General features: G+C 43.9%; 3 protein-coding genes and 1 pseudogene across 5 annotated transcripts in view; 2 read left to right on the top strand and 2 right to left on the bottom strand.

The window, feature by feature from the left end:
* Positions 1–9,697, bottom strand: part of LOC118399598 (oxidoreductase NAD-binding domain-containing protein 1-like) — a 15,001-nt gene extending 5,304 nt beyond the window's left edge. Inside the window, exons 1-5 of one of the 2 annotated variants that reach the window (XM_035795801.2) lie at positions 9,527–9,697; positions 9,002–9,152; positions 8,541–8,625; positions 8,182–8,285; positions 302–443 (exon numbers count right to left, since the gene is read on the bottom strand). In XM_035795801.2, coding sequence (XP_035651694.1) covers positions 302–443; positions 8,182–8,285; positions 8,541–8,625; positions 9,002–9,111 — 441 coding nt within the window. In that variant the 5' untranslated portion in view covers positions 9,112–9,152; positions 9,527–9,697. The remainder of the gene's footprint in view (positions 1–301; positions 444–8,181; positions 8,286–8,540; positions 8,626–9,001; positions 9,153–9,526) is intronic. The other variant, XM_035795802.2, reaches the window with a different exon arrangement.
* Positions 9,540–11,504, top strand: LOC118398992 (uncharacterized; annotated as a pseudogene).
* A 119-nt stretch (positions 11,505–11,623) lies between these two features.
* On the bottom strand, positions 11,624–27,507 carry LOC118399597 (polypeptide N-acetylgalactosaminyltransferase 15-like). The gene is made up of 10 exons (XM_035795800.2): positions 26,616–27,507; positions 26,217–26,383; positions 24,263–24,467; positions 23,672–23,833; positions 23,419–23,536; positions 13,719–13,913; positions 12,952–13,083; positions 12,707–12,808; positions 12,443–12,586; positions 11,624–12,268 (listed from the first exon to the last, which is right to left on the bottom strand). Exons 1-10 carry the CDS (start codon positions 27,143–27,145, stop codon positions 12,071–12,073), a joined length of 1,953 nt encoding a protein of 650 aa, XP_035651693.1. The 5' UTR covers positions 27,146–27,507; the 3' UTR covers positions 11,624–12,070.
* Positions 27,508–41,190: 13,683 nt separating this feature from the next.
* gpnmb (glycoprotein (transmembrane) nmb) lies at positions 41,191–69,517 on the top strand. 2 transcript variants are annotated; one of them, XM_035795798.2, is made up of 12 exons: positions 41,191–41,385; positions 42,132–42,269; positions 42,370–42,534; positions 42,642–42,815; positions 43,636–43,797; positions 48,539–48,850; positions 49,087–49,152; positions 50,052–50,294; positions 50,483–50,582; positions 50,740–50,957; positions 67,210–67,300; positions 67,424–69,513. In XM_035795798.2, exons 1-12 carry the CDS (start codon positions 41,316–41,318, stop codon positions 67,575–67,577), a joined length of 1,893 nt encoding a protein of 630 aa, XP_035651691.1. In that variant the 5' UTR covers positions 41,191–41,315; the 3' UTR covers positions 67,578–69,513. The 2 variants fall into 2 exon arrangements, with proteins under 2 accessions (XP_035651691.1, XP_035651692.1); XM_035795799.2 differs by having other exon boundaries at positions 41,240–41,385; positions 42,158–42,269; positions 67,424–69,517.
* The last annotated feature ends 2,403 nt before the right edge of the window (positions 69,518–71,920 follow it).

Genomic DNA, 71,920 nt, shown 5'->3' with positions numbered 1-71,920 from the left:
CAGAGGGAGGAGAGTGATTATTTTGTACTGATAAATAGCTCAGGTATGAGATGTGTCCACATTCTAGAATGATCTGCTTTCTGCTCCCTATTGTGGAGAAAATGTCTCTTTCAGAGATAAAAAATAAAAAATACTTCCAGTGCAGCGTCGGTTTAGCTACGTCTGAACAGACGCTATTACACACAATGGGAGAGAGAGAGCAATTAACAGATATAGTGACCAGCAGAAATACTGACAAAGCTATTGATTGATTTTGTGGCACTACCAACAAGTGAACATTTTAATTTCAATGCACACACACCTTGGTGTGTATCCAGTGTGCAGGGGGATGTTGTGTGTATTTGACAGCCAGCTCGATGACACCCTCTTTCTGCAGCAGACCTGGACTGGAACACACAGAGAATCCTCCTACCTTCTCCATACCAGGGATGAAGAAGTCCACCCTACACAGACACACGCAGCAAGGAAAAAATTAAATCTTAAAATGTACAGGACGTGTCGATGACATCTCTGTTTGTTTGTGTGTGTGTGTGCGCACACACACACACACACACACACATATTTACAGTGGGGCAAGAAAGTATTTAGTCAGCCACCAATTGTGCAAGTTCTCCCACTTAAGAAGATGAGAGGCCTGTAATTTTCATCACAGTTACACTTCAACTATGACAGATAAAATTAGAGAAGAAAAATCCAGAAAATCACATTGTAGGATTTTTTATGAATTTTTTGCAAATTATGGTGGAAAATAAGTATTTGGTCAATAACAAAAAAGTTTCTCAATACTTTGTTATATACCCTTTGTTGGCAATGACAGAGGTCAAATGTTTTCTGTAAGTCTTCACAAGGTTTTCACACACTGTTGCTGGTATTTTGGCCCATTCCTCCATGCAGATCTTCTCTAGAGCAGTGATGTTTTGGGGCTGTTGCTGGGCAACACAGACTTTCAACTCCCTCCAAAGATTTTCTATGGGGTTGAGATCTGGAGACTGGCTAGGCCACTCCAGGACCTTGAAATGCTTCTTGCGAAGCCACTTCTTCGTTGCCCGGGCGGTGTGTTTGGGATCATTGTCATGCTGAAAGACCCAGCCACGTTTCATCTTCAATGCCCTTGCTGATGGTAGGCTTTGTTACTTTGGTCCCAGCTCTCTGCAGGTCATTCACTAGGTCCCCCCGTGTGGTTCTGGGATTTTTGCTCACCGTTCTTGTGATCATTTTGACCCCACGGGGTGAGATCTTGCGTGGAGCCCCAGATCAAGGGAGATTATCAGTGGTCTTGTATGTCTTCCATTTCCTAATAATTGCTCCCACAGTTGATTTCTTCAAACCAAGCTGCTTACCTATTGCAGATTCAGTCTTCCCAGCCTGGTGCAGGTCTACAATTTTGTTTCTGGTGTCCTTTGACAGCTCTTTGGTTTTGGCCATAGTGGATTTTGGAGTGTGACTGAGGTTGTGGACAGGTGTCTTTTATACTGATAACAAGTTCAAACAGGTGCCATTAATACAGGTAACGAGTGGAGGACAGATGAGCCACAGAGGAGCCTCTTAAAGAAAAAGTTACAGGTCTGTGAGAGCCAGTAATCTTGCTTGTTTGTAGGTGACCAAATACTTATTTTCCACCATAATATGCAAATAACATCATTAAAAATCCTACAATGTGATTTTCTGGATTTTTTTTCTCATTTTGTCTGTCATAGTTGAAGTGTACCTATGATGAACATTACAGGCCTCATCTTTTTAAGTGGGAGAACTTGCACAATTGGTGGCTGACAATACTTTTTTGCCCCACTGCACACACACACACACACACCACAGAAAAGGAAATGGCTGGGGGGGAAAAAAATCCCACAAGTTAAAAAAAATAAGAAAGTCAAGAAGCAGGAAATACTAACTAGTAACCATCCACTGCTGCTCTCTCGCCATCCACCCCCCCCCCCTCTTACACCTGAACTGACACACACACACACACGTTTCTCCCACTCATCCTACCCATCTGTCAGAATAGGAACATCATCCATATGGACTGGAGGTGGTGTAACAAATGCATTTACATCTTTTTACATTCATTACAGAACGCCGACGTCCAACTCACGGACCCCTACTGTTTATACACAACACAAACGCCCACCTGCAGTATGGACCTCAGAGTTGAAGGAGATGTTTGGGGGTTTAGGCTGGGTTCTGTATAAGAACTGACATCTGCTGATGTAAAGACAGCTTTAAAAATAAACATGATTAATTGATATTTACAGTTAGAGAACTGAATGTACTTTTCCATAACATAAATTAAACATGTTTATGTATGTGTGCTTTGCTTTTAGCAATACTAATGCTTGATAGTGGGTCTAAAATAACCCCGCAATTTTTAAATACTTCCGGCTGTCGCCATCTCTATTCGTCTTTTAAAATGATCAACTTCTGAATGGGGGGTGATTGAGAAATAGTTGTATTTACCACAATGACCTGGGAAAGAGTGGCAGGGGAGAGTAAATGTACACACTACATGTATCTGTACAGCATAAACATAACCACAGAGCTTCAGTGCAACACTTTCCTCTTGTGCCTGGTAAAGGTATTACAGTCCTTATAAAATAATTGTTCAAGAGTTGGACAGAAGAGCTCACCGTGCGTGATGACTGACAGCAGCCTATGTCAAATAATACACTTCATAAGCTCTATGCCCGTGGTCCTTTTATGCAAAAAAAAAAAAAATGTACATCTGTTTGTGGTTTATTGGTGAAATGTGACAATCCCCTCCCCCAATACTATTTCTACCAATGATGTATATAAACCCTAGATTGCAGATGCTATGTATGGGCGATTGAGAGGCTTTGAAGCCACCGTTCAACCATATTGCCACTCCCCAGTAGAAGCAGTCCTCCATAGGAATGAATGGAATTCTACAGTATTTCAATTAAATGTTTCAAGGACAAAATTACATGCATTTAAGTATTTTTGGTTGTTGTAGTGGGGACAGTAACATTAGTAATCTCTACAAATTATACTGTACGGAAAATGTTTTTACACCGAACAAAAATATAAAACGCAACATGTAAAGTGTTAGTCCCATATTTCATGAGCTGAAATAAAAGATCCCGGAAATGTTCCACATGCACAAAAAGCTTCTCTCAAATGTTGTTTACATCCCTGTTAGTGAGCATTCCTCCTCTGCCAAAATAACTCAGCCACCTGACAGGTGTGGCATATCAAGAAGCTGATGAAACAGCATGGTCATTACACAGGTGCACTTTGTGCTGGGGACAATAAAAGGCAGCTCTAAAATGTGCAGTTGACTGCAAGAATGTCCACCAGATCTGTTGACAGAGAATTGAATGTTCATTTCTCTACCATGAGCCGCCTCCAACGTAATTTTAGATTATTTGGCAGTACGTCCAACCGGCCAAACAACCGCAGCCCACATGTACCCACACCAGCCCAGGACCTCCACATTCAGCTTCTTCACCTGTAAGATCATCTGAGACCAGCCACCTGGACAGCTGATGAACCTGTTTGCACAACTGAAGAAATTCTGCAAAACTGTCAGAAAGTGTCTAAGGGAAGCTCATCTGTTTGCTTATCGTCCTCACCAGGGTCTTGAGCTGACTGCAGTTTCAACTGCTGTGTGGGTGAGCGGTTTGCTGATGTCATTATTGTGGGACAGAGGGATCCATGGTGGCGGTGGGGATATGGTATGTGCTGGTATAAGCTACGGACAACGAACACAATTGCATTTCATCAACGGCAATTTGAATGCACAGAGATACCGTGACGAGATCCTGAGGCCCATTGTCACGCAATTCACCGCCGCCATCACCTCACGTTTCAGCATTATAATGCACGGCCCCATGTCTCAAGGATCTGTACACAATTCCTGGAAGCTAAAAATGTTGCAGTTCTTCCACTGTCTACATACCAGACATGTCACCCATTGAGCATGTTTGGAATACTCTGGATCGATGTGTACAACAGTGTGTTCCAGTTCCTGCCAATATCCAGCAACTTTGCACAGTCATTGAAGAGGCCAAAATCAACAGCCTGATCAACTCCATGTGAAGGTGATGTGTCACACTGCATGAGGACAATGTTGGTCACACCAGATACTGACTGGTTTTCTGATCCACGCTCCTACCTTTTTTGGTTTCTGTAACCAACAGATGCATATCTGGATTACCAGTCATGTGAAATCCATAGATTAGAGCCTAATGAATTCATTTCAATTGACGGATTTCCTTTTAGTGTTCTGTTGGCATGCGTCTTCACTGACATTTTCAACATGTCCCTGATTGAGTCTGTAATACCAACATGTTTCAAGCAGACCACCATAGTCCCTGTGCCCAAGAACACAACGGCAACCTGCCTAAATGATTACAGACCCGTGGCACTCACGTCCGCAGCCATGAAGTGCTTTGAAAGGCTGGTAATGGCTCACAACACCATTATCCCAGAAACCCCACTCCAAATTGCATACCGCCCCAACAGATCCACAGATGATGCAATCTCTATTGCACTCTACACTGCCCTTTCCCACCTGGACAAAAGGAACACCTATGTGAGAATGCTATTCATTGACTACAGCTCAGCATTCAACACCATAGTGCCCTCAAAACTCATCATTAAGCTAATGACACTGGGACTAAACACCTCCCTCTGCAACTGAATCCTGGACTTCGACAAGCCGCCCCCAGTTGGTGAGGGTAGGTAGCAACACATCTGCCACACTGATCCTCAACACTGGAGCTCCCCATGGGTTTGTGCCCAGTCCCCGCTCTGGATAAGAGAGTCTGCTAAATTACTTAAATGTAATGTAATGTAAAAGGAGGACCGAGCATGCCACCATTCTCATCGACGGGGCTGTAGTGGAACAGGTTGAGAGCTTCAAGTTCCTTTGTGTCCACATCACCAACAAACTAGAATGGTCCAAACACACCAAGACAGTCATGAAGAGGGCACGACAAAGCCTATTCCCCCTCAAGGAACTAAAATGATTTGGCAAGGTGTCCTGAGATTCTCAAAAGGTTCAACAGCTGCAACATCGAGAGCATCCTGACTGGTTGCATCACTGCCTGGAATGGCAATTGCTCGGCCTCCGACCGCAATGCAATACAGAGGGTAGTGGGTACGGCCCAGTACATCACTGGGGCTAAGCTGCCGGCCATACAGGATCTCTACACCAGGCGGTGTCAGAGGAAGGGCCTAAAAATTGTCAAAGACCCCAGCCACCCCAGTCATAGACTGTTCTCTCTACTACCGCATGGCAAGCGTTACCGGAGTGCCAAGTCTAGGACAAAAAGGCTTCAACAGTTTTTACCACCAAGCCATAAGACTCCTGAACAGGTAATCAAATGGCTACCCGGACAATCTGCATTGTGCCCCGCCCACCAGCCCCTCTTTTACGCTACTGCTCCTCTCTGTTCATCATATATGCATAGTCACTTGAACCATATCTACCTCAATCAGCCTGACTAACCGGTGTGTGTATGTAGCCTCGCTACTGCTATTTTATTTTTTTACTGTTATTTTATTTCTTTACTTACCTATTGTTCACCTAATACCTTCTGTTGCACTATTGGTTAGAGCCTGTAAGTAAGCATTTCACTGTTGTATTCGGCACACGTGACAAATACACTGATTTGATTTACTGTTCCTTTTACTGATTATACAGTAACTCAGTAAAATCTTTGAAATTGTTGCATATTGCATTTATATTTTTATTCAGTGTATATCTTTTTTCATTTTTATGTTCAGGTAACATAATATAAAAGTATGCATTAAAGGTCTCTGTAATACACGGGGCAAAAAACTAATGTAGACATTAAGAAATGTATTTCTGTAGTTTCCAAAACATTTGTTTACAATGATGGGGGAGTACCAAGATGGAGGCAAGGTGGCTTCAACAAAGCGCCCCCCCCATCAGTCCCCTAGTGTGTGTATAATACATACATATCAATTTGATGCTATTTTAAAATGGACAAAAAATGAAATTCTCTTTGGCCTTCTACGCAGTTGCAAAGAAAAAGCCATATCTCAGACTGGCCAAGAAAAATAAAAGATTAAGATGGGCAAAAGAACACAGACACTGGACAGAGGAAGATTGGAAAAAAAGTGTTATGGACAGACGAATCTAAGATTGAGGTGTTCGGATCACAAAGAACATTTGTGAGATGCAGAAAAAAGTAAAAGATGCTGGAGGAGTGCTTTACACCATCGGTCAAGTATGGTGGAGGCAATGTGATGGTCTGATGGTGCTTTGGTGGTGGTAAAGTGGTAGATTTGTACAGGGTAAAAGGGATCTCGAAGAAGGAAGGCTATCATTCCATTTTGCAGCTCCATGCCATACCCTGTGGACGGTACATAATCGGAGCCAATTTCCTCCTACAACAGGACAATGAACCAAAGCACAGCTCCAAACTATGCAACAACTATTTAGGGAAAAAGAAGTCAGCTGGTATTCTGTCTATAATGGAGTGGCCAGTACAGTCACCGGATCTCAACCCTATTGAGATGCTGTGGGAGCAGCTTGATGGTATGGTACGTAAGAAGTGCCCATCAAGCCAATCCAACTTGTGGGAGGTGCTTCAGGAAGCATGGGGTGAAATCTCTTCAGATTACCTCAACAAATTGACAACTAGAATGCCAAAGGTCTGCAAGGCTGTAATTGCTGCAAATGGAGGATTCATTGACGAAAGCCCAGTTATTATTATTTTAATTAAAATTCATTATTTATAACCTTGTCAACATCTTGACTATATTTCCTATTCATTTTGCAACTCATTTCATGCATGTTTTGGGGTCACGGTTCAGTTACAGTACAGTGGAAAAATGAACTTCTAACTGTTAATGTAGTTAATGTTTGTTTATTTGGCAAAATACACTAAATTAAAAACCACCCTATTTGTGGCCAAGTCCAGTTTCTGTGACATTCATAATGTTCTTGGAATTGTGTTGTGACAGGGACTGTTCTGTTGGTCCAAAAGTAGAGGTCTAAAAAGTTGGCAGCGTTTTGAAATGGACCTGGGGCTTTCCCACCAAGACAAATACGCAGAAATAAATGTTTTAATGTAGAGACCTGTTCCATACGGACCCGAAGACAACCACTTCCATATAGACGTGGTCAATTTTGAGTGAAGAAGCAGCAGACAAGTCCACAGCTATTTTATGAACCAGAGCTGATACAGAGCCATGGAGAGCAGGCGCAGGAGGGGCCTTGTGTACTGGAAGCCAGGCAGTAACCAAACAAGACCATTTGCGCTAGTAGACTAACTTCTAGCTTGTCATAGCTAGGTTATTTACAGTTGATGTCAGAAGTTTACATACACTTAGGTTGGAGTCATTAAAACTAGTTTTTCAACCAATAAATCCACAAATTTCTTGTTAACAAACTATAGTTTTGGCAAGTCAGTTAGGACATCTACTTTTGCATGACACAAGTAATTTTTTCCAACAATTGTTTACAGACAGATTATTTCACTGTATCACAATTCCAGTGGATCAGAACAGCTTGGAAAATTACAGAAAATTATGTCATGGCTTTAGACACTTCTGATAGGCTAATTGACATCATTAGAGGTGTACCTGTGGATGTATTACAAAGCCTACCTTCAGTGCCTCTTTGCTTGACATCATGGGAAAATCAAAAGAAATCAACAAAGTCCTCAGAATTTCTTTTTATAGATCTCCACAAGTCTGGTGCATCCTTGAGAACAATTTCCAAACGCCTGAAGGTACCACGTTCATCTGTACAAACAATAGTACGCAAGTATAAACACCATGGGACCACGCAGCCATAATACCGCTCAGGAAAGAGATGCGTTCTGTCTCCTAGAGATGAATGTACTTAGGTGTGAAAAGTGTGAATCAATCCCAGAACAACAGCAAAGGACCGTGTGAAGATGCTGGAGGAATCAGGTACAAAAGTATCTATATCCACAGTAAAACGAGTCTAATATCGATATTTATTCATTCGGGTTCACAGTGCGGTCGAACCGAGGTCTCCATGACCGAACGGTTCAGTACTAATACCTTTACAACCCTAGTATCTACAACTTAGCACTTGTGCAGATCAGAAAGGATTGGATAGGTGAAGCAGCCTCTCCCCAAAGCCATTGGTGTTATGCTATATTCAGAATCCTTACAATGAGCTATGAATGTAGCCAAACAAAACGACAGTACTGTACTACTCACCACTGGCCAGCTCTGAAAGTGAAGTCTGGATGGACAGCTAGCCGGAGGCGTTTCACTGTCTCAGACTCGTCCATGATGCCACATACCTGCGCCGGATATACACCCTTGGCACAGACAGACACAAACTTTACAAATGTAATAAATAACCTGTCGATCATGAATATGAACAATTGTAAACTGTGGCAATAGTTAAGACTCTGTACACTACTAACCTATAGCATAAAGACAAGGAAAACTGTCTCAGCAATTGACAGTCTCGTAATAAAACACAGAATGTAGCCCAAAACCGTTTTCAGCTTTGAATTACATAAGCCACAGTTTTGCTGCTATAGTACGAACACAGCTGGGCGGTCACTCACATCTTGTCTGTAGTTGCTGGCTGTCCTCTCTAGATGGTCCATTTGTCTTCTGGACGACATTTTCCTGAAAAGGCAACAAAAATGCCTACTTTATTTTAAACATGTCCATCTAGTAGAAAATAATGTAGCCAAGCTGATCACCTCAAAGGTTACATAAGGCTATAACATCAATGGACCCTATAAAGACACTGCAGTGTTACCTGTGTGCAGATGTCAAAACACAAACGGCAAATTGACTTTTACCTAATGTCAGCTGGGTCCAACAAACTTTAGTAAATCATAATCTAAAAACAGGTAAGTAGTTCTGGGTGTATGGAGGCTCTGGTGTTGGAAAATAAGTGGCAAAAGTGTAGTAGCTGCACAATCAGTCTCTGCTCTCTCCTAACCCACAACAATGACAGTGGTGAACGGCCACCTGACCGCAACAATACTCGACATATTCGAGATGGAACTCAACTCACCTTGTGATCGAACAAGGGCACAATACACGGAACCGGTGTAGCAGCACACCGGACGCCCCCAGCAATGTGAAGCTTCGAGCAGCCCTGGACAGTAGACATGGGACGCTCATTGCGATAGGATGTCACTTCACCTTAACTTTATAGAGGAAACCTATTGCAAGAGAGGAAGAGAGGAATGTAGTGTTGGTTGGTGCTGTTGTGATGGCCAGTTGTAGGTGGTCTAAACCAGATTGACAGTCACGTAATCTAGTTCATTGATACAAAAATCGATTACAACACCCTTGGTCTCTTTCTTGTCACCCGGCATCTCAACATGTATGTCTGATGTAACTAGCATGATAACCAACTGTTGCAACCACAGCGTTCTTAATACATAGAAAACCATAGCATGGCAGCTCAGTCAGTCCAGTTACACAACCCTATGCCCTTTCACATGACAGCAAGCAGCTATCGTAACATTGCTTAGTCCTGGCTGCATTCTCTACGGAATATAGCTAGCTAGTCTCTCTGAAAACAAAGTCTTACCAATGTGATGAGAATGTTTCATGTGATCTTCTTCATTGTACAAGTTAGTTAGATAACCTTTCTGGTGAAAGCTTTGTTGACCCCGGAAGTGATTGACGGACGGCTCTTTCGCGGGTTCATATTTGCGCAGAAACTGCGCAGGCCACGTTCAACTTTGTTCTCAGCGAGAATAGATTCCGACCATACGATCCCTTACAGCTGCACTGTGGTCGGACAGGCTTCCTGTTTAGATTAATATATTAACGAGTCAGCGCAAAATATGGTTTGGAAATTGTACCTTAATCCAGGGATGAGAAATTGTTGTCTCCTTATCCCAACTGGTCTTTCCACACAATTCAAAGGAAAAGGAAGGTGTGGACTCAAGTCTACAAGATTAATAACACATCTGGGAAAAAGCAATGTAACAGAACCAAGAGGACTAAACAGTCCTACATTAATTGGGTTACTTTCAACTCCACCCAAATAAATAAAGAACCAACATACCTTGAAAGGAAGGAAATGGGTGACCGACCATTCCAAACGTTCCTGGCTGGAGAAGCAAAAGCACATCAAATAACATCAAACATATTCCACCCAATTGACCAGGTGTAGCAAGATATGGAGGAGTCCTGTGGTGATACTAATAAGATTATCTAATGTAAGAAGAGTTAGTAATCGTTCCCAACATGTGACAGTTCGTAACTAGACAAGGGCAATTCGATGGTTGGTTTATGCTGACTGTGGTTTCTTCATCTTTCTAATCTATAAAGTGGTGGTTAAGATTCTTCTCAGACTGAGAGAAAAGTATGTTTGGTGAAGGATGAGACGGTTGCCAGAAGGGATGAATACAACAATCTAGGTAGGACATACTGTTCATACATAGTCTAGTCGCAACATTGCAGTTTAAATGGTTGATGAATTACTGAAGATTTTAATTTGATATCAACAGGGATTATTTATTTATTATGTTCTCTTTCTCTGTCCCTCCTTCCACCTCTATCCCTCTACCTCAGTCTCTTCTCTGAAGTTCTTACCTTGTCCACACTGCACCATCTCCTTCACTGACTGTTACTTCTTGGACAACCACATCAAGACCAAACACCAGAAGCAGTACCTGGCCATGTTGAAAAGCCATGTCTCAAAGAGTAAAACAGTACACGCCCTCACAAACAGATGTTCCCACTGTAGCTGTATATTCCACACCCCATGACAGCTAGACATCCACACATGCCAGGCCCACCCCTCATTCCTTCCTCAGAAACCTGCCCGTCCCCCCAGCGTTCCGGGGGAAGTCCACCTATGCCTGCAGATTTTTGTACCTGGGCACCCTGCTGAAGCGCTGCAAGAATTTGCACAAAATGGCAGTTTTTGCACCAATGGACACATCGGTTTCTCCGACTGTGGGAAAAGCTTTGCTGGGGACTGGGGGCTTACCGGTGTCATGAACCAGAGGGCTCTAAACCTAAGGACACTAAGCCTGTGGTCTGTCTGGGAGTCTGGGGAAATCATCAGTCCTCCTATGAGCCTGAACATTCACATATTCATCCACACTGGAGAGAAGCCTTATAAATGCAAGGAGTGTGGCAAGTGCTTCTCAGAGAACAGCAGTTACCGTTGTCACTTGTTAATACAGTCAGGACTCAAGCCGTTGAAATACCGGTACTACGGGAAGGCTTTCAAACAGAAGTCGCTACACTGGACTCACCTGTCTGTACACACCGGTGAGAGGAAGTTCTCCTGCTCCCAATGAGACAAGCAGTAGGCAAGAAGGGCACATCTGACACTTCACCTGTTTTTTAGGCTTCACTCAGTGTGGGGATCTGTCTCAACACAAGCTCCTCTGCACTGGGGAAAAGCCATTTGAATTCCTTGAAATCTCCAACCGGTTTAACCACTATGTTTCTCTGACCAGTCACATGAGGAGCCAAACTCATCTTTATATGTACAGAAGATGATTGTATGCTGACTCTTCTGGTAATAAAGGTGGCAATGCCTGTTCTATCAGTCAGCAAATTGATCAGTCTGCCATCTGAAATGTCAGAATTGTGTATGCCGAGGTTACTTCTGAGCTTGGAGACATTTATACATTGAAACATCCACACACCATACTATTGATACTTTTGTTAGATATTTTATTCAGGATGAAAAATCTTGATTGTTTGCACTTCTAAATTATTCTAAAGGATTCTGTCACCATTAAGCCTACATTATAGGCTATTCGCTAACTAAATCTGGCAATTTCATAATATAGAATATTCCTTTATGTGCAGCATTGTACAAAATCATACAGCTTATTTCCTCTGTGATTTATGGTTTGTTCACACCATAGAACTTGCATTATATGTCCTTAAAACAGAAACCAAATCTAAATGCAGGCAAGATGCTGATTCCACAAGCCATTGCAAAGAATATACAGACATACAGTATAGCCACATCAGCATTGCTATTGAATTTAGCCTTAGACCTCTTGCCCATAGAGACCCAATTATGATACTGGCTCCTTACAACATGTGCTTTTATTATGTGCCTTTAGGCAATGTACTGTAACTATACTTCAAGTCAGTCTCAGGCCCCTTTAGGGACAACTAGCTGTTCGAAGTGCCACTGTTGCCGGGGGTGATGGGCACAGGGGCGCAGGAACAGACCCTTCTGGGTAGCGTTGCCCCCTCTCTGGTGGCCTCCTGTGTCCCTCTGCTGCTTATCCTCCTCCTTCACAGCTTCCAGACATCTCTGGGTCTGCAAGTGAACCACCTGGCCACTCAGCTGAAGAAAAATATATATAAATTATTAATTGTCTGTATTATTATTATATCTGTGTCAAATTACAAACACCTAAATAAGTAACACTTCATACAGCTCTATTATTATTTTTTGCTTATTTATTTTGTACAAGTTTGCAGTTGTCATGTCATGCATGACCTTTGCCGCTTCACTGACCTTGATGACCCTCCACTGTGGTTTGTTGCGAGGTGGCTGATGGGCGGGGCACGGTGTTAGTACCACCCTCTCGCCTTGGGCGTGGAAACACAGCCGTCCCGCTGGCCCCCAGCGCACCTCTCCCATGGAGTTCAGCTCACAGTGCTGAAGTGAGAACAGACAGAGGAGTAAAACTTTAGTCTTCATCACCACATCAGCATCATCATGATCTTCTGATTTAGGATCTGCTCTCACTGTCTCCAATATCATCATTGTCATGGTTACCTGGTAGCCATTGCCACTGCAGGGTGCAACATCCATAGTGGCGCCCTGTGCACCCCGTCCTCCAGGGTAATCCGCACAATAGCCAGTGCCAACATTGTACAGCTTCAAACATACAGGCACAATATGTTATATGATACATTCATGTTCAACATACAGCACAAGAATAACACAATATATTAGTCAAAGTATAAGGATAATGATATAATAGCTATACAAGTGTGTGTGGGGGGGGGGGTGAGTTCTACCTCCCCTGAGAGTGAAGGTCTGTCCTGGGGTATATAGAGGTCTGGGTAGACATTAGTCAGGAACCAGTGGAAGTTACGACAGCCCAGTCTCTTCTTCAGTCTGACTAGCTCTGTAATGTTAGGACTCTCAGACTGCACAGGGAACAGGACACACACATTAATTTGAGATCAACGCCAGAAGCAGACATGCGCAAACACACACACACACACACGCACTGATTGTACAAAACATTAGGAACTCCTGCTCTTTCCATGACAGACTGACCAGGTAAATCCAGGTGAAAGCTATAATCCCTTATTGATGTCATCTGTTAAATCCACTTCAATCAGTGTAGATAAAGGGGAGGAGACAGGTTAAAGAAGGATTTTTAAGCCTTGAGACTTGGATGTGTGTGTGCCATTCAGAGGGTGAATAGGCAAGACAACATTTAAGTGCCTTTGAACAGGGTATGGTAGTAGGTTCCAGGTGACCTGATCAGGTCAAGAACTGCAACGCTGATGGTTTTTTCACGCCCAACAGTTTCCCGTGTGTGTCAAGAATGGTCCACCACCCAAAGCACATCCAGACAGCTTGACACAACTATGGGAAGTATTGAAGTCAATATGAGCCAACATCCCTGTAGTCCATGTCCTGAGAGCAAAAGGGGGTGCAACTCAATATTAAGAAGATGATCCTAATGATTTGCACACTCAGGACACATACACGCCTATAGATATAAATGCACGCACACACACACACGTGCACACACCGCATACACACACCCTACCTGCCTGATGAAGTGAGCTAGTGTATCTCTCTTATAGTAGATCTTCCTGAAGGCATCCAGCCAGGTATCAGCGATGCGTATCTTGTTCCTCTGGAGGATGTCCTGGTCAGGGAGGGTATAGGGCTGGTGATGGCGCCCCAGGTGAGCCACTCTGGAGCAGGGGACCACCTCCATGGAGCCCCCACACAACCACACCTGGACAAACAGACAGACAGACACAGGGAGATGCCATCACCTTTTTTTGTTGGAATATGACTTCACCAAGATGAGCAGCCCAATCTACAGAAGCCTTGTAGAATCATCTGCACATCTAAGCTCCACAGACAGTTGTGTCTCCACTCAGACTCCATTACTTTCGCTACATTGTCAAAATGTCTTTCAACTGAAGATGTATGTTTGAATCTTTAATTGCTAGGATCACAAAAGCTTCACATTCACTGACACCTGTCTGCAAATACACTATCAACCACTGCGATCCTATTCCTCTTTATTTCCCAAGGTCTACGTTTGCTCATCATTTCAAACCAAACCAATTAAACATTCCATGATGGATATAAAAATTCCATAACGGCACCCTATTCACTAGTGCACTACTTTCGAACCAGGGCCCATATGTAACATGCAACATAATCCTGCTAGTGAGACATTCCATCATCAATCAGCCCTTTGCATTCCATATATAACATTTACATTTACATTTAAGTCATTTAGCAGACGCTCTTATCCAGAGCGACTTACAAATTGGATAACCTCCCCCCCTTTACCCTGATGGACAGCTCCTTACACCCCCCACATAGAGAAGTCACATTTTAAAATTCCTAATTAGACACTTTAGGGCTCTATTGTTATTGTTTTTATTTAACCTTTTTTTTAACAAGTCAGTTAAGTACAAATTCTTATTTACAATGACGGCCAACCCCGGACGACGCTGGGTCAATTGTGCGCCACCCTATTCAATCCCCATTGCGGAAGTTCAGCTGTTGTCACGTTCTGACCTTTATTTTCTGTGTTTTGTGTTTAGTTAGTATGGTCAGGGCGTGAGTTGGGTGGGCAGTCTATGTTTGTTTGTCTAGGTTTTGGGAATTTCTATGTTTCGGCCTAGTATGGTTCTCAATCAGAGGCAGGTGTCAGTAGTTGTCTCTGATTGAGAATCATACTTAGGTAGCCTGGGTTTCACTGTGTGTTTGTGGGTGATTGTTTCCTGTCTCTGTGTATGCACCAGATAGGACTGTAATTTGAGTTTTCACGTTTTCTTGTTTTGTTAGTTTGTTCATGTGTACCTTATATCATTAAAAAGTACCATGGAAAATTACCACGCCGCGTATTGGTCCTCTGATCCGTTTCGCCTCTCTTCTTCGGAAGAAGAGGAGGCAACTCGTTACAGAATCACCCACCACAATCGGACCAAGCGGCGTGGTAAAGGACAGCGACGACAGCAGCAGCAGCATCAACAACAGAGGCCACCATCACAGGACTCCTGGACATGGGAGCAGATATGGAACGAAGAGGGACCCTGGGCACGGGCTGGGGAAAATCGCAGCCCCAAAGCAGAGCTGGAGGCAGCGAAAGCTGATCGGCGGCAATATGAGGAGCCAGCACGGCAGTGCGACAGGTACGAGAGGCAGCCCCAAATTTTTTTTTTTTTTTTTTGGGGCACACGAGGGGTGGTACTAAGCCAGGTAGCAGACCTGAGCTCACTCCTCGTGCTTATTATGAGCAGCGCATTACTGGTCAGGCACCGTGTTATGCGGTTGAGCGCACGGTGTCGCCAGTGCGTGTCCATAGCCCGGTGCGCTATAGGGCAGCCCCCGAGAGTGCCATGCGAGTGTGGGCATTGAGCCAGGGCGTATGGTGCCTGCTCAGCGGGTCTGGTCGCCGGTACGCAGTCTGGGTCCAGGTTATCCTGCGCCGGCTCTGCGTGCTGTGTCTCCGGGGCGCTGGGAGGGTGCAGTGCGTCCTCTGCCTGCGCTCCGCTCGTACCGGGCAACTGTGGGAGTGGAGCCTAGGGGAGAGGTGCGTGTAGTAAGCACTAGATCTCCCGTGCTTACCCACAGCCCGGTTCAACCTGTGCCTGCACTTTTGAGGGTCCGGGCTCGAGTAGTTGTCCAGCCTGGGGAAGTGGTGCCAAGGTTGCGCACCAGAGCTCCAGTGCTCCCCACAGCCCGGTCTTTCAGGCTCCTCCTAACACCAAGCCTCCTGAAAGTCTCCCCAGCCTGGTAGTTCCTGTGGCAGCCCCACGCACCAGGCTGTCTCTCAGTCTCCTCCCTGCAGGTGCTCCCGCCTGTCCGGCGCCGCTGCCGGAGCCTCTCGCCTGTCCGGCGCCGCTGCCGGAGCCTCCCGCCTGTCCGGCGCTGCTGCCGGAGCCTCCCGCCTGTCCGGCGCCGCTGCCGGAGCCTCCCGCCTGTCCGGAGCCTCCCGCCTGTCCGGCGCCGCTGCCGGAGCCTCCCGCCTGTCCGGCGCCACTGCCGGAGCCTTCCGCCTGTCCGGCGCCGCTGCCGGAGCCTCCCGCCTGTCCGGCGCCGCTGCTGGAGCGTCCCGCCTGTCCGGCGCCGCTGCCTCCTGTAGCAGCTCCACGCACCAGGCTGTCTCTCTGTCTCCTCTCTGCAGGTGCTCCCGCCTGTCCGGCGCCGCTGCCGGAGCCTCCCGCCTGTCCGGCGCTGCTGCCGGAGCCTCCCGCCTGTCCGGCGCCGCTGCCGGAGCATCCCGCCTGTCCGGCGCCGCTGCCGGAGCATCCCGCCTGTCCGGCGCCGCTGCCGGAGCCTCCCGCCTGTCCGGCGCCGCTGCCGGAGCCTCCCGCCTGTCCGGCGCCGCTGCCGGAGCCTCCCGCCCGGAGCCTCCCGCCCGGGCGCCGCTGCCGGAGCCTCCCGCTTGTCCGGAGCCTCCCGCCTGTCCGGCGCCGCTGCCGGAGCCTCCCGCCTGTCCGGCGCCGCTGCCGGAGCCTCCCGCCTGTCCGGCGCTGCTGCCGGAGCGTCCCGCCTGTCCGGCGCCGCTGCCGGAGCGTCCCGCCTGTCCGGCGCCGCTGCCGGAGCCCCTCAGCCCAGAGGCGCCAGAGCCCCTCAGCCCAGAGGCGCCAGAGCCCCTCAGCCCAGAGGCGCCAGAGCCCCTCAGCCCAGAGGCGCCAGAGCCCCTCAGCCCAGAGGCGCCAGAGCCCCTGTCCCTCTGTCCAGAGCCCCTGTCCCTCTGTCCAGAGCCCCTGTCCCTCTGTCCAGAGCCCCTGCCCCTCTGTCCCGAGCTGCCCCTCTGTCCAGTGGGGTCATTGAGAGGGGTTGCCATGGTGAGAAAGCCACGGAGGCGGAAAATGAGGCGGACAAAGACAAGGGTGAAGTGGGGTCCGCGTCCCGCGCCAGAACCGCCACCGCGGACAGACGCCCACCCAGACCCTCCCCTATAGGTCAAGGTTTTGCGGCCGGGAGTCCGCACCTTTGGGGGGGGGTACTGTCACGTTCTGACCTTTATTTTCTGTGTTTTGTGTTTAGTTAGTATGGTCAGGGCGTGAGTTGGGTGGGCAGTCTATGTTTGTTTGTCTAGGTTTTGGGAATTTCTATGTTTCGGCCTAGTATGGTTCTCAATCAGAGGCAGGTGTCAGTAGTTGTCTCTGATTGAGAATCATACTTAGGTAGCCTGGGTTTCACTGTGTGTTTGTGGGTGATTGTTTCCTGTCTCTGTGTGTGCACCAGATAGGACTGTAATTTGAGTTTTCACATTTTCTTGTTTTGTTAGTTTGTTCATGTGTACCTTATATCATTAAAAAGTACCATGGAAAATTACCACGCCGCGTATTGGTCCTCTGATCCGTTTCGCCTCTCTTCTTCGGAAGAAGAGGAGGCAACTCGTTACAGCTGTACAGCGTGATTGAAATGTAAAGGCAATGTTTCCCACAATAGTGGAGACTGTATTCCCGGTAAATGTTGCATATGTCGGCTCAATCGAAAATGACCTTATATTTCTATCGGGGGACCTGTACTGCTTCACTAAACAGCCATTGAATTATTATACTTAGAATTGTAATTCAAATTTTCGCTGAGCACTATTTTTTTTCTCCATCACTCACAGCCAAAGATACTAGATATCCGACCGTTGTTGTCAACGTAATCCACTAACGAATTGCAAAAATGGCTGAAGTTGGAGACTTTTATCTCCCTCACCAACTTCAAACATCTGCTATCTGAGCAGCTAACCGATCGCTGCAGCTGTACATAATCTATCGATAAATAGCCCACCCATTTTTACCTACCTCATCCCCATACTGTTTTTATTTATTTACTTTTCTGCTCTTTTGCACACCAATATCTCTACCTGTACATGACCATCTAATCATTGTAATCATTTATCACTCCAGTGTTAATCTGTAAAATTGTAATTATTCACCTACCTCCTCATGCCTTTTGCACACAATGTATATAGACTCTCTTTTTTTTCTACTGTGTTATTGACTTGTTAATTGTTTACTCCATGTGTAACTCTGTGTTGTCTGTTCACACTGCTATGCTTTATCTTGGCCAGGTCGCAGTTGCAAATGAGAACTTGTTTTCAACTAGCCTACCTGGTTAAATAAAGGTGAAAAAAAAACACAAAAAAACGAACATTTTATATTCATCCAATGTCTGGCATGTTTTTGGATGGCGTGATGATGTCTTCACTGCATAGAGCTGTTCTCCATGGGCACTGAGTGCTCGTGCGAATATGAAGTTGGTCCGTATGCAACCCGGATATAGACGGTCCGTGAATCGGCAAATGTTAGTGGATTACGTTGACAACAACGGTCGGATATCTTGGACAAAGTCTCTCGTTCTTATTATAGCTCTATGGTCATAAAAATCCACCTTTCCAGAAACATGTCTCTCACCGTTGCTGCTTGCTATAGACCACCTTCTGTGCCCAGCTGTGCCCTCGATACCATATGTGAATTGATTGCCCCCCATCTATCTTCAGATCTCGTGCTATTAGGTGACCTAAACTGGGACATGCTTAACACCCCGGCCATCCTACAATCTAAACTCAATACCTCCAATCTCACATAAATTATCAATGAACCTACCAGGTACAACCACAAATCCGTAAACACGGGCACCCTCATAGATATCATCCTGACCAACCTGCCCTCCAAATACACCTCTGCTGTCTTTAACCAGGATCTCAGCGATCACTGCCTCATTGCCTGCACCCGTAATGGGTCTGCGGTCAAATGACCTCCACTCATCACTGTCATCATTGACCTCATTCCGTCAGTAGAGGATGCCTGGTTATTCATTAAAAGTGCTTTCCTCACCATCATAAGTAAGCATGCCTGGTTATTCATTAAAAGTGCTTTCCTCACCATCATAAGTAAGCATGCCAAATTCCAAAAAATGTACAACCAGGATCAGATATAGCCCTTGGTTCACTCCAGACCTGACTGCCCTTGACCAGCACAAAAACATCCTGTGCCGTACTGCATTAGCATCGAATAGCCCCCGCGATATGCAAGTTTTCAGGGAAGTTAGGAACCAATATACACAGGCAGTTAGGAAAGCAAAGGCTAGCTTTTTCAAACAGAAATGTGCATCCTGTATCACAAACTCCAAAAAGTTCTGTGACACTGTAAAGTCCATGCAGAATAAGAGCACCTCCTCCCAGCTGCCCACTGCACTGAGGCTGGGAAACACTGTCACCACCAATAAATCCACCATAATTGAGAATTTCAATAAGCATTTTTCTACAGCTGGCCATGCTTTCCACCTGGCCACCCCTACCCTGGTCAACAGCCCTGCACCCCCCCCACAGCAACTTGCCCAAGCCTCCCCATTTCTCCTTCACCAAAATCCAGATAGCTGATGTTCTGAAAGAGCTGCAAAATCTAGACCCGTACAAATCAGCGGGGCTAGACAATCTGGACCCTCTCTTTCTAAAATTAGCAGCCGAAATTGTTGCAACCCCTATTACTGGCCTGTTCAACCTCTCTTTCCTATTGTCTGAGATCCCCAAAGATTGGAAAGCTGCCGCGGTCAACCCCTTCTTCAAAAGGGGAGACACTCTAGAGCCAAACTGCTACAGACCTATATCTGTCCTACCCTTCCTCTCTAAGGTCTTCAAAAGCCAAGTTAACAAACAGATCACCGACCATTTCGAATCCCACCATACCTTCTCCGCTATGCAATCTGGTTTCCGAGCTGGTCATGGGTGCATCTCAGCCACACTCAAGGTCCTAAACGATATCATAACCGCCATCGATAAGAGACAATAGTGTGCAGATGTATTCATTGACCTAGCCAAGGCTTTCGACTCTGTCAATCACCACATTCTTATCGGCAGACTCAACAGCCTTGGTTTCTCAAATGACTGCCTACCCTGGTTCACCAACTACTTCTCTGACAGAGTTCAGTGTGTCAAATCTGAGGGCCTATTGTCCTGACCTCTGGCAGTCTCTGTATACATCAATGATGTCGCTCTTACTGCTGGTGATTCTCTGATCCACCTCTACGCAGACAACACCATTCTGTATACTTCTGGACCTTCTTTGTACACTGTGTTAACTAACCTCCAGACGAGCTTCAATGCCATACAACTCTCCTTCCGTGGCCTCCAACTGCTCTTAAACGCAAGTAAAACTAAATGCATGCTATTCAACCGATCGCTGCCCGCACCTGCCCGCACGTCCAGCATCACTACTCTGGACGCTTCTGACTTAGAATATGTGGACAACTACAAATACCTAGGTGTCTGGTTAGACTGTAAACTCTCCTTCCATACTCACATTAAGCATCTCCAATCCAAAATTAAATCTAGAATCAGCTTCCAATTTCGCAACAAAGCCTCCTTCACTCATGCTGCCAAACATTCCCTCGTTAAACTGACTATCCTGCTGATCCTAGACTTCGGCGATGTCATTTACAAAATAGCATCCAACACTCTACTCAGCAAATTGGATGCAGTCTATCACAGTGCCGTCCGTTCTGTCACCAAAGCCCCATATACTACCCACCACTGCAACCTGTATGCTCTCGTTGGCTGGCGCTCACTTCATATTCTTCCCCAAACCCACTGGCTCCAGGTCATCTACAAGTCTCTGCTAGGTAAAGCCCCGCCTTATCTCAGCTCACTGGTCACCATAGCAGCACCAAACTGTAGCACACGCTCCAGCAGGTATATTTCACTGGTCACCCCCAAAACCTTTCTTTCCAGTTCTCTGCTGCCAATGACTGGAATGAATTGCACAAATCACTGAAGCTGGAGACTTATATCTCCCTCACTAACTTTAAGCACCAGCTGTCAGAGCAGCTCATAGATCACTCCACCTGTACATAGCCCATCTGTAAATAGCCCATCCAACTACCTCATCCCCATACTGTTATTTATTTATTCATTTTTGCTCCTTTGCACCCCAGTATCTCTACTTGCACATTCATCTTCTGCACATCTATCACTCCAGTGTTTAATTGCTAAATTGTATTTATTTCGCCACTATGGCCTATTTATTGGCTTACTTCCCTTATCATGCCTCATTTACACACACTGTATATAGACTTTTTCAAATCAAATCAAAGTTTATTTATCACGTGCGCCGAATACAACAGGTGTAAACCTTACAGTGAAATGCTTACTTACAGGCTCTAACCAATAGTGCACAAAATGTATTAGGTGAACAATAAGTAAGTAAAGAAATAAAACAGCAGTAAAAAGACAGCCTCCATACAGTAGCGAGGCTATAAAATTAGCGAGGCTACATACAGACACCGGTTAGTCAGGCTGATTGAGGTAGTATGTACATGTAGATATGGTTAAAGTGACTATGCATATATGATGAACAGAGAGTAGCAGTAGTGTAAAAGAGGGGTTGGCGGGTTGTGGGTGGCGGGACACAATGCAAATAGCCCGGTTAGCCAATGTGCGGGAGCACTGGTTGGTCGGCCCAATTGAGGTAGTACAGTGGGGCAAAAAAGTATTTAGTCAGCCACCAATTGTGCAAGTTCTCCCACTTAAAAAGATGAGAGAGGCCTGTAATTTTCATCATAGGTACACTTCAACTATGACAGACAAAATGAGAAAATAAATCCAGAAAATCACATTGTAGGATTTTTTTTATGAATTTATTTGCAAATTATGGTGGAAAATAAGTATTTGGTCAATAACAAAAGTTTATCTCAATACTTTGTTATATACCCTTTGTTGGCAATGACAGAGGTCAAACGTTTTCTGTAAGTCTTCACAAGGTTTTCACACACGGTTGCTGGTATTTTGGCCCATTCCTCCATGCAGATCTCCTCTAGTGCAGTGATGTTTTGGGGCTGTTGCTGGGCAACATGGACTTTCAACTCCCTCCAAAGATTTTCTATGGGGTTGAGATCTGGAGACTGGCTTGGCCACTCCAGGACCTTGAAATGCTACTTACGAAGCCACTCCTTCGTTGCCCTGGCGGTGTGTTTGGGATCATTGTCATGCTGAAAGACCCAGCCACGTTTCATCTTCAATGCCCTGGCCTGGACATGTACTGGCTTAAGCAGGGGGACACGTCTGGCACTGCAGGATTCGAGTCCCTGGCGGCGTAGAGTGTTACTGATGGTAGGCTTTGTTACTTTGGTCCCAGCTCTCTGCAGGTCATTCACTAGGTCCCCCCGTGTGGTTCTGGGATTTTTGCTCACCGTTCTTGTGATCATTTTGACCCCACGGGGTGAGATCTTGCGTGGAACCCCAGATTGAGGGAGATTATCAGTGGTCTTGTATGTCTTCCACTTCCTAATAATTGCTCCCACAGTTGATTTCTTCAAACCAAGCTGTTTACCTATTGCAGATTCAGTCTTCCCAGCCTGGTGCAGGTCTACAATTTTGTTTCTGGTGTTCTTTGACAGCTCTTTGGTCTTGGCCATAGTGGATTTTGGAGTGTGACTGTTTGAGGTTGTGGACTGGTGTCTTTTATAGTGATAACAAGTTCAAACAGGTGCCATTAATACAGGTAACGAGTGGAGGACAGATGAGCCACAGAGGAGCCTCTTAAAGAAAAAGTTACAGGTCTGTGAGAGCCAGAAATCTTGCTTTTTTTTTAGGTGACCAAATACTTATTTTCCACCATAATTTGCAAATAAATTCATTAAAAATCCTACAATGTGATTTTCTGGATTTTCTTCTTCTCATTTTGTCTGTCATCGTTGAAGTGTACCTATGATGAAAATTACAGGCCTCTTTCATCTTTTTAAGTGGGAGAAGTTGCACAATTGGTGGCTGACTAAATACTTTTTTTGCCCCACAGTATGTACATGAATGTATAGTTAAATTGACTATGCATATATGATAAACAGAGAGTAGCAGCAGCGCAAAAAGAGTGGTTGGGGGGGCACACAATGCAAATAGTCCAGGTAGCCATTTGATTACCTGTTCAGGAGTCTTATGGATTGGGGGTAAAAACTGTTGAAGCCTTTTTGTCCTAGACTTGGCACTCCGGTAACGCTTGCCATGCAGTAGTAGAGAGAACAGTCTATGACTGGAGTGGCTGGGGTCTTTGACAATTTTTAGGGCCTTCCTCTGACACCACCTGGTGTAGAGGTCCTTTTTCTATTGTGTTATTGACTGTATGTTTGTTTATTTCATGTGTAACTCTGTGTTGTTGTTTGTGACGCACTGCTTTGCTTTATCTTGGCCAGGTCGCAGTTGTAAATGAGAACTTGTTCTCAACTAGCCTACCTGGTTAAATAAAGGTGAAATTAAATAAATAACCTCCCTTCTTTACCCTGATGGACAACTCCATCTGCTCCGCCCCCCAGAACAGCATGCCTGGATCATAACCTCCCACGCTCTGGAAGAAGTGTCTGTCAATTGCTAAGACCACGCCCACCAACGCCGGACTCCTACAGGACAATGAAAGGAGAGGAAATATCAAAAGATTAGACAGGGATAGGTACTACTAGGGGTCGATTTTGAGCTGGACATGTCTGTAATCTCGGTATTTGACTGTAGTATTCCAGAGGTCAGACTATATTTACTGGACAGGCTCCACTGGTGAATCCTGGTTTTCCTGTTGGGACAGGGATTCCCAGTTGAAGTCCAGTCTCCAGTCAAACACTCCCCTGTGTGGCCACTGGGTGGCGTTGTACTGGAACGTCTGCCAGTCTATCACGTCTATGATGGGGGACACCACTCTGGTCCTGGAGATGGGAGGAGATAGGCACAGAGGAAACTCATATAACTTCTAGAACTAGATCAGAAACATTTTCTCGCAATGAAGATTAAAAACCTAAGATTTTATTACATGGATGTAAATCTGCAGACAGATTATTGGTCGATGATAACCTATAATTTCATAAAACATCACAGAAGAAGAGCAGGGATTCAGGAAGGGAATTAAAGAGGTTTGAGGGAGAGAGAGAGAGAGATGGAGTAGTGCCAGGCAGCAATATAAGGACCCTGTTTAATCCTAGTCTAAATGGCTGCTACCCTGCTGGATAGAGCTCAGCAAGTAAACTACCATAGTCCGGAGGCAATTAAGGATTAGATATAATACACAGAGACAGATTCACACAAACACAGACATAAATTATGCCATTTTGTGTGTGTGTGTGTGTTTATGTGTGTACCTGTCCTGTGCCACTCGCTCCAATAGTGGTTCCAACCAGCCCCTGTGGCACTCGCAGTGTGAGTCCATGAAGACCAGTACCTCCCCCACAGCTCTGGCTGCACCCAGAGAGCGACACCCTGCCACGCCCAGACGCCACGTGCTGCGGACTAGACGCACCCCTTCCAGCAGCAACACATACTCACTCAGCACACTCTTCAGGTGACCTACAGATAGGGGAGGCAGGGTCAGGTGACCTACAGATAGGGGAGGCAGGGTCAGGTGACCTACAGATAGGGGAGGCAGGGTCAGGTGACCTACAGATAGGTGCGACAGGGTCAGGGTCAGACACACACAGTACCAGTCAATAGTTTGGACACACCTACTCATTCCAGGGTTTTTCTTTATTCTTACTATTATTTACATTGTAGAATAATAGCGAAGACATCAAAACTATGAAATAACACATATGGAGTCATGTAGTAACCAAAAAGTTGTTAAACAAATCCAAACAATATTTCTGTAACCTTCTTTATACTTCAAAGTAGCCATTTTCCTGTTGAAAAACAAATGATAGTCCCACTAACGCAAACCAGATGGGATGGTGTATTGCTGCAGAATGCTGTTGTAGCCATGCTGGTTAATTAAGTGTGCCTTGAATTCTAAATAAATCACTGACAGTGTCACCGGCAAAGCACCCCCACACCATCACACCTCCTCCTCCATGCTTCATGGTGGGAACCACACATGCAGAAATCATCCGCTCACCTACTCTGCGTCTCACAAAGACACGGCAGTTAGAACCAAAAATCTCAAATTTGGACTCATCAAACCAAAAGGACATATTTCCACCGGTCTAATGTCTATTGCTCGTGTTTCTTGGCCCAAGCAAGTCTCTTCTTCTTATTGGTGTCCTTTAGTAGTGGTTTCTTTGCAACAATTTGACCATGAAGGCCTGATTCACACAGTCTCCTCTGAACAGTTGATGTTGAGATGTGTCTGTTGAACGCTGTGAAGCATTTAATTGGGCTGCAATCGGAGGCTGGTAACTCTAATGAACTTATCCTCTGTAGCAGAGGTAACTCTGAGTCTTCCTTTCCTGTGGCGGTCCTCATGAGAACCAGTTTCATCATAGCGCTTCATGTTTTTTGTGACTGCACTTCTTGACATTTTTTGTCTTGACATTTTCCAGATTGAATGACCTTCATGTCTTAAAGTAATGATATACTGTTGTTTCTCTTTGCTTATTTGAGCTGTTCTTGCAATAATATGGACTTGGTATTTTACCAAATAGGGCTATCTTCTGTATACTACCCCTAACTTGTCACAACACAACTGATTGGCTCAAATACATTAAGGAAAGAAATTCCACAAATTAACATTTAACAAGGCACGTGTTAATTGAAATGCATTCCAGGTGACTACCTCATGAAGGTGGTTGAGAGAATGCCAAGTGTGCAAAGCTGTCATCAAGGAAAATGGTGGTGACTTTGAAGAATCTCAAATATAAAATAGATTTGGATTTGTTTAACACTTTTTTTGGTTACTACATGATTCCATATGTGTTGTTTCATAGTTTTGATGTCTTCACTATTATTCTATAATGTAGAAAACAGTAAAAATAAAGAAAAACCCTTGAATGAGTAGTGGTGTCCAAACTTTTGACTGGTACTGTATGTCCAATTCCAAATGAACCCCAGGGATGGATGTGTACAGTAATAACATGGGCATAGCACAACTCGGATTACAGGTGGAAGTTTGGTCATTTCCTAAGACCTATCCTTTCAGACAAGTGCAAACGGGTTTGGGACACTTGGGGGCTAGGGGTCTATTCAGAATCTGCACTATAAAATAGTTGAATATGGTGGGAATAGAGTGAACAAGTTTCGTCAGATATGCAGTGATGTTGTAGTGGTACTTTAGACTAATTAGATACAACTCGTGCCAATTGTTTGAGTACTGTCTTCTACACGCACCATGCTGACTGAGGTCGTCCACGAGCAGGACCTCGCGCAGGTACTCCTTGGGCGCTGTGTCGAGCACGCTGTGCACGGTGCGGAGGAGCGTGGACCAAGCCTCGTCATGGAAACATATCACCACGCTCGCGGACGGCAGCGACTCACTGTAACGCTCAACGAGGCACCTGTCAAAGCATTCCCATTGATTGACAGGGGTATAGACGCACGAGTAATTACGCACGAACCCATTAGCTTTACTAAACAATATACCATATTTCGTAGTTAGTGAGATCTTGAAATTAGACTACATATTTGTCATTGATAGCTCTTGTCGAGTCTATCTAGTTATTTTAGATACGTTGTTGAAGAGCCCTTTTTTGGCGTGGTGCGCTCCTTGGGAACATGCAGGACACTTACGAAGGATGGCGAGCCTCGGGCAATCTGCGATGCAGTGAGATCCGTTCGCTCACCAGCTCATTGAAGCCGTATTTCTGCAGAGCAGACTTCTCCATGTCCCTTTCTAGCCCCTCCAGCTTCAGCCGCACCGGTCTCCCCATATTCCCGTGCGTCGGTAGCACCGGGACCGCTGATTCCTTCTTGGCGCTTGATATAACCATCCGGTAATTCCCCTTCCTCGGCGGTGCAGCTGGGTTCCTCACCTGGGTTGAGGGCACGAAGAGAAGCTGGTCCTCCTGCAGGGAGTTCAGCGGCGCGAGACCGAGATTATGCTCCTGTTTGAGACGGTCCCAGGAATCCACGATCACCTCCAGGTCCGGTGGACCAGAGAGCCGCTGGAAGGGACGGCGGGGCGAGTTGGGCGGTGTTTGGGTCTGATCCCGAAAGACCAGGTCCATGAGGGCCAGCGTGGCCACGGATAGAGCGAGGATAAGTAACCAGAGACAGAGCATCACCCGGCGGCATGGTCTGGGTCTGCTCCAAAGCCGCATAGTGAGCGGGAGAGAGAGAGGAGAGCGACGGGTTCACATAGAGAAGTCAGGGCTGAATCTTATTTCCCTCATCAAATTTGACCGGGGACAACATGGTCAGATACTGCACCTTTTGGCTACAACTTTTTAACCATAACGTTTTAGGCTTGCAATGGATAGTCCGTAATCATGACCAAATGAAATTACGCATAGATGTTGTTCTTTAGTTTTTGTCCATAATTCTTCCACGGTGTCCTTCCAAAAACTGCAGCTCTGAACACGTTAGCGCTTCGTTTCACCTCCGACAAATGTGGTTTCCAGTTATGTCCCTTGTTCCATGATACTCATTGCTGTTGGAGTGAAGTGCGTAAAATATGTCCTTCCACCGCGCCCCTGTGGTCCTAACGCGAGATTTAACCCCTGCAAGACTAGCGGATTTGAAGGCCACACGTGTTCAAACACCTTGCTTGCTCTATCACCGTAATGACTAACTGACAATAACAGTTTAGGAAATCAATATCCAGGCCTATAGCCCTAACACGTTGGCCTATAGCCCTAACACGTTGGCCTATAGCCCTAACACGTTGGCCTATAGCACTATAAGTGAATAGAAAATATAGGCAAAGAACAAAAACACACTCAATCATTCAAATATGGCTAAAATTATATATATCTGTCATAAGAAAATATTTTGCCATCATTATATCTGATGTCAACTTCTAAAAGAAGGGGCAACATAAACGGAGAACAGACTGTCATCAATATAGGCCTCGATTCAATCCGTAGTTCTGATGACCTGGGCTACAGTGTGATAGAAATGTCACGTATTCCCGCATTCGGAGACGACATTCATAGTATAACACTATATGTCTGCTATATCGCGCTACGGAGCTGATTTCCAGCGCTACGGAGCTGATTTCCAGCGCTACGGATTGAATCGAGCCCATAGTTTATTTGTGTATGCGAGTACTGCGCCCCTCCTCGCTGTGAGCTCGAGGCAGCATCACTCCCCGGTCAGACATCAGAGTTATTCCCCGGGCCAGCTGGCCAACAGCCTCGCGGTCCCATGACTGGCTGTTTGACTGTGATGCCAGCGGCTGCAGACTCGATCTCTCCAGTTTTCACATTGATTCTTGGCAGCCACTGTGGCTGTTTTCTTCACCGCTGTTGGAAACAGGGTGCCTGGCTCCACACCGCCCAAAGTCTCCTCTTCCCCCCCTTTGTAGACTTTTAGTTTCATCATATTTTATATAAGAACCATGCAGCCTACTGTAATGCTACAGTGTGAGGGTGCATTTGGAGAAGTGTTGAAATGGGCCACAGTGTGCTTATAACAGGACAACAATAGAAAAGGGTCTACATAGTCATGTCTGTCTCTATCTTGACTCTCTGTATGTGTCTCTACTTATGTCATATCTCTTTCTTGGAATGCCTGTCTGTTAGTGTTGGGTAGTATTGACAGAGTTAGTTCTGTCTTGGCATGCCTATCTGTTACTGTTGGGCAGTGTTGACAGAATTAGTTCGGTCTTTGCATGTGTCTGTAGGTGTTGGGTACTGTTGCCAGTTAGTTCAGTCTTTGCATGTGTCTGTAGGTGTTGGGTACTGTTGCCAGTTAGTTCAGTCTTTGCATGTGTCTGTAGGTGTTGGGTACTGTTGACAGTTAGTTCAGTCTTTGCATGTGTCTGTAGGTGTTGGGTACTGTTGCCAGTTAGTTCAGTCTTTGCATGTGTCTGTAGGTGTTGGGTACTGTTGACAGTTAGTTCAGTCTTTGCATGTGTCTGTAGGTGTTGGGTACTGTTGCCAGTTAGTTCAGTCTTTGCATGTGTCTGTAGGTGTTGGGTACTGTTGACAGTTAGTTCAGTCTTTAGCATTAGTTTTCTCTGTAATTACATTGGGTGGTAGGATCTGTGTCCCCCCTCAGGATGAAAGCACTGTGTCCACCTCTAAAGGCTCCCCCTGGTCAGGATGACAGGGCAGAGACATCAGTCTCCCTGAGGCCCCTGGGTAATGATGGAGTCCACAGGGCTCTGGTGGCTCAAGGGTGAAATCTTCCCTAGGATCAGCTTTCCCTCGCCAAATCCTAACATGAACCATTCGTGGGAATAATGAAAAACCCGCCCAAGATCAGCGTCTAAGAGAAATGTCACCCTACACCTGATTACACAGGAGGACATACCTGGAGAGAGAGAAGCAGGGAAAGAGATAGAGTGAAGGAGAGGATGAAAAGGAAAGAGAGGGAAGGGAGAGAAGGGGAGAGAGGTGAAGAGAGCGTAGAGTAAATGAGAGAGAAAGACAGACTAAGTGACAAAGAGGGGGCGAGAGGTAAGAGGATCTACCAGGAAAATGAAAGAGGAGAATGAGAGAAAGAGGACAGAGAGACCTTTCAGTCTAACTGTTAAAAATCAGCACAGAAGTTGTACAGAATGTATTTAGTCCCTCCCCCTACTGCCAATTGACATGGCACAGAACAGGTTGTTGACCCCTTGACCTTTAGTTGATCTAATAGGATCTAAATGGAACTCACAAGTCATTCACCCAATTAAAGAACCATACATTTCCATCTGCACACAGAATAACATTTCCGTATGATCCACCCTCCTGCCAAAAGAGAAACATCTAAATTCCCAGACCACCACACAAACAGACATACAAGGATGTAGACTCTGCACACTCAAACGCGCGCTGGCGCACACACACAGAGAGCTCGACCCACGCATCCTCCTCAGGAATGTTCCTGCATTCCTTCCCCCTCTAGAAGCCATGCAGTGCTGTAAGTAGGAAGAGGGCAAGTGCTTGTAACCAACAGCCCCTAACACACATACGTGAACTCATGCACAAATAAAAATCTAATAAAAATCTAACTTATTTGTCACATGCGCCAGAATACAGCAAGTGTAGACCTAACCGTGAAATGCTTACTTACAAAGCCCTTAACCAACAGTGCAGTTCAAGAAGAGTTAAGAAAATATTTACCAAATAAACAAAAGTAAAAAATAAAAAGTAACGCAATAACAAGGCAATATAAAGGGGGTACCGTTACCGAGTCGGTGTGCGGGGGTACAGGTTAGTTGAGGTCATTTGTACATGTAGGTAGGGGTAAAGTGACTATGCATAGATAATAAACAGCAAGTAGCAGCATTGTACAATACAAATGGGTGGGGGGTGGTGGCGGGGTCATTATAACAGTCCCGTGGCCATTTGATTAATTGTTCAGCAGTCTTATGGCTTGAGGGTAGAAGCTGTTAAGGAGCCTTTTGGTCCCAGACTTGGCGCTCCGGTACCGCTTGCCGTGTGGTAGCAGAGGAAACAGTGTATGACCTGGGTGACTGGAGTCTCTGACAATTGTATGGGCTTTTCTCTGACACCGCCTATTATATAGGTCCCGGATTGCAGGAAGCTTGGTCCCAGTGATGTACTGGGCCGTACGCATTACCCTCTGTAGTGCCTTATGGTCAGATGCCAAGCAGTTGCCATACCAGGTGGTGATGCAACCAGTCAGGATGATCTCAATGGTGCAGCTGTAGAAGTTTTTACACCATACACACTTAAACATGTACACACACACACACACACACACACACACACACACACACACACACACACACACACACACACACACACACACACACACACACACACACACACACACACACACACACACACACACACACACACACACACACACACACACACACACACACACACACTCTGAAAACACACACACACCGAAAACACACTCACGGTCCAGGGTCATGACATGGCTAGACACACTCCCTTCCCCACTACACCCAACAAGGGTGTGACCTGTTCTTCTCAACTCTGGGTACTCAGTGTACTCTTCACAGTAATCAATGTTAGTATCCTCTGTTTGTACAGATGTGATTAATGGTGTTGGTTTTGGGTGATATTCAGGGTACCATGCCTGGATTGCTGGTCTGAAAACATTCCTTTTGTTTTTGCAGTCAGTGACGTGTAAAGTCTGGACTCTTGTTTTGTCTGGATTGACTGGGGCTCACTGAGACGGAATAGTGATGCACTCTGCTGGAGGTTTAGAAGTACTGCACTTCAGTCTTGCTCGCCGCTTTCAATTTCATTAAGGGGCTTTATTGGCATGGGAAACATATGTTTACGTTGCCAAGGCAAGTGAAATAGATCATAAACAAAAGTGAACGGTAAACATTACACTCACAAATTTCCAAAATAATAAAGACATTTTAAATGTCATTACGTCTATATACAGTGTTGTAACGATGAGCAAATAGTTAAAGTACAAAAGGGAAAATAAATATAAATGTGGATTGTATTTACAGTGGTGTTTGTTCTTCACTTGTTGCCCTTTTCTTATAGTAACAGGTCACACATGTTGCTGCTGTGATGGAAAAATATGGTATTTCACCCAACAGACATGGGAGTTTATCAAAATTGGATTTGTTTTCGAACTCTTTGTGGGTCTGTGTAATCTCAGGTCAATATGTGTCTCTAATATGGTCATACATTTGGCCGGAGGTTGGGAAGTGCAGCTCAATTTCCACCTCATTTTGTGGGCAGTATGCACGTAGCCTGTCTTCTCTTGAGAGCCAGCTCTGCCTACTGTGGCCTTTCTCAATAGCAAGACTATTCTCACTGAGTCTGTACATAGTCAAAGCTTTCCTTAAATGTGGGTCAGTCACAGTGGGTCAGTCACAGTGGGTCAGTCACAATATGTCAAGTAATTATTTTTTTGTTTTCTCGTGATTTGGTTGGGTCTAATTGTGTTGCTGTCCTGGGGCTGTTTGTGAACAGAGCACCAAGACCAGCTTGCTTAGGGGACAGTTCTCCAGGTTCATCTCTCTGTAGGTGATGGTTCTGTTATGGAAGGTTTGGGAATCACTTCCTTTTAAGTGGTTGTAGAATTTAACGGCTCTTTTCTGGATTTTGATAATTAGCGGGTATCGGCCTAATTCTGCTCTGCATGCATTATTTGGTGTTTTACGTTGTACACGGAGGAGATTTTTGCAGAATTATGCATGCAGAGTCTCAATTTGGGGTTTGTCCCATTTTGTGAATTCTTGGTTGGTGAACGGACCCCAGACCTCACAACCATAAAGGGCAATGGGCTCTAAGACTGATTCAAGTATTTTTAGCCAGATCCTAATTGGTATGTCGAATTTTATGTTCCTTTTGATGGTGTAGAAGGCCCTTCTTGTCTCTCAGATCGTTCACAGCTTTGTGGAAGGTATCTGTGCCGTTGTTTAGGCCGAGGTATGTATAGTTTTTTATGTGCTCTAGGGTAACGGTGTCTAGATGGAATTTGTATTTGTGGTCCTGGCAACTGGACCTTTTTGGGAACACCATTCTTTTTGTCTTACTGAGATTTACTGTCAGGGCCCAGGTCTGTCAGGGCCCAGGTCTGTCAGGGCCCAGGTCTGTCAGGGCCCAGGTCTGTCAGGGCCCAGGTCTGTCAGGGCCCAGGTCTGTCAGGGCCCAGGTCTGTCAGGGCCCAGGTCTGACAGAATCTGTGCAGAAGATCTAGGTGCTGCTGTAGGCCTTCCTTGGTTGGTGACAGAAGCATCAGATGATCATGTGAGAGGGCTACATAAATCTACATACCCAATATGGAAGAAGATGGAGTGTAGTGAAAGTAAGGGTTTTCAGTTGATAATTTAGTGCATTCAAGGTAGAAAAAGTAAGAGCAGCTAATTGCTCTATAGTCAGCAGAATACAAGCAGAGTCCCCCTGACAAAGCAGATACTGCCTGTGGAGCCGGTGTGGATAGTTCAGATGAAAGACCTTAAGGAAAGGGAAACTGTTTATGAGGATTCTAACCTCTGGTTAGAGTGGATTCAATATACGGCCAGATCAATAGCTAAAGAAGAATGCTATGCTTGTGCCACAGCAAACCTCAGTTGACAACCATCCCTTTTCCATTAAATGGAATTAATTCACCTAAGGGAATGGACTGTATGGTAAAGCTATTCATGGAAGCAGGAAAGCCATATAATAACAGTTGTATGGATTTTAACTATTTATATCCACATGTTCCTCTGAAATCTAAGCTTCCTCCTTTCACAGAGGCAAGGGGAGACTGTTTACTGTTTGATTCGGTATAGTACTTCTGGGAAATATGTGGGGGAAATCAGTACCTGCAATAGGACGGATAATGTTACTTCTGATGCGACAAATGAGTGATTTGGCAGGCTGGCTGAGATCTGGGGATTTCAGTAAGATAAGGAGGCCCAGGGCTCACATCTGGTGGTTGGTTGTGTGGGGGAATGATGTTATGGCCGAGTATTACTGGCTAATTGGACAGGGGTATGTGCACGGGTACATTTGAGAATGCCTTTCACACTCATTCAACACCATGACATGATATTGACTAAACGGGAGAAAATAAGTACTCCGACTGGGTCTTTTGATGATAGGGTTTGTATTAATAACATTGTGGTTCCACGGGGGGGCAGATGAGATCAAAGCTATAGATTAGATCTTGGCAGGATTAGAGTCAAGTATTTTTTGGTGGTCCACTCTCAATGAGAATGTGGATTGGATCAATTATATCTATTAAAAATCCACAGCGCTTCACCAATTATATCAGAGATGTAATGAATGGCTTGGCAGAATAGAATAGTCTTGGATATGTTTGCTGGCTGAAAAGGGTGGGAGTGTATGGAGGTAGTTTGGACCCCGATGACACAGCTCCGGATGGATCAGTGACCAAGGCCTTGGCTGGTTTACACACCCTAGCTCACGAGTTGGCAGTGAACTCAGGGGTGGATACTTTTCTGACTAATTGAGTTGACAGTGTGTTTGGAAGATGGAAAAATGGTATGATTACTGTGTTATGGGCTACCTTCACCTGTGTGACTGTGTTAGTTTTGTGCGAATGTGTTTTTATTGCGTGCATGAAAGTTATCATTTCCAGGATTCTGGAGAAATCAATGACACTTCAGATGGTGATATATATGGACCAATCCTAAGCTCTGACCAGTGGAATACAAAATACATGGCTCCGGACGTAATAGAAGAATCCGGATCCTTTCACTCGCGAGGAGACCATATTTGATGTTTAGGGAATTTAGATGTTTTCTTGTTTCAATATATAGACTGTTTTTTCATGAAGATTGTAATGGAAAATCCTGATAAGTAGAGTTAAGATTCTGATGTAGGTTAGAACAGTCATTGAAGTCGATTGTGTACATACATGTATGGGGTTGTCTTCTTCTAGTATATCATTGATATTTCCATGTAGTGTTTAATGATGGTATGAGTTGTTAAGTCATTTTTAGGGTGGATTGTTAGGAAAATTATGATTAAATGTGTCACGTTCTGACCTTTATTTCCTGTGTTTTGTATTTAGTTAGTATGGTCAGGGCGTGAGTTGGGTGGGCAGTCTATGTTTGTTTTTCTAGGTTTTGGGTATTTCTATGTTTTCGGCCTAGTATGGTTCTCAATCAGAGGCAGGTGTCATTAGTTGTCTCTGATTGAGAATCATACTTAGGTAGCCTGGGTTTCACTGTGTGTTTGTGGGTGATTGTTCCTGTCTCTGTGTTTGCACCAGATAGGACTGTTTTAGGTTTCCTCACGTTTGTTGTTTTTGTTAGTTATCTCATGTGTAGTTTCTTTATAAATTAAAGAACATGAATAACCACCATGCTGCTTTTTGGTCCGCTTCTCTTTCACCAGAAAACCCTTACAAAATGACTGAACAAATCATTTTAAATGGAACTGTATCAAAGTAAACTTATACTCTGTCTTATTATATATGATTAACAAATATTCGTTTATAAGAAGGGATTGTGTGACACGGACAAGGAGTAATTCAAGTTAATGAACACCATTCCAACTAGGTAGAAACGAATGGGTTGTGGATTAAGGAAGCAGATAAGGTAGTTAACCTATGGTTGAACCGACGAAACTTAGCTCTGGGGTGTTTTAGATAAGACAGTGAGTGCATTCCTAGGTTTTCTGTTAATTAGAACTGTCAGCTAAGTGGTGATCGATAATGTTGAGGGGTCAAAAGTTAATTCAGTTGTGTTGTGTGTCCTGTGTATGTGCTAGGGGGGGCTCACAATGAACTTTTAAAGTTCCCTTTGTCCAGGTCAAGAGGAGGGGATTCTGTTAAGCAATGAAAGGACATCATGTTATTGTATATAAACTGTTGCTCGTGGTAACGTGGCAGTGCGCTCCGAGAATAAATTGTGTTACCTATTATTGATAAGACTGGTCTCCGTCTATTTTATGTAAACAAGAATCTTACAAATTCTCATAAAATAGATTAAGAGAATTCAATTAATGAAAACACATTGGTATAATTGAATTACAGTAACAGTGGCCCAGCCAGAGCCCGGACTTGAACCCGATCAAACATCTCTGGAGAGACCTGAAAATAGCTGTGCAGCGATGCTCCCCATCCAACCTGACAGAGCTTGAGAGGATCTGTAGAGAAAAATGGGAGAACCTCCCCAAATACAGGTGTGGCAAGCTTGTAGCATCATACCCAAGAAGACTCGAGGCTATAATCACTGCCGAAAGTGCATCAACAAAGTATTGAGTAAAGGGTCTGAATACTTATGTAAATGTGATATTTCCATTTTTTAGTTTGAATTAATTTGCTAAAATGTCTAAAAACCTGTTTTTGCATTGTCATTATGGGGTAGAGGGTGTAGATTGATGAGGGGAAAAAAACATTTAAATAATTTTAGAATAAGGCTGAAGGGGTCTGAATACTTTCTGAATGCACTGTATGTTGAAGAGGGTGGGACTTAAGCTGTGTCCCTGTCTCAACCCACAGTCCTGTGGAAATAAATGTTTTTTTGCCAATTTTAACCACACACTTGTTGTTTGTGTACATTGATTTTATAATGTCGTTTTTTTCCCCCAACACCGCTTTCCATCAGTTTGTATAGCAGACCCTCATGCCAAAGCTTTTTTGAAATCAACAAAGCATGACAAGACTTTGCCTTTGTTTTTGGCTTGTTTGTTTGTCAATTAGGGTGTGCAGGGTGAATACGTGGTCTGTCGTAATTTGGTAAGTACATTGTTTTCACTGAGGAAATGTACACGTCTGCTGTTATTGATAATGCAGATGATTTTTCTGCTGTTGACACATATCTCACGGTAGTTATTGGGGTAAAATTTGTCTCCACTTTTGTGGATTGGGGTGATCAGTTCTTGGTTCCAAATATTGGGGAAGCTGCCAGAGCTAAGGATGATGTTAAAGTATAGCCAATTGGAATTTGTCTGTATATTTTATCATTTAATTTAGAATACCATCAAACCCACAGGCCTTTTTGAGTTTGAGGGTTTGTATTTTGTCCTGGTAGTTCATTCAATGTAATTGAGGATCCAGTGGGTTCTGGTAGTCTTTAATAGTTGATTCTAAGGTTTGTATTTGATCATGTATATGTGTTTGCTGTTTGTTCTTTGTTAAAGAGCCAAAAATATTGGAGAAGTGGTTTATCAATACATCTCCATTTTGGATAGATAACTCTTTGTGTTTTTGTTTGTTTAGTGTTTTCAAAATTTCCCAGAAGTTTTTAGATTCTATGAATTCTTCAATTACATTGAGCTGATTTCTGACGTGCTGTTCCTTCTTTTCCCGTAGTGTATTTCTGTATTGTTTTAGTGATTCACCATAGTGAAGGCGTAGGCTCATGTTTTCTGGGTTTCTATGTTTTTGTTCGGATAGGTTTCTCAAATTCTTTCTTAGGATTTTGCATTCTCCATCAAACCATTTGTCATTGTTGTTAATTTTCTTAGGTTGTCTGCTTGAAATGTTTAGATTTGATAGGGAAGCTGAGAGGTCAAAATATACTGTTTAGATTTTCTACTGCCAAGTTTACACCTTCACTATTACAGTGAAACATTTTGTCCAGGAAGTTGTCTAAAATGATTGAATTTGTTGTTGCTTAATTTTGTGGGGGTAGGTTTCCACACTACTTTCCTTCCAACTATAGAATTTCTTAATATTATTCCGTTCCCTTGGCTTTGATGCCTCATGATTGAGTATTGAAGCCCGAATAGGAGTGGCCACCCCTCATAACCTGGTTCCTCTCTAGGTCTCTAAGTTTTGGCCTTTGTAATGAGTTTTTCCTAGCCACCGTGCTTTTACACATGCATTGATTGCTGTTTGGGGTTTTAGACTGGGTTTCTGTACAGATAGCTGATGTAAGATGGGCTATATAAATACATTTGATTTGATATTGCTCTGTTCAAGTAGACTGTGATTTTGCTGTGATCTGATAAGGGTGTCAGTGGGCTGACTGAATGCTCAGAGAATCTGGGTTGAGGTCAGTGATGAAACATTCTACACTACTACTGCCAAGAGACGAGCTATAGGTGTACCCACCATAGGAGTCACCTCGAAGCCGACTGCAGATCTGCAGGAATTGTGACCGTTTTTTGTTGATTATGTTGTCGTAGTTGTGCCTAGGGGGGCATATGGGGGAGGGAATACTGTCACCTTCAGGTAGGTGTTTGTCCTCTTGTGTGCTGAGGGTGTCAGGTTCTTGTCCAGTTCTGGAATTTAGGTTGGCACAGACTAGTACATGTCCCTGGGCCTGGAAATTATTGATTTCCCCCTCCAGGATGGAGAAGCTGTCTTCATTAAAGCATTGGGATTCTAGTGGGGGGATATAGGTAGCACTACAGGAGGACATTGTTCTCTGTTGAGATAATTTCCTTTAGAATTTCTAGCCAAATGTACAATGTTCCTGTTTTGATTTTCAATAGAGTGAGTTAGGTCTACTCTATACCAAATTAGCACACCCCCTGAGTCCCTTCCCTGTTTCACACCTGGTCGTTTGGTGGATGGGACTACCAGCTCTCTGTAACCTAGAGGGCAACCAGTGGGTCCATCTCCTCTATACCATGTTTCTTCTAGGATGACAACGTCTTTATTCATGATTTTTTGGTGAAGTCCAGGTTCCTGCTTTTTAGACCAAACACAGATGACATAGTGAAGGCTTTAAGTTCCATAAAGTGTACAATTTTGCTAGTCATGTGGTTTGGCCTCAGACCATTAAGTGTGCTCTCTCCCCCCTATCTCTACCCATCTCTGTCGTTCTCTCTCCTTCTAGCTCTCTCAGGCACACCTCCTGACTATTTCTATTGAGTGTAGAGTGTAGGTACATTTATTTAATGATCCCCTACATTAAATCTCAGAGAATAATACAAATAATATATGTTTTTGGTCCTATACGATCCCAGGTCATATTTTGATTGATGAAGGATGACACATTTAGTCTGACTGAGAGGAATGGTGATTAGATTGGATGCTTATCTTGTCAAAAACAATGTTAGTAGAGTATAATTTAAAGGTTCATCAGACACCACCACGTGATGGCTGGACTGTTGCCCAAATGATTGACTATATTGACGAGAACACGCATAGTAGGTAGCCTACTCAACTTTACTGGCCTACCAAATCATCGTCACCATCATCATTAATCAATCATAGACAATTTCTACTCCAAAACTGTCAGGAATTCAGGACTCTTTCTAGAGCTCTGACCTGAAGATCACGGACATCATGATTCAACCTTGTTTTTTTCAAAGTTCCCAGTTGTATTGAAAGCACCATAAGTCAAGAGAATGCCAGACGTTGATGTCAAAGTTTGATGACAAAATATGTCCACTAGAAGAATAGCCACGAGACCTTCCTGTTCAAGTGAGCACAGCACAAGGTAAGTACAAAAATGTATTGAATGCTGTTGCATAAAGTATGTAATATGCCAGGGAGATACAGTTGAAGTCGGAAGTTTACATACACTTAGGTTGGAGTCATTAAAACTCGTTTTTCAACCACCACACATTTCTTGTTAACAAACTATAGTTTTGGCAAGTCGGTTAGGACATTTACTTTGTGTATGTATGGCACAAGTAATTTTTCCAACAAATGTTCACAGACAGATTATTTCATTTATAATTCACTGTATCACAATTCCAGTGGGTCAGAAGTTTACATACACTAAGTTGACTGTGCCTTTAAACAGCTTGGAAAATTCATGTTATGGCTTTAGAAGCTTCTGATAGGCTAAGTGACATCATTTGAGTCAATTGAAGGTGTACCTGTGGATGTTTTTCAAGGTCTACCTTCAAACTCAGTGCCTCTTTGCTTGACATCATGGGAAAATAAAAAGAAATCAGCAGAGACCTCAGAAAAAAATGTATACCTCCACAAATCTGGTTCATCCTTGGGAGCAATTTCCAAACGCCTGAAGGTACCACGTTCATCTGTAGAAACAATAGTACGCAAGTATAAACACCATGGGACCACGCAGCCGTCATACCGCTCAAGAAGAAGACGCGCTCTGTCTCCTAGAAATGAACGTACCTTGGTGAGAAAAGTGCAAATCAATCCCAGAACAACAGCAAAAGGACCTTGTGAAGATGCTGGAGGAAACAGGTACAAAAGTATCCACATCCACAGTAAAACGAGTCCTATATCGACATAATCTGAAAGGCCGCTCAGCAAGGAAGAAGCCACTGCTCCAAAACCGCCATAAAAAAAGCCAGACTACGGTATGCAACTGCACATGGGACAAATATGGTACTTTTGGAGAAATGTCCTCTGGTCTGATGAAACTAAAATAGAACTGTTTGGCCATAATGACCATCGTTATGTTTGGAGGAAAAAGGGGGATGCTTGCAAGCCGAAGAACACAATCCCATCCGTGAAGCACAGAGGTGGCAGCATCATGTTGTGGGGGTGCTTTGTTGCAGGGGGGACTGGTGCACTTCACAAAATAGATGGCATCATGAGGGTGGAAAATGATGTGGATATATTGAAGCAACATCTCAAGACATCAGTCAGGAAGTTAAAGCTTGGTCTTCCAAATGGACAATGACCCCAAGCATAGTTCCAAAGCTGTGGCAAAATGGCTTAAGGACAACAAAGTCAAGGTATTGGAGTAGCCATCACAAAGCCCTGACTTCAATCCTATAGAAAATGTGTGGGCAGAACTGAAAAAGCAAGGAAGCCTACAAACCTGACTCAGTTACAACAGCTCTGTCAGGAGGAATGGGCCAAAATTCACCCAATTTATTGTGGGAAGCTTGTGAAAGGCTACCTGAAACATTTGACCCAAGTTAAACTATTTAAAGGCATGTAAACTTCTGACCCACTGGGAATGTGATGAAAGAAATAAAAGCTGAAATAAATCATTCTCTCTACTATTATTCTTACATTTCACATTCTTAAAATAAAGTGGTGATCCTAACTGACCTAACATGATTAAATGTCAGGGATTGTGAAAAACTGAGTTTAAATGTATTTGGCTAAGGCGTATGTAAACTTCTGACTTCAACTGTATGTATACTGTAGCTAAGAAAGTAATACTAAATGTATGTTGTGTAATAAGTTGTTAGTACCCTATGTTCCTCACCCAAATAATTTGGTCCCTTTCCCCCTCATAACTTAGCCCACTGTTCTGACTTGGTGGTGCACATGTAGCCTATAGCCTGTTTTAGAGAAATGTAATGATTGAATATTGTAAGAGCTTTCATTGCCTGCTTATATGCCCCCTTTATTTACCATACTGTTCTGACTTATTGTACAGGGAGAATACTGTAAGAATGGCCCATATTCTGAATTCTGTCGCTGTATATTTCAAAAGTGCTGAACAAATAGTTATACTGATTACATCGGTCCTAGCTTGCTCATTAATGTCTCAATCGAAATTGCCTCTTACCTGCTAGTCATCCCCATATGCCATAGTTTGTACATCTCAATTGTCAGTAGAAAATACATTTGTTTTAGCAAGTCAGCCATATTAGCTATGTTTTTTTAAAGGCAGTAAATGAGGCTGAATTAATTGTTTCCCTGCCAGATAAGGATCCGCTGATAGCAAGGTGTGGTGCAAAAGATATATATATTTGGCATGCATCTACAACGTTGTTTATTTTTTTCGCACTACCAAGATTTACATGCTAAAATCGCCACTGAACGGGACAGGACAGAGCAGAGGGGTGGGGACTGAGACGGTTCACATGAAGCGCGCGACCTAATGAAGGATGAGATGCATCTTGTTATCAACTTCATATGTTTGCGCGTGCATGCATCCCTCTATTAAATTACGGGACTCCGGGCACGCGGGGGAAGGAAGGGAGAATAGGTGCGCGTGGGAGCAGTTATGTGTTTGGTGGGGTCCGCGTGAGCAGCAATATCTTTGGGGTTGTGTGGATATAGTTGCAGCTTTTTCTCCAGGTAGAAATGGGACGTTTACATTATGTCTGTGTTCTGGCTTGCATTTTTTTCGTTTCTCAAGCCAATGGACTCAAAAGTAAGTAAAGTTTGAGTTGCTTTTGGGGTCTCAGCTGTACCTATCAATCAGGTTTGTGGTATAGGATGATGGATGCAGATTAAGCATAATTTGTTTTCAAATTAAGAATTTAAATAATATAGGGATGATTGTAAGCCTACAATCGTGTTGATAATTGTTATGCTGATCGTTGTATATTTTTAGCCATTAGCCTATAAAGGTTTAATAATGCAATCAGTCAACTCTTTCAAATGACTAGGCTATAGTTCGAAATAATTTCACATAGGCTATGCATGGAATTTAAATGTATTGTAATTTTTCTCCGTTTACAAATTACGTTTTTCAAGTAAAAATGAACGCTTCGGACTAATTGTTTTCATCTGACCTTGGTCATCCTCTAAGAATGTCAGAGAGGTGCGCGAGCTGTTATTGCTTTGCCAGTATCCACGCGCTTGTCTTGTCAGTCTCAGTCCCATGAGCCCAATTATGCCATTTCCCCCCTTGCACTAGTAGATGCGTCTTGTGAATATGGTTTCCTCGATAGGTTTTCCAACAGTATACAAAACATTTTTGAACACAATATCTATTGTAGTATGTGTCTAGAATATGACCGTTTATTATGGTTAGGGAAATAGGCTGGTTTCAACGAATTCATACAATAAGCTTACATTAGAGCGCTCACATTAGGCAGCATTTCCCAATATACGTTTTTAAAAGTACCATTATAGTCTATACATTTCAAAACAAACATTTACTCTCTCTCTCAGCTTACCGAGACATGTTCCCTCATAAGCATTCAGTATCGATGAAGTTTCCACCGATTCCCGGTTGGAACCCAGACAGTAACCCATGGGATGACTATCTTTACCCACCCTTCAGTCCCAAGGAACTAACGCGGAGGAAAGGTGAGCACCACCACTGACCTTGTCAAATTATGCAGGGAAAGTTTATAACGTTCCTCCTTTAAAACATTTAGCTATCCACTATTTTCACACACCTATCCAGGTCAGCCAATCAAAGTTCGCCTGACCAGTGACAGTCCTGCAATCATTGGCTCTATGGTGTCATTTACGGCCAAGCTAGACTACCCACCTTGTCAGCAGGAGGATGCCAATGGGGAGCTGGTGTGGGATGAGCATTGTCTGGATGGTGTGGAGCTGGAGGCCTCAGGTGCTTCCCACAAACCACTCTACGTGCACGCACACACATTTGCGTGCCACAAAAAGGACAATATCTGATAACTTGTGTATTGACTAACTCTCCCCTCTCCTGGTCAGCTAACGGTCAGCTGAAGCATGGCTATGTGTTTAACTGGACGTCCTGGCTGGATGACTACGGCTTTGGAAAGTGTACTGACCTGAAGAGATGTAACGTCTTCCCAGACGGGAAACCCTTCCCTCAGAGCAACGACTGGAGACACAAGAGCTACGTCTACGTATGGCACTCCATGGGTAAGTCTCACTCAAACAGAATCAGTCACGGACATACTCATGCACACAGTCATAAAGTAACACACATATGCACGCACAATGTCTTCAATTATATGTGCTCTATCAAAGATGCACTATGCAGAAATCGCTCTGACATTTCCTGGTTGCTAAAATTCTAATAGTTTGCCTAGGTTAGAGCATTGGGCCAGTAACCAAAAGATTGCTGGATCGAATCCCCGAGCTGACAAGGTAAAAATCTGTCGTTCTGCCCCTCATGTAAGGCAGTTAACCCACTGTTCCCTGGGCGCCGAAAACGTGGATGTCGATTAAGGCAGCCCCCTGCGCCTCTCTGATTCAGAGAGGTTGGGTTAAATGCGGAAGACACGTTTCAGTTGAAGGCATTCAGTTGTACAACTGACTAGGTATCCCCCTTTCAATTAATGTGACAAATTAATTATTTCAATTAATGTGACAAAACAACAGTGTGGAGAATCATTATACCATCTAAACAACTGTGAAATATATTTTCCATAACCAAAATATAGTATTTTCAGCTGTTTGAAGCTGGTGTACAAAACCAAAAGTAAAAGACGCAAAAACAAAGCATATAAATAGTGCACGTTGAACAAATCTGCTTCTTAGACTTGCTTTCAATAAGAATGACAGATCTGTAACTCACAGTTCTAAAAAGTTTCATATTGCAGCTTTAAAGGTGGGGAAAGGTGAGGCGGCAGCAGCTGAGAGAGATGGAGATCTGCTTTCTCTGTAACTCTCTCTGCCCTCCCTCTCCACCTCCCCCTCCATCTCTCTCTCTCCCTCACTCCCTCCATCCCTCTCTCAGGTCAGTACTCTGAGACGTGCGATGGCTCCTCTTCCACCCTGACAGTGAACACCAGTGACATCACTCTGGGGCCGGAGCTGATAGAAGTCATGGTGTACAGGAAACGTGAGCGCAGGAAGTACAGCCCCCTGGCCACAGACAAGACCGTCTTCTTCGTCACAGGTGAGTCCCCTGTATACACTTTGTATACATGTCTACTCCCAAAGCATCAATGGGACGGGTCTCAATCCACAACCTTTCTTCCTCCCATCTACTATCGTTTCTTCCCCTTGTACATCTTATAGGACACCAAGCCCTTAGTCAGGTGGAGCTTTAGTGTTTTTTTTGCTTTCACTTATTCAACATTTTTTTGACAGTCAAGAATTTTGTTGGAATAAAGTCCGACGGTGTGTCCCAAAAGGCACCATATTCCCTATATAGTGCACTAATTTTGACCAGACCCCTATGGCTGTAATGTACAATGTAGTGCACTACACTCTCAGAAAAAAGGGTTTCAGAGATTCTTCGGTTGTCCCCCTAGGAGAACCCTTTTTGTTTCTAATTAAACCCCTTTTCGGTTCTAGGTAGGATCTTTCTGTGAGAAGGGTTCTATACGGAACCCAAAAGGGTTCTTTCTACCTAGGGGTTCTTCAAAGGGTTCTCCTATGGGGACAGCCAAATAACCTTTTTAAGTTCTAGATACGCTACATTCTTTTTAAAAATGTATTATTTTACCCCTTTTTCTCCCCAATTGGTAGTTACTGTCCTGTCCCATCGCTGCAACTCCCGTACAGACTCGGGAGAGGCGAAGGTCGAGAGCCGTGTGTCCTCCGAAACACAACCCAGCCAAGCCACACTGCTTCTTGATACAACGCACGCTTAACCTGGAAGCCAGCCGCACCAATGTGTGGGAGGAAGCACCGTACACCTGGCGACTGTGTCAGCATTGCGCCCTGGCTACCACAGGAGTCGCTAGTACGCAATTGGACAGCCCGTTGCTGACATGTATATAACATTGAGCACACAACCATGCAATCTCCATAGACAAAAATTGGCAGTAGAATGGCCCATACTGAAGGGCTCATACTGAAGAGCTGCCCCGGTCAACTGTAAGTGCTGTTATTGTGAAATGGAATCTTATAGGAGCAACAACGGCTCAGACGCAAAGTGGTAGGCCACACAATCTCACAGAACGGGACCGCCGAGTGCTGAAGCTGAAAACACGTCTCACCTCGGTAGCAACACTCATTTCGAGTTCCAAACTGCGTCTGCAAGCAACATCAGCACAATAACTGTTTTGTCTCATGAAATGGGTTTCCATGGCCGAGAAGCCGCACACAAACCTAAGATCACCATGTGCAATACCTAGTGTCTGCTGGAGTGGTGTAAAGCCTGCCGCCGTTGGACTTTGCAGCAGTGGGTAGGGCTGTTGCAGTGACCGTTTTACCACCACACCAGCGGTCACGTGTCATGAAGGCAGTCAAATTCCAAGTGACTGTTTCGTCATGGTACTTAATTAGGCTTCTCCAAGCTCTGATGCTGCTGCTAGTCGTTAGTAACAAACTTAATAACTGCCTGGTACTCAGCACTCTATTACCCTGATATCAAAGCAAATCTAATCAAAAATCTAATCAAACACTTCCAGAGATCCCATGAGCTCATGTTGAGCATGAGTGATGGCCTCGACTAAAAATAGGAGGTTCCCATCAGCTTTCTATACGCTAGACCTACTATATTTATTTCTCAACTTTCCTAATATTAAGCACATTGCTTATATTTACAACTAGAGTATAGCCTACCTGGCTGGCATAAAAATGTGCTATTTAAGTGTATAGATGACATGTATTTTTTCCTGCTGCCCCTGCTTCGAGACAGATGCATGATAATGGTCCATTGTAAAGCAAAATATATTTCACACATATATAATTTAATATATGTAAAGACTAGATTAAATCAATAATAATCTGATGGGTGACAATATTAGCCTATAACTTGGGAATTAAATATTATCGCTTGTGAACAATGCCCAGCTTAAGAAACAATGCCTTTTTTGGGGCAACTTTTTCGAATCATAGTGGCACACCTCATGTAGCCTAGCCCATAAGCCTACATGTTTTGATAAGGTTTGTATCACAACTAAAGTGGCCAAATAACTTCTTAAAATGAAGCACATTCATCCGCTTTACAAGGGGTGTAGAGCCTAACTGGTATGCATAAGCATCGTGTGAGTTTCAAGTTTGGGGAAGATCATTTTCACCATAAAAATGCACCTTTATAATGAAAGCATTACATGCATAATTGCATTTGTGGTCACCTTTGATAATGGTGTTTTCTGCTAATGGTACATCTGCCCTTATAGTCTACTACCATGTGCGCATTGCTGCGCTTATAATGTGAAGAATAGCCTAATAGTTAATCAACATGTTAAACTAAACGTTCTGATCTGTTGCGTCAGCCACATTGCATAAAAATTATTTTGAAGCTAGTAGTTAATTAATTTGGGATCTATTGCATCCCTCAACTGTCCCAGACTATGTTTGGAATATTTATTTCTCACACAGAGTAGAATAGGTTGACTTGTGTACTATGGGGGAATGGAAGATTGACATAGGCTAGTGCTTATTGCTTTTCGTTAGGCCTACTCATCTTGTTGGCTGAAGAAAAGTAAATGCTGACAGTTCTTCCAATGTCTTCAATTTGCACCTCGGAATTGGATTAGGAAGCGCACAGTTGTATCCCCGATGTGTCTGTCTTCACTTGTAGCCTGTGAGAAAGACCCGATCATATGAGTGGGAGGTGATTCGGAGCGCTTAGCTCTCAGGGAGAAGGGCACAATGTCAACTGGCTGCAAAAGGCAAGGATTTTTTTAGGGTGCATTACGGCCACACAAAGGTGATAACGCCATGAAATTCAAGGCATTATCAAATCCTTGTCAAGTTGTGAATGAGTGACTGATGTAGTGTGTACAAAAAAACCAAAGCAGAGCTCATGCCTTTCAAGCAACTTTTTTCAAATCATCGTGCAGCCTTACTACAATCGAAATATATAGCCCAACGTTTGTAGAACACCTAAAGTTACATTAATAACTCTACATTAACCGCTCAACACAGAATGTGCACACTCCCTCAAATCGTTTGGAGAAAATGTCCTTTCTATTTTATTCAGCTTTTTATTTTTAATTTTATACAGTTCAATTGTATTCATACTATAAAATAATGCCACAGAATTCTAAGCAAATCTTGTCTACTAAATGAACTAGTGTATCCCACAGCCATTTGGCATAGCCAGATCAGGGCCTAACATAAGGACAACTCAGAGTATGCTATTCTGTTCTTCTGAAATAGACTACATTTTCTTCATATCATGCTTCTTTAGACCTGTCAAAAAGAAATCATGGATTTATTGTAAAGTTGTAGGCTATATTTGCATGGATTTATTAGACTTTTTTTGTTTTGTTTTGTATTTTACACATTTTTTCTCCCCAATTTCATGGTATCCAATTGTTTTTAGTAGCTTCTATCTTGTCTCATCGCTACAACTCCCGTACGGGCTCGGGCGAGACGAAGGTTGAAAGTCATGCGTCCTCCGATACACAACCCAACCAAGCCTCACTGCTTCTTAACACAGCGCGCATCCAACCCGGAAGCCAGCCGCACCAATGTGTCAGAGGAAACACCGTGCACCTGGCAACCTTGGTTAGCTCGCACTGCGCCCGGCCCGCCACAGGAGTCGCTGGTGCGCGATGAGACAAGGATATCGCTACTGGCCAAACCCTCCCTAACCCGGACGACTCTAGGCCAATTGTGCGTCGCCCCACGGACCTCCCGGTCGCGGCCGGTTACGAAAGTGCCTGGGTGCGAACCAGAACCCAGGCTCTGGTGGCACAGCTGGCGCTGCAGTACAGCGCCCCACTGCGCCACCCGGGAGGCCCTTTTATTAGACTTTTTAATGTAGATGTTCCAAAGTTCTGCATCAGTGACTTGCAAGCTATGAGTGGAGATGCTAAATATGTTTATGTTAATTAACGGTAAATTACAGTGATACCGACAGTTATTTGCTTGACAATCTCCAGCTGACAAAATTTTGTGACCACCACAGCCCTAGCAGTGGAAACACGTTCTCTTGAGTGATGAATCACGCTTCACCATATGGCAGTCCAACAAACAAATCTGGGTTTGGCGGATGCCAGGAGAACGCTACCTGCTCCAATGCAAAGTGCCAACTGTAAAGTTTGGTGGAGGAGGAATAATGGTTTGGGGATGTTTTTCATGGTTCGGGCTAGGCCCCTTACTTCCAATGAAGGGAAATCTTAACGCTTCTACAGCATACAATTACTTTCTAGGCAATTCTGTTCTTCCAAATTTGTGGCAACAGTTTGGGGAAAGCCCTTTCCTGTTTCAGCATGATAATATTGACAATGCACAAAACGAGGTCCATACAGAAATGGTTTGTTGAGATTAGTGTGGAAGAACTTGACTGGCCTGCACAGAGCCCTGATCTCAACTCCACCGAACACCTTTGGGATTAATTAGACCGCTGACTGCGAGCCAGGCCTAATCGTTGAACATCAGTACCCAACCTCACTAATGCTCTTGTGGCTGGATGGAAGCAAGTCCCTGCAGCAATGTTCCAACATCTAATGGAGGCTGTTATAGCAGCAAAGGAGGGACCAACTCTATTAAGGCCCATGATTTTGGAATGAGATGTTCGATGAGCAGGTGTCCACATACATGTAGTGTAGCTCCCTTTTTCCCCCCTAAAAGTGTACGTAGCGAAAAGGGTGCCATTTTGGAAGCAACCATAGCCTGTCTCTTACAAATGAGATGGTCCTTCCTCAGAGGGACGCAGAAGTACAGAAGAGAATGTATAGCTGAACGGATGCGTCATGTCTGAGCTTTTCTCATTAACCCTTACCCCTTCACAGACAAGATCCCAGTGGCGGTGAATATTTCCCAGAAGGCAGCATCCAACCTGTCAGCGAGCGTGTTTGTGCGTGGCGAGGACGTGGTGTTCAGTGTGTCTGTTCATGACCCCAGTAACTACCTGAAGACTACCGATGCCGTCGACTACATCTGGGACTTCAAGAACGGCAACCAGCTGGTCACCCATAGCAACGTGGCCACGCATGCCTACAGCGCGGTCGGCGAAGTTAACGTGAAGCTGATGGTGGAGGTGGCGATCAAGATCCCGTGCCCCCCGCCAACACCGATGAGTGTTACTTCGCCACAAACTACAGGTACACTCGAGTCACACACCTCACTTCAGAGGATACTACAGGCACACAAATCTAGAAGAAGGTATGTACATAGTACACACAATAATGAGCTTCACCTGCACCGTACTACTGCCACACATGCCTGGAATAAGTTATGCACCGTTGGGGGATGGTGCATGTTTATTTTGGACTGATTGAGCAGCAGCCGCATTTCCATCTTTGGAGTGTTGTATCATGTCTCTTTTTCTCTCCTTCAGCGGCTCCTACACCTCCCACTGGCACTCACTCCATCACTAGCAAAATGGAAACAACTCATGGTTATGGTAAGAGTTAACTCTACAATGTGTATTGAATAGAAGTGTCTGCCAGAGTGTTGTTGTGGAATTATCAGAATTAGTTGAGTAACATAGATAAGATGTGTTATTTTCATGATATGCTTATGAGTTATTTCTCATAAGAATGTATTTTGTTGTACTATAGTGGTGGCCATTGGCAGTTATCTGTTCTATTTCAGGACTAAGTTGCATGGGCCACGGAGAGGGGAGAGGTCAAGGGGTCATCATGTGTAAACATATCTTTTCGGTGTGGCAGTGACTCCCTACTTTTCTCATCGGGGAAAGAAGGGTGACAGTGTCTGGAATCATTCTATGCTCCCTCTTTGTTGACCTATAGGGTCACGCTCCTCTCCGTGAGTTTGTCCTCTGATTGGTTGTATTTAGAATTGGTTCTAAATAAATGACAATTTGATATATATCATAGGGTGGGGGTAATGTCTTGGTACCATTTTGTACCAAGGACGAGATTAGAGCTTTGTTTAGGAGACCAAACTGAACGATAATTTATAGCCCACTCTGTCTGACTAGGGGATATTCTCTCTGAAGTAAGGTTTTTTCTCTCTGTGTAAGTTCCTAAGACCTGTGTTTTGTCATGTCGTCTAGGAGGGGGTGGATCTTTGCTATAAAGGATCCCATTTGCCATTGTGTAAGGCACTCTCAACTTTTCATTAGAGATACTGAAATGTTGAAAGTCAAAATGCTATTGCAAAAGCTTAATTATTATTAAAGGTGAAGATTAAACATAACTCTGACTTGTGTGATTTGCTCTCTCATCAGTTGGTAATTAAGGACATTTCCACGACAGTGTATGAGGAAATGTTTTCTCTTGTGAGTTTAGTTCTATTCAGTTGACATAAACTGTCAAAATTCGACTGTCTCGTTTCCAGTGCCAATCACCACTGCCAGACCCACCTCCAAGGGCCCCAACACACCTGTTCCCGGGACAACAGGCTTCCAGACGACAGAGCCCCTCCCCTCGACGGTGGCTGATTTGACCCAGGGGTTCAACCCGACCTCGCTGCTGCCAGCTGTCCCCACCCCTATGGCCCAGCTCCATCACAGACACCTGGCGGCCACCGACTGCTTCCGCTACCTCTACGGAACTTTCCAGACCAACATCACCATCATCGGTGGGTGCATGACAATGGGATGTCAAACTGATGACAATCAGTGAAGTTAGATAGTCAGTCAGTCAGTTAGCCCCTCAGTTAATCACTTATCAGTCTATACAAATATATAAAGCTTGTACATTACAGATTTGGCTGATGAGTTCATGCACACTCGAAAATGACATCACTTGGGCTTTACCCTATCACAGAGCACCTAATCAACAGTCAGCCAGCCAATCGAATCGTGGACGTGTCTGCTGCCAAGGTGACCAACACTGACATCAGCTTCCTGGTCAAGTGCCTGGGCAGGTGAGTGGAATACAATTACACATTGCTAATGTAACCCTCAGAAATGTTTTGGGGACTAGTGAAAAATGTAATTTGTGAATATTAGCACACAAACCACTCCATTGTTTCCCCATCCATCTACCATAACCACCTCTCTACTTCTCCTCTCCCCCCGTAGCACTCCCACCTCAGCCTGCACCATCGTGTCGGACCCCTCCTGCCGCCAGGTCAGGAATATCGTGTGTGACGACGTGCCTCCGTCTTTGGGGTGCGAGGTGCGCCTGCGGAGGACCTTCCTGGAGCCGGGGATCTACTGTGTCAACATCACCCTGGAGGATGCCAGCAGTATGGCCCTCGCCACCATCACCATCAGCAACACTGACCCTGACACACCCGGTAGGTCCCAGGGAAAAACCCTGAGGTACTATTGGCAGTGTTGCAGGCGGACTACTTTACACACGTCTGCCAAATCTCACAATGTCTGGATAGGTATTTAGCATAATTAGCTAACCACATCTGATACAGCATTCTGATGCCAGACTGTACAATGTCTGCTGCAATGTTGTGAACATGTGGATAAGTCCAAGTCGTAGTTGGAGGTTTAAATAAATAAATACATTTATAGGGGACAATGCACAGTAATCAACATCAATATTACAATAATGCAACATCCATGTAAATGTGCTGGGGTTAGCCAAAAGCTAATTCGCACCCGTAGTCTCAGGGCAGCTAAGGACAATTATACAGCCACAATACAAATACTCACTAAAACAATACAAGACCATGGAGAATCTTAAAGACAAGGCTTGCATGTAAGTGCTGCTTAAAGCTATCCAGACTAAATAAATTATGTTTGTAAATGACAATAGTGGTAACTGTTTGGTTTGTTATAAAAAATCGTAAGTGTTTGTTTGTAGAGGGATTCAATTGGTTTCAGACTGAAGTTAGACACAACTTTCAGATTCTACCCATTAACAAGAACAGCTTGTTGGGAAAAATCAATGGATTTCTTAGAGAAGGACATACAAACAGTCTTGATATTTAAATGCAGGCAAGAATTAGTCATCCATTTAGAAACATGTACCATAGCTAAAGTTCACTTGTTAACAACCAGTTGTCAATTGTTTTGAGTGTACATACAGAACTGTATCGTCTGCATACATCGAATCAAATGTATTTATATAGCCCTTCGTACATCAGCTGATATCTCAAAGTTCTGTACAGAAACCCAGCCTAAAACCCCAAACAGCAAGCAATGCAGGTGTAGAAGCACGGTGGCTAGGACACTCCCTAGAAAGGCCAAAACCTAGGAAGAAACCTAGAGAGGAACCAGGCTATGAGTGGTGGCCAGTCCTCCTCTGGCGGTGCCGGGTAGAGATTATAACAGAACATGGCCAAGATGTTCAAATGTTCATAAATGACCAGCATGGTCAAATAATAATAATCACAGGCAGAACAGTTGAAACTGGAGCAGCAGCACGGCCAGGTGGACTGGGGACTGCAAGGAGTCATCATGCCAGGTAGTCCTGAGGCATGGTCCTAGGGCTCAGGTCCTCAGAGAGAGAGAGAAAGAAAGAGAGAATTAGAGAGAGCATACTTAAATTCACACAGGACACCGGATAAGACAGGAGAAGTACTCCAGATATAACAAACTGACCCTAGCCCCCCGACACATAAACTACTGCAGCATAAATACTGGAGGCTGACACAGGAGGGTCAGGAGACACTGTGGGCCCCATCCGATGATACCCCCAGACAGGGCCAAACAGGAAGGATATAACCCCACCCAGTTTGCCAAAGCACAGCCTCCACACCACTAGAGGGATATCTTCAACCACTAACTTACCATCCTGAGACAAGGCCTAGTATAGCCCACAAAGATCTCCGCCACGGCACAACCCAAGGGGGGGCGCCAACCCAGACTGAAACATCACATCAGTGACTTAATTAACCCACTGAAGTGATGCACCCCTCCTAGGGACGGCATGAAAGAGCACCAGTAAGCCAGTGACTCAGCCCCTATAATAGGGTTAGAGGCAGAGAATCCCAGTGTAAAGAGGGGAACCGGCCAGGCAGAGACAGCAAGGGCAGTTCTTTGCTCCAGAGCCTTTCTGTTCTCCTTCACACTCCTGGGCCAGACTACACTCAATCATATGACCCACTGAAGAGATGAGTCTTCAGTAAAGACTTAGGTTGAGACCGAGTTTCCGTCTCTCACATGGGTAGGCAGACCATTCCATAAAAATTGAGCTCTATAGGAGAAAGCCGTGCCTCCAGCTGTTTGCTTAGAAATTCTAGGGACAATTAGGAGGCCTGCGTCTTGTGACCGTAGCGTACGTGTAGGTATGTACGGCAGGACCAAATCAGAGAGATAGGTATATAAGCCCATGTAATGCTTTGTAGGTTAGCAATAAAACCTTGAAATCAGCCCTTGCCTTGACAGGAAGCCAGTGTAGGGAGGCTAGCACTGGAGTAATATGATCAAATTTTTTGGTTCTAGTATTTAGCACTAACTGAAGTTTATTTAGTGCTTTATCCGGGTAGCCGGAAAGTAGAGCATTGCAGTAGTCTAACCTAGAAGTAACAAACGCATGGATTAATTTTTCTGCATCATTTTTGGACAGAAAGTTTCAGATTTTTGCCATGTTACGTAGATGGGGAAAAAAGCTGTCCTTGAGACAGTCTTGATATGTTCGTCAAAAGAGAGATCAGGGTCCAGAGTAACGTTGAGGTCCTTCACAGTTTTATTTAAGACGACTGTACAACCATTAAGATTAATTGTCAGATTCAATAGAAGATCTCTTTGTTTCCTGGAACCTAGAACAAGCATCTCTTTTTTGTCCGAGTTTAAAAGTAGAAAGTTTGCAGCCAACTACTTATGTCTGAAACACAGGCTTCTAGCGAGGGAAATTTTGGGGCTTCTCCATGTTTCATTGAAATGTACAGCTGTGTGTCATCTGCATAGCAGTGGAAGTAAACATTATGTTTTCAAATGACATCCAAGAGGTAAAATATATAGTGAAAACGATAGTGGTCCTAAAACAGAACCTTGAGGAACACCGAAATGTAAAGTTGATTTGTCAGAGGACAAACCATTCACAGAGACAAACTGATATCTTTCCGACAGATAAGATCTAAACCATGCCAGAATTTGTCCTTGTAGACCAATTTGGGTTTCCAATCTCTCCAAAATAATGTGGTGATCGATGGTATCAAAAGCAGCACTAAGGTCTAGGAGCACGAGGACAGATGCAGAGCCTCGGTCTGATGCCATTAAAAGGTAATTTACCACCTTCACAAGTGCAGTCTCAGTGCTATGATGGGGTCTAAAACCAGACTGAAGCATTTCGTATACATTGTTTGTCTTCAGGAAGGCAGTGAGTTGCTGCGCAACAGCCTTTTCTAAAATTTTTGAGAGGAATGGAAGATTCAATATAGGCCAATAGTTTTTTATATGTTCTGGGTCAAGGTTTGGCTTTTTCAAGAGAGGCTTTATTACTGCCACTTTTAGTGAGTTTGGTACACATCTGGTGGATGTGAGACGTTTATTATGTTCAACATAGGAGGGCCAAGCACAGGAAGCAGCTCTTTCAGTAGTTTAGTTGGAATAGGGTCCAGTATGCATCTTGAAGGTTTAGAGGCCATGATTATTTTCATCATTGTGTCAAGAGATATAGTACTAAAACACTTAAGTGTCTCTCTTGATCCTAGGTCCTGGCAGAGTTGTGCAGACTCAGGACAACTGAGCTTTGAAGGAATACGCAGATTTAACGAGAAGTCCGTAATTTGCTTTCTAATAATCATGATCTTTTCCTCAAAGAAGTTCATGAATCTATTACTGCTGAAGTGAAAGCCATCCTCTCTTGGGGAATGCTGCTTTTTAGTTAGCTTTGCGACAGTATCAAAAAGGAATTTCGGATTGTTCCTTTATTTTCCTCAATTAAATTGGAAAAATAGGATGATCGAGCAGCAGTAAGGGCTCTTCAATACTGCACGGTACTGTCTTTCCAAGCTAGTCGGAAGGCTTCCAGTTTGGTGTGGCGCCATTTCCTTTCCAATTTTCTGGAAGCTTGCCTCAGAGCTCGGGTATTTTCTGTATACCAGGGAGCTAGTTTCTTATGAGAAATGTTTTTAGTTTTTAGGGGTGCAACTGCATCTAGGGTATTGCGCAAGGTTAAATTGAGTTCCTCAGTTAGGTGGTTAACTGATTTTTGTCCTCTGACGTCCTTGGGTAGACAGAGGGAGTCTGGAAGGACATCAAGGAATCTTTGTGTTGTCTGTGAATTTATAGCACGACTTTTGATGTTCCTTGGTTGGGGTCTGAGCAGATTATTTGTTGCAATTGCAAACGTAATAAAATGGTGGTCCGATAGTCCAGGATTATGAGGAAAAACATTAAGATCCACAACATTTATTCCATGGGACAAAACTAGGTCCAGAGTATGACTGTGACAGTGAGTAGGTCCAGAAACATGTTGGACAAAACCCACCAAGTCGATGGACGTTTCCATGTGAATATTAAAGTCACGATAGGAATTCAGGGAACTCAATGAGGAACACTGTATATGGCCCAGGAGGCCTGTAAACAGTAGCTAAATAAAGTGATTGAGTAGGCTGCATAGATTTCTTGACTAGAAGCTCAAAAGATGAAAACTTCATTTTTTTTTGTTGTAAATTTGCTATCGTAAATGTTAGCAACACCTCCGCCTTTGCGGGATGCACGGGGGATATTGTCACTATTGTAGCCAGGAGGTGAGGCCTCATTTAACACAGTAAATTCATCAGGCTTAAGCCATGTTTCAGTCAGGCCAATCACATCAAGATTATGATCAGTGATTAGTTCATTGACTATAATTGCCTTTGAAGTAAGGGATCTAACATTAAGTAGCCCTATTTTGAGATGTGCAGTATCACGATCTCTTTCAATAATGACAGGAATGGAGGAGGTCTTTATCCTAGTGAGATTGCTAAGGCGAACACCTGCGTGTTAACTTGTAGGCAAACTAGTGGGAGATCATTTATATAGATGGTAAACAGAAGGAGGGCTAACATTGACCCTTCTGGGGCCCCAGTGTTATAGTAAAGAGAGTCCGACTTGAGTGTCCCCCAGACGTACCCTTTGACTTCTGTTTGCCAGATAGGAATACATCCAACTAATGACTTCAGTGGACACATTAAGGGAGGATAGTTTGGATAGGAGGACCTCATGATTCACAGTATCAAAGGCCTTTTTAAGATCCAAAAAGACTGACATCACCACCTATGTCCAGTTTAGATTTTATTCACTCCAGAAAATAGCAATTGGTTGTTTCGGTAGAAGCGTTAGTTCTGAATCCAAATTGCATTTGATGTATGGATTTGCCCTGAATGAGGTGATCAGTCAGATGATCAGCCATCCATCTTTCAGCTACTTTTGATAGCACTGGAAGCATGCTTATAGGTCGGTAATTTTCCACAGGTGTTGGGTCACCAGATTTTAAAACAGGTGTCTTGTCTTTGCTATGCCGGATTAAGTGATATGACATGCTATTTTATAAAATAAGTTCTCTGTAATTAATATTACCTGATTAAACTAATCATGTAAATGTAATTAACTAGGAAGTCGGGGCACCACGGAAGAATGTTTATAGAGGTGTTGTCTTCCGAATAAACTCTTAAGGACCTGGTAATCTTTTATATCAATAGCAGTCAATTATTAATCGTCACCTTATTCTCTCATCTGTCTCATCTGAACGTTGTAAAATTCTTATCTTCACAAACCCTGGCTAACAAGTTGAATCAGCAATACAAAAATTGGTTTATTTTTCATTACTAAATACCTAAATAATCACAGAATTACATATACACAGGATGGATAATACATTGATTACTAATTATGTCATACAAGAAAACGTCCCCAGTGGACGGAACCGATATGACGGCTGGTTACGCAAAGAAAGGGGGTTGGGTTTGAATGAAAGCGCGGGAAGACTGAGTAACAAAAGGATAGCTATGCTATCTTAAATACAGAATCTTATGCATTCCAAATAACCACCCATTTGTAAAAGTAAAATACAATAAATATTTACTCTGAGCTGCGCTTCGATAGATTGGTTGTAGATGGAAGGCTGGGTTGCCCAGCAGAGATCTCTTTTGTCCTTTGAAGAATATGTTGTGGTAGAATGGTTCGTTGTAGTACCGTCGTCGTGTGGTAGAATGTATACGTTGTAGTATCCTGTCTTTCTCAAGAGATTGTCCGTCCTTTCCAGTCCACGTTTACAGCTGCTGCTGTTTACTCGACGTCTAGGATGTATCACTTCTTTAGTGAATAAGAGTTCAAAATTCATAGCAAGCTGCCATACTATGAGCTCATGCTATATTCTGGCTGGTATAGTCGAAACTCATCCTTCCAGCGTGTCGATAGTCACCTCCACGTTGACTTTATCCCTTCTAAACATATAGACATCAGTCCTCACGTCACCGGGAATACAATGTTAATTTCGTTAGGATGTAGTCGGTCAACCATTCGCAACCAGAGCTCAGGCTGAGGTTGGCTTAGTTCTGTAGTTGAAATCAGCCCTTTTAAGCGTATGGACAGCCGTCCTGATGTCATCGGGAACACAAGGTTGACTTTCGCCAATGGGCTTTTGTAGTGGTGGAGAGAAGGGCGTGTTTCATAGTTCACAACCAATGTCTGTTCACTTGGGTGGGGCCACTGAGTGAGCATAGTTCAGTTATGTAAACAATTCTCTCATTTAGAAGCTAAAATTACATTTAATCTTTTCACAAATAGTTTCATATTTAAACATTTAAATTGCACAACAATTCCAGGTGAATCTGATAACTAGGATGTGTAGACCTTCCAAGATACAGTTTGTCATCCTATCATCAGTAATAATGTCTCAGATTACAACTGATCTGACATCATATTCTTTAAGTACCAACTGGTTGGATTAGCGAAATATGGTTCCATTCCCCAACCGTTTGATGTTACCAGACTCTCTCAGTGTTAACAAAGGGCTTTCCAAGAGTCCAATCTGTAGAGAGAAAAGGGGGAAAGGTATTTATGGAGGTCATAAACCTCACCAACAGAGCAACGTCATGACACAGGTATCACTGCAGCAGACTTCCAAGCGTTGGGGAAGAACCCACATTTGATGGACAGATTAACAAGATGTACAATAGGGGCAATGAGAGAATATTTGTTCTCTTTAGTAATACAGTGTCTAGACCAAATACATATTTTGTTCTAGAGCTCAAGAAGAAGCTAATAATACTGTCCACTGCTGATGCTGAGATTTCAGGAATTCTGAATATTGGTTTATTATCTTCTATGGGAGTGAGAACTGTGGTCTTGGTTGAGAATCTTTGAGCCAGTTCCCTGACAGTTAACAAAAAAATGTGTTGAAGATGGTGGATATGAAATTGGAGTCTTGAATTAGAATCCCATTAACCTTTAATTCAGGATGATTTTTGGACTTTGCAGCTCCTCTCCCTGTTAGTTTGTTGAGATTTTCCCAAATCACTTTGCCATTATCTTTTGCTTCATTGATCAGTCTAAGAACTCTGCTTATGCATTTTTTACATTCCTAACCACCTTATTTCTCAGTGATGCAAATGTACGTGTCATCATTCTTACCAGACTTCAATGCTTTTTTCAAGGAACAATCCCATTCTCTCATCTGCCTCCAGAGGTCCTCATTGAGCCATGGTAGAGAGGTTTTCCGTCTTGGCTTACGTTGAAATTTCCTAGTAAAAGAGTTATCCACTTTGTCAATAGCTGACAGAAATGTTCTGTATCCAAACTCTGGGCATTCATTGCTTAACAGATCAGACCAGTCAATTTGATCTATAGCTGCATCGTAGTTACTCTGCTCACTGTTCTGGATTTTTTAAATCTTACTGTTGCACGTGAATGTTTTTTTAATGTATTTCTCATTTCACCTTTTATTTAACCAGGTAGGCTAGTTGAGAACAAGTTCTCATTTACAACTGCGACCTGGCCAAGATAAAGCAAAGCAGTGCGACACAAACAACTACACAGAGTTACACATGTAACAAACAAGCGTACAGTCAATAACACAATAGGGGGAAAAAGAGTATATATACAGTGTGTGCAAATGGCGTGAGAAGGCAATAAATAGGCCATAGTGGCGAAGTAATCACAGTTTAGCAAATTAACACTGGAGTGATAGATGAGCGTTGGAGTGTTGTATGGCATTGAAGCTTGTTTGGAGGTTAGTTAACAGTGTCCAAAGAAGGGCCAGATGTATATAGAATGGTGTCGTCTGCGTAGAGGTGGATCAGGGAATCACCCACAGCAAGAGCGACATCGTTGATATATAAAGAGAAAAGAGTCGGCCCGAGAATTGAACCCTGTGGTACCCCTATAGAGCCTGCCAGAGGTCCGAATAACAGGCCCTCCGATTTGACACACTGAACTCTGCCTGAGAAGTAGTTGGTGAACCAGGCGAGGCAGTCATTTGAGAAACCAAGGCTGTTGAGTCTGCCGATAAGAATACGGTGATTAACAGAGTCGAAAGCCTTGGCCAGGTCGATGAAGACGGCTGCACAGTACTGTCTTGTATCGATGGCGGTTATGATATTGTTTAGTACCGTGAGCGTGGCTGAGGTGCACCCGTGACCAGCTCGGAAACCGGATTGCACAGCGGAGATGGTACGGTGGGATTCGAAATGGTCAGTGATCTGTTTATTAACATGGCTTTCGAAGACTTTAGAAAGGCAGGGCAGGATGGATATAGGTCTGTAACAGTTTGGGTCTAGAGTGTCATCCCCTTTGAAGAGTGGGATGACCGCGGCAGCTTTCCAATCTTTAGTGATCTGACGATACGAAAGAGAGGTTGAACAGACTGGTAATAGGGGTTGCAACAATGGCAGCGGATAATTTTAAAAAGAGAGGGTCCAGATTGTCTCGCCCAACTGATTTGTACGGGTCCAGGTTTTGCAGCTCTTTCAGAGCATCTGCGATCTGGATTTGGGTGAAGGAGAAGCTGGGGAGGCTTGGGCAAGTAGCTGCGGGGGGTGCAGAGCTGTTGGTTGGGGTTGCCAGGAGGAAGGCAAGGCCAGACGTAGAGAAATGCTTATTGAAATTCTCGATTATCGTGGATTTATCGGTGGTGACAGTGTTACCTAGCCTCAGTGCAGTGCAATACGGTTCTTAAATCTCTTTTTAGTGAGCTTTCTAACCACCAATGTAACATTGTGGTCAGATATGCCAGTTAATAAGTTACTGGACTTAGTTATTCGATCAGTTCTGTTAGTAAACACCAGATACATTTGAGTCTGGGATGACTGTGTCACTCTGGTTGGACCTTATTATTTGATTGAGTCAGGTTGAAATAATCTGTGATTTCTGAGTTTCTTCCTGCAAGTTTTGTTTTCCCAGTTTATATTGAAACTTCCCATGAAGATGATCTCCTTCTTATGATCACATTCTTTAAGCATGGCATTTAGATGGTCATTAACAAGATATCAGATGTTGGTGGTTGATATGATCCAATAATAGTGAGATATATATATATATATATAGTGGGGCAAAAAACGATTTAGTCAGCCACCAATTGTGCAAGTTCTCCCACTTAAGAATGAGAGAGGCCTATAATTTTCATCATAGGTACACTTCAACCATGACAGACAAAATGAGAAAAAAAATCGCATTGTAGGATTTTTAATGAATTTATTTGCAAATTATGGTGGAAAATAAGTATTTGGTCATCTACAAGCAAGCAAGATTTCTGGCTCTCACAGACCTGTAACTTCTTCTTTAAGAGGCTCCTCTGTCCTCCACTCGTTACCTGTATTTATGGCACCTGTTTGAACTTGTTATCAGTATAAAAGACACCTGTCCATAAGCTCAAACAGTCACACTCCAAACTCCACTATGGCCAAGACCAAAGAGCTGTCAAAGTACACCAGAAACAAAATTGTAGACCTGCACCAGGCTGGGAAGACTGAATCTGCAATAGGCAAGCAGCTTGGTTTGAAGAAATCAACTGTGGGAGCAATTATTAGGAAATGGAAGACATACAAGACCTCTGATAATCTCCCTCGATCTGGGACTGCAAGATCTCACCCTGTGGGGTCAAAATGATCACAAGAACGGTGAGCAAAAATCCCAGAACCACACGGGGGGACCTAGTGAATGACCTGCAGAGAGCTGGGACAAAAGTAACAAAGCCTACCATCAGTAACACACTACGTCGCCAGAGACTCAAATCCTGCAGTGCCAGACGTGTCCCCCTGCTTAAGCCAGTACATGTCCAGGCCCGTCTGAAGTTTGCTCGAGAGCATTTGGATGATCCAGAAGAAGATTGGGAGAATGTCATATGGTCAGATGAAACCAAAATAGAACTTTTTGGTAAAAACTCAACTCGTCGTGTTTGGAGGACAAAGAATGCTCAGTTGCATCCAAAGAACACCATGCCTACTGTGAAGCATGGGGATGGAAACATCATGCTTTGGGGCTGTTTTTATGCAAAGGGACCAGAACGACTGATCCGTGTAAAGGAAAGAATGAATGGGGCCATGTATCGTGAGATTTTGAGTGAAAACCTCCTTCCATCAGCAAGGGCATTGAAGATGAAACATGGCTGGGTCTTTCAGCATGACAATGATCCCAAACACACGGCCGGGCAACGAAGGAGTGACTTCGTAAGAAGCATTTCAAGGTCCTGGAGTGGCCTAGCCAGTCTCCAGATCTCAACACCATAGAAAATCTTTGGAGGGAGTTGAAAGTCAGTGTTGCCCAGCAACAGCCCCAAAACATCACTGCTCTAGAGGAGATATGCATGGAGGAATGGGCCAAAATACCAGCAACAGTGTGTGAAAACCTTGTGAAGAGTTACAGAAAACGTTTGACCTCTGTCATTGCCAACAAAGGGTATATAACAAAATATTGAGATAAACATTTGTTATTCCCAGGCCGTCATTGAAAATAAGAATGTGTTCTTAACTGACTTGCCTGGTTAAATAAAGGTTTAAAAAAATAATAATAATAATAATTGACCAAATACTTATTTTCCACCATAATTTGCAAATAAATTAATTGAAAATCCTACAATGTGATTTTCTGGATTTTTTTTTCTCATTTTGTCTGTCATGGTTTAAGTGTACCTATGAGGAAAATTACAGGCCTCTCTCATCTTTTTAAGTGGGAGAACTTGCACAATTGGTGGCTGACTAAATAATTTTTTGCCCCACTGTATATGAGGGGAGAGGATGACATTCAGCCCCATACATTCAATGTCATTGGCATGTTTCCATATGATACGATTGCATTTAAAGTTTTATTTTTGAAATTATTATTTATTAATTTATTTTTTAGCCCTTTTTTTCTCCCCAATTTCGTGGTATTCAATTGGTAGTAGTTACAGTCTTGTCTCATTGCTGCAACTCCTGTACGGACTCGGGAGAGGCGAAGGTCGAGAGCCATGCTTCCTCCGAAACACAACCCAACCAAGCCGCACTGCCTCTTGACACAACGCACATCCAACCCGGAAGCCAGCCGCCCCAATGTGTCAGAGGAAACACCGTACACCTAGTGACCTGCCCGGCCCGCCACAGGAGTCGCTAGTGCGCGATGAGACAAGGATATTCCTGCCGCCCAAACCCTCCCTAACCCGGACGACGCTGGGCCAATTGTGCGACGCCCCATGGACCTCCCGGTCGCGGTTGGCTGCGACAGAGCCTGGGCTCGAACCCAGAATCTCTGGCGATGCAGTGCCTTAGACCACTGCGCCACCCGGGAGTCTTAAAGTTATCTTTCATGTACATAAGCAATCCACCCCCTCTGCCCTCTCCCCTGTCCTTCCTGAATATGGAATATCCAAGGACATTAAAGGCAGAAATAGAAGATTTTTCAGCCATGTCTCAGAGAAACAGAAAAAATCTAGATTAGTCGTTCAATAAATGTTCTACCTGTTCACTCTTAGAAATGTTTTTATTTATTTTTTATTTCACCTTTATTTAACCAGGTAGGCTAGTTGAGAACAAGTTCTCATTTGCAACTGCGACCTGGCCAAGATAAAGCATAGCAGTGTGACACAGACAACAACAGTTACACATGGAGTAAACCATAAACAAGCCAATAACACAAACAAGTCAATGACACAGTAGGGAAAATAAAGTCTATATACAGTGTGTGCAAAAGGCATGAGAAGGAAGGTAATAAATAGGGCATAGGAGCGAATAATTACAATATAGCAGATTAACACTGGAGTGATAAATGAGCAGATGATGATGTGCAAGTAGAGATACTTATGTGCAAAAGAGCAGAAAAGTAAATAAAATAAAAACAGTATGAGGTAGGTAAATTGAGTGGGCTATTTACAGATGGACTATGTACAGCTGCAGTGATCGGTTAGCTGCTCAGATAGTTGATGTTTAAAGTTGGTGAGGGAAATAAAAGTCTCCAACTTCAGCTATTTTGCAATTCGTTCCAGTCACTGGCAGCAGAGAACTGGAAGGAAAGGCGGCCAAATTGGGTGTTGGCTTTGGGGATGACCAGTGAGATGTACCTGCTAGAACGGAACGTGAGCTACGGGTGGGTGTTGTTATCGTGACCAGTGAACTGAGATAAGGCGGAGCTTTACCTAGCATAGACTTATAGATGACCTGGAGCCAGTGGGTCTGGCGACGAATATGTAGCGAGGGCCAGCCGACAAGAGCAACGTTTGCAACATCTGAATATTCGTAAAGCTACGAATATTCAGATGACCTCCCAATATTCCTCTAGGCTTGGAACGAGGGTCCCAGAGCATTTTAGCCTGATTAACGCTTTGACAAAGTTTCATGGTACAATGTTTTCTAATCCCTGGGTTAAGGGAACTGAGCATCTATCAAGAGTTGGCATTCAAATGTAATTATCAGCAGATTTCTCATTCTCTTGAAAAGCCATGTTAGCGACAGAAGTTATGCTCACATACACAGAATGACCTTCTCTGACTCAGATAATATAGGTTACTCAAATATAGATTATTTCAATTCTTCATCAATGATTTTGTTCTGGACGGCTAATTAGGGGGACTTTTTTCCACTTCTCCCAGAATCAGGCTTCTCCCATATCAGGCTTTTTTCCACTTCTCCCAGAATGACATCCTCCATATCAGACTTTTTGTCTGCAGGTGACCTAACTCCAGCCTCTGATGGGGAGCTTGGTACCCCGGGCTGCTTTGGTGTATGTTGATTCCGGTTTGTTTGAATGAAGGCCAGCATCGATGTTTGGCCGCCTACTTTTGTTTTCCCCAGAGAATTGCACCGCCTTTGGGGTCCCCTATTAACCTTCAGGTTTTCTATTGGGTTATGATATTCACTGGTCTCAGTAGCCACTTTCCCAGCTTCATTTTTAATTTTCTCCCCAATTTCATGGTATCCAATTGTTTTAGTAGCTACTAACTTGTCTCATCGCTACAACTCCCGTACGGGCTCGGGAGAGAAAGTCATGCGTCCTCCGATACACAACCCAACCAAGCCACACTGCTTCTTAACACAGCGCGCATCCAACCCGGAAGCCAGCCGCACCAATGTGTCGGAGGAAACACTGTGCACCTGGCAACCTTGGTTAGCGCGCACTGCGCGCGGCCCGCCACAGGAGTCATTCCTACCGGCCAAGCCCTCCCTAAACCGGCCGACTCTAGGCCAATTGTGCGTCGCCCCACGGACCTCCCGGTCGCGGCCGGTTACGACAGAGCCTGGGCGCGAACCCAGAGTCTCTGATGGCACAGCTGGTGCTGCTGTACACTGCCCTTAACCACTGCGCCACCCGGGAGGCCTTCCCAGCTTCATTTTGAGCATTTTCCCTCTTATTCTTTTTCTTGGAATGAGAGGTCACTGTTGCAGACTCTAGCTCACCAGGTACCAACTCCAATGTTTCATTCACTCCGTCTTTGTCCTTGGGAGCCGAAGAATTACCATCTTCAACCTCAGTCTCACGTTCAGTCATTTCAGCTGAGATATGTGATATGTCTGCCCTACTCATGGGGACAGGATTGTTCTCCTGCACATAGTGTGAAAAAGTTTCCTCTATGCACCTTATGTTGTCCAGTGTAGTAGGACTGTACTGTACCATCTCCTTACCCCCTCTAGTGTGGGATTGTGTCAGCCAGTCCTGTCTACACACAGGACCTTGTTCATCATAAAATATTTAGTGAGGGCCCATCCTTACAGACAGTGTTATAGGAATGATGGGTGCTGCTACAACATATACAAAACGATCTCCATTGGAGCTGTTTGTAAATTGACCCTTGTATCTTATCATGCGCATCATCACTCTCCACATCACCTTACATCCAGCTTTAGCCAGAAACTCAGTCATAACACTATCATCTGCTGATTCAGGTAGTTCTTTAATGTTGACTTGAATGGAGTTCTGGTCAGCCATGCGTGACTTCAAACTGAACAAATTATTCTCTTTGAACAAAAACGTTGCTCTTGCTTTCTTACTGAGAATATACAGTGGGGAGAACAAGTATTTGATACACTGCCGATGTTGCAAGTTTTCCTACTTTCAAAGCATGTAGAGGTCTGTAATTTTTATCATAGGTACACTTCAACTGTGAGAGATGGAACCTAAAACAAAAATCCAGAAAGTCACATTGTATGATTTTTAAGTAATTAATTTGCATTTTATTGCATGACATAAGTATTTGATCACCTACCAACCAGTAAGAATTCCGGCTCTCACAGACCTGTTCGTTTTTCTTTAAGAAGCCCTCCTGTTCTCCACTCATTACCTGTATTAAATGCACCTGTTTGAACTCGTTACCGGTATAAAAGACACCTGACCACACACTCAATCAAACAGACTCCAACCTCTCCACAATGGCCAAGACCAGAGAGCTGTGTAAGGACAGCAGGGATAAAATTGTAGACCTGCACAAGGCTGGGATGGGCTACAGGACAATAGGCAAGCAGCTTGGTGAAAAGGCAACAACTGATGGCGCAATTATTAGAAAATGGAAGAAGTTCAAGATGACGGTCAATCACCCTCGGTCTGGGGCTCCATGCAAGATATCACCTCGTGGGGCATCAATGATCACGAGGAAGGTGAGGGATCAGCCCAGAACTACACGGCAGGACCTGGTCAATGACCTGAAGAGAGCTGGGACCACAGTCTCAAAGAAAACCTTTAGTAACACACTACGCCGCCATGGATTAAAATCCTGCAGCGCACGCAAGGTCCCCCTGCTCAAGCCAGCCAATGTCCAGGCCCGTCTGAAGTTTGCCAATGACCATCTGGATGATCCAGAGGAGGAATGTGAGAAGGTCATGTGGTCTGATGAGACAAAAATAGAGCTTTTTGGTCTAAACTCCACTCGCCGTGTTTGGAGGAAGAAGGATGAATAATATCCGACCAATACCTTTTTTTTTTAAATTAAAAATTACATTTATTTTACCTTTATTTAACTAGGCAAGTCAGTTAAGAACAAATTCTTATTTTCGATGACGGCCTTGGAACTGTGGGTTAACTGCCTGTTCAGGGGCAGAACGGCATATTTGTACCTTGTCAGCTCGGGGATTTGAACTTGCAACCTGCTCTAACCACGAGGCTACCCTGCCACCTCATGATGAGTACAACCCCAAGAACACAATCCCAACCGTGAAGCATGGAGGTGGAAACCTCATTCTTTGGGGATGCTTTTCTGCAAAGGGGACAGGACGACTGCACCGTATTGAGGGGAGGATGGATGGGGCCATGTATCGCGAGATCTTGGCCAACAACCTCCTTCCCTCAGTAAGAGCATTGAAGATGGGTCATGGCTAGGTCTTCCAGCATGACAACGACCCGAAACACACAGCCAGGGCAACTAAGGAGTGGCTCCGTAAGAAACATCTCAAGGTCCTGGAGTGGCCTAGCCAGTCTCCAGTCCTGAACCCAATAGAACATATTTGGAGGGAGCTGAAAGTCCATATTGCCCAGCGACAGCCCCGAAACCTGAAGGATCTGGAGAAGGTCTGTATGGAGGAGTGGGCCAAAATCCCTGCTGCAGTGTGTGCAAACCTGGTCAAGGACTACAGGAAAAGTTTAATCTCTGTAATTGAAAACAAAGGTTTCTGTACCGAATATTAAGTTCTGCTTTTCTGATGTATCAAATACTTATGTCATGCAAATGAATTACTTAAAAATCATACAATGTGATTTTCCGGATTTTTGTTTTAGATTCCGTTTCTCACAGTTGAAGTGTACCTATAATACAAATTACAGACCTCTACATGCTTTGTAAGTCGGAAAACCTGCAAAATCGGCAGTGTATCAAATACTTGTTTTCCCCACTCTATATACCCCAGAGTGCACATACTCCCTGTACTGACCTCAAGTGGTTTGGATGAATTTCCTGTATGAGAGCGTGGTAGAGCTCCTCTTCCTTATGGGGTGGCTATATCCTCATTTGTCAGGATTTCTCTCTCCATGATAAAATAGGTAAAACAGTCTCCTCTGGGGCATTTCGACCCAAAGGAGTCTGTCTAGGTTTTGTTTAATAGTGCTTGTGCTAAGTTTGCACCTGATACTAAAGTACTTTCCTTCTCTCCTGGTCTCATACCTACATATCTTCTTTGCACTCATTTCTACTTCTTTCCCTTCCTCTCCTCGATCCAACTCTCTATCACTGTCCATTTTCCTTTTTTTTTCTTACCACCCTCCCTTTTGTAGTGTCTAAAGCTCCTCATGCTGCAGAGGTTGTCCTCTCCTCCAGTGCTATCCTGGTAGCCATCTTTGCCTTCATCGCCTTCATACTCTACAAGTAAGTCAAGCCACAGTGTTCCACACACTCACGTCTATCACCAAGCTTCCCTTACTCATGATCTCTCTCCTCCCTCTCTATGCCATTTCTCTGTCCTCCTCTTTCCCTCCCTCTCCCCCCTAGGCGCTATAAGGTCTACAGACCTGTGACGAGGTCCCTGGTGGAGGATGCCAGTGTCCATGTTGAGATCGGGGGTCGTATGGGCCGGCTGAGGGAGATCATATTCCCCACCAACGAGGAGAGTCGCCGCCTGCTGACGGACAGACGCCCCGTGTAGACCCACCGTCGGAACTACAGAAGGGGAGCAGAACGAAATAAAACAAGTAGAACTTACACTCGTCTGTCAGTTAGGATATTGAGTATCTGTTCTACACCATACATTTCTATCTGAATGTTCTGTAACGTTATATAATCCTGAACAGGCGCAAGTGTTTTTACTTAGAGGTTCTTTAGTAACAAATTATACATTTAGCACATTTATAAATGCATCACAAAGATTATATATATACCAATAACCAAGAGAACTTCTTTACATTTTAGTTTGTCAAAGTAACACTGTTAAAAGGTAAGATGTGCTGAAAAATATGAAAATATGAATTTGTTTAGTTCACTTTCTAGTAGAAAAGTACAAGTACCGTAATTTCCGGACTATAAGCCGCTACTTTATTCCCACACTTTGAACCTCGCGGTTTATACAATGGCGCGGCTAATTTATGGATTTTTCCCGCTTTCACAAGATTCATGCCGCCAAAAAACTGAGCACCGTCACATAATGTGACTCAGTGCAAAAAATGTGACTCTGACTCAGTGCAAAAAGACAACAACAGCTTTCAGAGGGAAGAAAAGCAGATGGCCCAAAGTATTTGCAGCCACTCGACATCAGTGTAAATCGTGCATTTAAGGTGGCGCTCCTTGTTCAGTGGGAGTCTTGGATGACAAGTGGGGAGAAATCCTTCACTAAAACGGGCTGCATGTGAAGAGCAACTTATGGTCAAGTCTGCCAGTGGGTTCTGACAGCGTGGAGCATTGTCAAAAAATCCACTATCATCAACGGGTTTGGAAAGGCTGGACTGCTGCGTGTTGAAGGGGCAGCATGAGCTCAGCGGGGTATTTGCCTCCGGATGAAAGTGACGAGAGCGACAATGAAAACGATCCAACATCGGATGAAGCCATTCTGAGGCTATTCAACTCCGACACCGATGGAGATGACTTCAGTGGTTTCAGTGCACAGGAGGAGGAAGATAGTGACCAATGACTTTCTTGGTAGGCCACTGTTTAATTTGTTACAAGCCGTGTTTCGTTTAAAGGCTGTGTAAAGTTCATTTGTTTCAATGTACCGGTAGGCACCTGCGGCTTATAGACATGTGCGGCTTATTTATGTACAAAATACATATTTTTTAAATAATTCAGTGGGTGAGGTTTATATTCAGGTGTGCTTAATAGTCCAGTAATTACGGTATGTGGCAAATAGCAAGAATTAAGAAAAGTTTGCAATAAAGCTCAGTTTTTTTAAGTTGGGGCGGGGCAGTGTTTAAGGCAGTGCTGGGGTGTATTCATTCCACCGATTCTGTTGCAAAACGTTTCTTAAACAGAACGAAACGGGGCTGGACCTACCTGAATTTGTCCAATAGACACTCGTTTTGCTCTGTTTGCTTCCATTTGGTTCTTAAACTGTAAACAGTTTCTGTAATGAATACACCCCTGGTGTGAGCGGGATAGTAAGGTCCTTTCCCATTTCAATCCCTAGCTTCTTCCCCTAGTCTTTTCAGATCTGTGAACTCCAAAGACAAATGGGGCTAAGAACTCAAATGGAACTGGGCCAAATGGTACTGCTTTGAAGTTAAACGGGTCTAATGGTTTTGGAAATCAAATTTAGTAAATATCTTTGCAGACTTTCACAAGTCTAACAATGTGTTACTTTTAGAAAATGTTCAAATATGAGATGTATCAGTGTTTAACTGTACATCCCACTGCCCATTCTCTAATGTGCACATTTGTTGCACGAATGTACTGAATTGTAGTCATTTAGTTATTATAAAAGCCATCATTTCAAACCAATCTAAAAATGTAATTTTGTTCTGGAAAGATTCAAATTAAGATTGTGAACTAACCACTGTTTGTGAATATACTGGTAATGTCTGTAGCCTACCGATCTGCATGTGTCTTGGGAGTAGGGGGGGTTACAAGTGATGAAACAAGTAACCGGATTTAAATATAATTTAAAGTTGGATTTTTGACACTACTACACTGTTGCAGTAACTGACCACCGAACACAGTTGCACTGGGGCTAAAGTTAGCTGAAGTTTGTACTGGCTTTAGAGAACCGAACTACAGATTCCAGTTCATCATGCTCCATAGACACATGAACAAAAGTATGTGGACACCATATATGATACAACACTCCAAAGATGGACATGAGGCTGCTGCTCAATCAGTCCAAAAAACATGCTCCATCCCCCAACCTTATTCCAGGCATGTGTGGCAGTAGTACGGTGCAGGTGAAGCTCATTATTGTGTGTACTATGTACATACCTTCTTCTAGATGTGTGTACCTGTAGTATCCTCTGAAGTGAGGTGTGACTCGAGTGTACCTGTAGTTTGTGGCGAAGTAACACTCATCGGTGTTGGAGGGGGGCACGGGATCTTGATCGCCACCTCCACTGTCAGCTTCACGTTAACTTCGCCGACCGCGCTGTAGGCATGCGTGGCCACGTTGCTATGGCTGACCAGCTGGTTGCCGTTCTTGAAGTCCCAGATGTCGTCGACAGCATTGGCAGTCTTCAGGTATTTACTGGGGTCGTGAACAGACACTGAACACCATGTCTTCGCCACGCACAAACACACTTTACGACAGGTTGGCTGCTGCCTTCTGGGAAATAGTCACTGCCAAAGGGATCTTGTCTGTGAAGAGGTAAGGGTCAGTGGTGCTTTTAGCATGTGAACTCTTGGTGGGGCATACTCCCAAAATATTTTTTTATGCATGCCAGCAAAGCCACTACACTAAACAATACAGTGGGGCAAAACAGTATTTAGTCAGCCACCAATTGTGCAAGTTCTCCCACTTAAAAAGATGAGAGGCCTGTAATTTTCATCATTGGTACACTTCAACTATGACAGACAAAATTAGAAGAAAAAAATCCAGAAAATCACATTGTAGGATTTTTAATGAATTTATTTGCAAATTATGGTGGAAAATAAGTATTTGGTCACCTACAAACAAGCAAGATTTCTGGCTCTCACAGACCTGTAACGTTACCTGTATTAATGGCACCTGTTTGAACTTGTTATCAGTATAAAAGACACCTGTCCACAACCTCAAACAGTCACACTCCAAACTCCACTATGGCCAAGACCAAAGAGCTGTCAAAGGACACCAGAAACAAAATTGTAGACCTGCACCAGGCTGGGAAGACTGAATCTGCAATAGGTAAGCAGCTTGGTTTGAAGAAATCAACTGTGGGAGCAATTATTAGGAAATGGAAGACATACAAGACCGCTGATAATCTCCCTTGATCTGGGGCTCCACGCAAGATCTCACTCCGTGTAAAGGAAAGAATGAATGGGGCCATGTATCGTGAGATTTTGAGTGAAAACCTCCTTCCATCAGCAAGGGCATTGAAGATGAAATGTGGCTGGGTCTTTCAGCATGACAGTGATCCCTAACACATCACCCGGGCAACGAAGGAGTGGCTTCGTAAGAAGCATTTCAAGGTCCTGGAGTGGCCTAGCCAGTCTCCAGATCTCAACCCCATAGAAAATCTTTGGAGAGAGTTGAAAGTCCATGTTGCCAGCAACAGCCCCAAAACATCACTGCTCTTGAGGAGATCTGCCCATGTGCCTCACCCTAATAAGTTGGTCCCATAACTAAGCCTATTGTTCTGACTTGGTTGTGCACATTTAGCCTATAAAGCCTGTTTTAGAGAAATGTCATTGAATATTGTAAGAGCTTTCATTGTCTGCTTATATGCCCCCTTCATTTATCCTATGGTTCTGACTTGGTATACATGGAGAATACTGTAAGAACGGCCCATGTTCTGAATTCTCTCACTGTACATTTCAGAAGTGCTGAAGAAATAGGCCGTCATTGTTCAGGGGCAGAACAACCTTGTCAGCTCAGGGGTTTGAACTTGCAACCTTGCGGTTACTAGTCCAACGCTCTCACCACTAGGCTACCCTGCCGCTCAACACTTTCTGTGTAATGTTTATGTCCAATGACCACCGATACATTTTATCTATAATTTCTCTTCATATGACAAGGATTGAAAAGGATTTGCCAGTAGATTGTCGACTTGATTCATGATGACTGCTAGCAATGTAAAAAAAAACCCTAACATTTTAAAAGTATGTTGACATCAGTTCAATCAAAGCTACGGTAGATATAACGTGATTTGACATAATTTTATCTGTGACCTATGACCTTGAGCCTTATTGGATGGGCGCTTTAATGTTAATCTATTGCAGCCCCCAAGGGTCTTGCATTTTCAAGCTCTCCCCATAGATTTTGCAGCAATGTTTTGTCCCCATGAGTGACAGAACACTGCAACAATCATGGCGCAACTAGAGTACATTAACCCCTATCCTCCGTATTTTCCACTGGCTGCCCCACCACCACAGAAAGCA

Source organism: Oncorhynchus keta, chromosome 20, assembly GCF_023373465.1.
Source record: "Oncorhynchus keta strain PuntledgeMale-10-30-2019 chromosome 20, Oket_V2, whole genome shotgun sequence".
Lineage (NCBI taxonomy): Eukaryota > Metazoa > Chordata > Actinopteri > Salmoniformes > Salmonidae > Oncorhynchus > Oncorhynchus keta.
The sequence above is the reverse complement of the archived record's forward strand: the minus strand, read 5'-3'. Positions and strand labels throughout refer to the sequence as shown.

Bases quoted from the DNA above. Each gene is read 5' to 3' on its own strand.
- gpnmb (XM_035795798.2), top strand. From the start codon at position 41,316: ATGGGACGTTTACATTATGTCTGTGTTCTGGCTTGCATTTTTTTCGTT. The intron at 48,851-49,086 runs GTACACTCGAGT...TCTCTCCTTCAG, and splicing joins TACTTCGCCACAAACTACAG to CGGCTCCTACACCTCCCACT. The intron at 50,958-67,209 runs GTAGGTCCCAGG...TCCCTTTTGTAG, and splicing joins CACTGACCCTGACACACCCG to TGTCTAAAGCTCCTCATGCT.
- LOC118399597 (XM_035795800.2), bottom strand. From the start codon at position 27,145: ATGCGGCTTTGGAGCAGACCCAGACCATGCCGCCGGGTGATGCTCTGT. The intron at 23,537-23,671 runs GTAAATATAGTC...ATTGTCCTGTAG, and splicing joins TCACCAGTGGAGCCTGTCCA to GAGTCCGGCGTTGGTGGGCG. The intron at 13,084-13,718 runs GTAGGGTGTGTG...TTCCCTGTGCAG, and splicing joins TAGCTCACTTCATCAGGCAG to TCTGAGAGTCCTAACATTAC.